The sequence below is a fragment of the Mytilus trossulus genome, chromosome 13, assembly GCF_036588685.1.
Source record: "Mytilus trossulus isolate FHL-02 chromosome 13, PNRI_Mtr1.1.1.hap1, whole genome shotgun sequence".
NCBI lineage: Eukaryota > Metazoa > Mollusca > Bivalvia > Mytilida > Mytilidae > Mytilus > Mytilus trossulus.
This window is the reverse complement of record NC_086385.1, coordinates 21,776,828-21,848,916: the sequence shown is the minus strand read 5'-3', so window position 1 is coordinate 21,848,916 and position 72,089 is coordinate 21,776,828. Positions and strand designations below refer to the sequence as shown.

The 72,089-nt window shown below is 34.6% G+C and overlaps 1 protein-coding gene across 1 annotated transcript; it reads right to left on the bottom strand.

Moving 5' to 3' along the window:
• Window positions 1–42,196: 42,196 nt before the first annotated feature.
• LOC134694743 (uncharacterized) lies at window positions 42,197–70,780 on the bottom strand. Its single transcript, XM_063555789.1, has 4 exons — window positions 70,491–70,780; window positions 65,539–65,637; window positions 43,540–43,585; window positions 42,197–43,007 (listed from the first exon to the last, which is right to left on the bottom strand). The coding sequence occupies exons 1-4, from the start codon at window positions 70,689–70,691 to the stop codon at window positions 42,817–42,819; spliced, it is 537 nt and encodes a 178-aa protein (XP_063411859.1). The 5' UTR covers window positions 70,692–70,780; the 3' UTR covers window positions 42,197–42,816.
• Between the last annotated feature and the right edge of the window lie 1,309 nt (window positions 70,781–72,089).

Sequence of the window (72,089 nt, the reverse complement as noted above, 5' to 3'; positions counted from 1 at the left end):
AGCGTCTACGTGTGGGGTGTTTTTCTTGTGGGCAGTGTCCCTATTGTACCTGCACTTTAAACTCCTGTAATTAACGAAAGGCTAGTACAAAGCAGTTAAAAGTATACGTCGAAGTCGTCTTTTCTGTTGCTTTTACGAACTTCTATTCCTCATACAAAATGTTCGAGGTAAAAATAAATAAATAAAAGAAAAATAAAAGAAACAAAAAGAAAAAGCAATGTAAAAATAATTGTAAAGACCAATTACAATTTTTAGTGTAAAGTATTTCACAGCAGTTTCTTTTGTGGTGGTTTTTTTCAAATAAAAAGTTTAGAAATAAAAACAAAAACGTGGCATTAACACATTTTTCTCTCTTGTTGGTGCTATTTGTTAACTTTTACACCGTCGGAACTGACCTATGTTACCATTTGTGCATTTGCGAAACTTAACTTGGTTAATCAGAATATTTTTTACATAGGTTTTTCTTGATTTAAGAGTATTGCTTTTTTCCATTATTATCGTCCGCTCCTTTCATCTAAGACGTTTGACTTAAAATTCAATTCACATATAAGTGATTGTTAGGTAAGCTGACCATTGATGTAATAAGACCCACAAATAAACTCGATGCAATACATGCATACCAAGTTTTATACGTTAAATAACAATAGATAAGAATCAAATCAAAGAACACCACATTAGCAAGTTTGACATTCAAAATCTGAATATTTCTCAAATGTTTACAGTAAAACAATCCAATGACTGTTCATTTGGTAACATACTACGTGAGTATAACAAATACAAAAAACAACATAAATATCTAAAAAAAACTGTGGATATTTTTTATTCGTGCATTAATATTAAAAGAAATTGTATAACAATGTGTATATTTTTTTAGTGCTGAATTCATTTTATAACATAATATAACTATTTTCTTACTTGTTAATTGTTTTCATTATATGCATAATTTATTTCATCATTTATCTATGTGAACTATTCTTTGAAAAGTGATCATTAACATACAATTTCCAATATGTGCAATGTGCAATATGTGCACTGTTGCCTGTACATCGCGAAGTTCAAACTGGTTGTTTATTTATAATAAAATTGAGAAAGGAAATGGGGAATGTGTCAAAGCGACAACAACCCGACCATAGAGCAGACAACAGCCGAAGGCCACCAAGGGGTCTTCAATGTAGCGAGAATTCTCGCACCCGTAGGTGTCCTTCAGCTGGCCCCTAAAAAATATGTATACTAGTACAGTGATAATGGACGTCATACTAAACTCCGAATTATACACAAGAAACTAAAATTAAAAAATCATACAAGACTAACAAAGGCCAGAGGCTCCTGACTTGGGACAGGCGCAAAATTTGAGCGGGGTTAAACATGTTTATGAGATCTCAATCCTCCCTCTATACATCTAGCCAATGTAAAAAAGTAAACGCAAAACAATAAGCACATTAAAAATCCGATCAAGAGAAGTCCGAGTCTGATGTCAAAAGATGTAACAAAATAAATAAAATGACAATAATACATAAATAACAACAGACTACTAGCAGTTAACTGACATGCCAGCTCCAGACCTCAATTAATCTGATTAAAAGACTATGTTTTCATCATATGATACATGTATCAGGCACAATACCTCCCGTTAGGAGTTAAGTATCATGCCATCATAAAATATATGAGAAGAACATAACCCGTGTCATGCCAACAACTTTTTTTTAAATAAATGTGTTTAGTTCCGATGCAAACACCCTATAAGTGAATCAATATTAAAGCAAGAATATGCAATCTTCAATTACCTGACAACAGTATCGTAACTATATCCCTTCTTTTAATAAGTCTGTTTAAAGGTTTAGTAAGTTTTTGAGGTGAATACAGACATTTTTGTGCTTTGTAAAGAATATTACCATAAAAAATTGGATGTGAAATACCTGAACTTTTAAGATGTCTGCATGTTGAGTTATATTTACGATTATTTCCTTATACCGGTGATAAAATTTGTAAATGTTTTGGCCAGTTTGTGATATCGAAAACCCTGGTGTAATATTTTTTCAGTAATACATAAATTTTTGTCTCTAAAATCTTATACGTTGTTTCATACATGAGCGAATCGTACAAGTTGAGATATATAAGTTCCTACTAATTGATTTATTTCACCTGACAGGGCGATGTTTAATCCGTTCGCTTATTAAATACCAGTCCATCTATAGACAGGAGTTTTGGGCTAAACTCATCAATGAAGTTTCCAGTTATTTGTCCCATGTTATCCAATCAGTTCTTTTGTATATTCGTTCGGTGACACTTATAGGTGATTAGAAATCTATAATAATTATAATGCGAGTCAACTTTATCGCACACATCTTCAAATAGACTTTCATTTAGCAATTATAAGCTCCGCCCGATCAGTTAAAATAATATTGGTAATAATTACAAAATATTTTCATGAGTCGTTTAGTATAAAAATTTCATCAATCTATCAGGCAAAGTTGACTTTATATGAATTTGGCTATTTATTCTAGATATTTTTGCCATAAAGCTCTTCAACGGTTCCGGTACTTATACATCCCTCGGATTTCAAATGTTTTGCTTTGAGCCAGAAAAGCGCTTCGGACTCATGGAATTATTAAACGTGTTGTTTTTCAATTTTTAAATCATTTAATATTGTCCTTTAGTTTATAGTTTTCGATATCATTTAACTTTGCTATAAGTCTCATAAAAAAAAACCTCAACAAATGTATAAAATTGAAAATGGATATGAGGAATTGTTAAAGAGACAACAACCCAACCATAAAGAAGACAACAGCCGAAGGCCACCGATGGGTCTTCAATGCAACAAGAAACTCCCGCACCCGGAGTCGTTATTCAGATGGCCCCTAAACAAATACGTATACTTGTTCAGTGATAATTGCACGTCATACCAAACTCTGAATCATACACAAGAAAATAAATATATATATATGTTTTTATTTTATTTTGAAGAACCTATGGTGATACAATGGTATACAGAAATACATAGACATACATAATAATATTATAAGTCACATTGTGAGGTTTCAGCAAATACAGAAGAAAAGAATGCATAGTTTTGCAGGCTTACATACTATCAGAGAGAATCCATTTTTGTTTTTCAATTGTGAGCTTGTGATTTACGGTTCTAAATCGACAAAGAGTGAAAACGTCTTTATCGTCTAACTTTTTGAAGTAGTTCTCGAAAGCACAACTTTCTTTATAAATGCAATAGTTAACCATTTTAGGACTGTTATTAATACAAATGATTTGAATAAATTGGTGTTGGAGACTAGTTCTAATCGTATGTTTTAGCCAGAGGCCTCTGACTTTTTTTTTAGATCTCAACCCTCCTCCTATACCTCTAGTAAATGTAGAAAAATAAACACACAACAATACGCACAGTAAAGCTTGATAAAAGATCATAAAGATATTATTTTATTATTTCTTTGTAACTTGATAACCTTGTAAACATTATCAATCGTATCTCAACACTAAGTAAGATATGTAGATGACGAACAAATAATACTGATTTCTTTCCTGATCGACTAAACTCACTAAACAAATATTGTCTTTTTTTCTGAAAAGTAATCAAAGCAAAAGATAAGTATTATTGCCGATTTCCTTGATTTGCAAATATATGTCTTTAACAAGTATGAGCTTCTTGATGAGCAAACACTATAAAAAGTAATTTGGAAAAATAAATTATGTGTTATTTTCTATTATTAAATTTAACATACTTTTGATTTTTTAAACCACCATTCCACATGTATTTTTTTTTAAACACATTGAACGGCAATATTATTTAATAGTCCTTCCTATGTGACGTTTACTAAATTAAAATCCTGGTACCTTTGATTACTATTTACACCACTGGGTCGATGCCACTGCTGATGGACGTTTCGTCAGTAGTCAACACTTCGGTGTTGACATGAATATCAATTATATAGATATAGGAAGATGTGGTGTGAGTGCCAATGAGACAACTCTCCATCCAAATAACAATTTAAAAATTAAACCATTATAGGTTAAAGTACGGCCTTCAACACGGAGCCTTGGCTCACACCGAACAACAAGCTATAAAGGGCCCCAAAATTACTAGTGTAAAACCATTCAAACGGGAAAACCAACGGTCTAATCCATTTAAACAAAACGAGAAACACGTATATATTACATAAACAAACGACAACTACTGTACATCAGATTCCTATATGGTCATTTTCATACATTTCCCGTTACGAAACTTTCAATTTTTCGAAAAACTTAATATTTTATTTATCCCAGGAATAGATTACCGTAGCCGTATTTGGAACAACTTTTAGGGAATTTTAGGTCATCAATGCTCTTCAACTTTGTACTTGTTTGACTATTTTGATCTGAGCGTCACTGATGTAAACGAAACGTTCGTCTGGCGTACTAAATTATAATCCTGGTACCTTTGTTAATTATTTACATTTTATGACCCTGAACACGCGAAGCAATGCATGTTGTTTTTAAATTTGATGGATGTGTTTTGTGCTTCATTTATTATATATTTGTTTGTTTTGAGATTGTGAAACTGTGATGACTGCTGTACTTCTATTTTCTCTATTTTACCTATGACTGTTCTGTTCAGACAACGATGTGAATATAATGGAATTTGATGCGACTGTCATACAAGCGAGATATTAAGCGCTTTAAAACCAGGTTCAATCCACCATTTTCTACATTTGAAAATGCCTGTACCAAGTCAGAAATATGACAGTCGTTACCTATTCGCTTGATGTGTTTTATCTAAACGCCTATGTAAATGCAGATATAGTGAATATAAGTTAACAACAAATAGTCTCATGACAAGTAATCCGGGTTGACATGAATGAGTATAGGGTTTGCAGAAGCACCCGTTTAAAAAGAAAATTACAAAGGCCACGGAATGATATAATCAAGTGTTAGACAACTTTTATTACAATTGTTAACAATATAGAGTCGAGAATCTACAATTAAGACATTTAAGTAAGAAACCATCTCAAAAGAGTAGAACTAATTATTGATTTACTCGGTACAATAATATTTGTTTAACATTGCTAAACAGGCACGGATTCAGACACTTTGAAAAAAGCGAAGGGTTTTCCAAACACCCGGAACAACATGAAAAGTTTATTTAATTAAAAAAAGATTAGAAGACATGAGGGAGTTCAAACTCCGGATCCGCCAATGCTACCCTACTCGACCATAATGTTTTGCAGTTCAAGGAGCAGAGTCAAACTACATATCATATATTATATTTCTATTTTTTTTATTATGAAATACCGATATATTAAAAAAAAATGATCATAAACTAGGATATTCTATCTATTTTAATAAGAATCAGGATCAGATTGTGAGTCAATACCAATTTTTGTTTTAAATTTGGAACTTATTTCCTAATGAATCGGTCATTTGCAACTGGTCTCCCCCTTTTGCTGGTCATTGTGTGGCTAAGAACTTAATTTTATTCGTGATATTCGATTTTTATTATGTGTTTTTGTGTTTTTTTCATTCACTATTATTCTATACAAATGGCGGTATAGTACCGTTGTTGTAGGAGATATTTTCTACATTGATTTGCACCTAGTATAACATAACGAGATGAGCTATGATTGCCATTGAGACAACTATCCACCCAAGTTCAAATACAATGAATGTTATCAATTATAGGCAACCATACGGCCTTCAAAAATGAGAAAAATCCATACCATAAAGTCTTAAAAGGCCTCTCCATGAAAATATGAAACAATTCAATCTAGAAAACTTTAAAAAGCATATATAAAACAAAACAATATACATAAAACAAATATCATAATAGACATGAACCAACAACAATCACTGAACTACATGCTCCCGAATTGAGACAGTCATATAATTAATGTGGCGGGGTTATATATGTTTGTGAGCGCTGCACCATTCCCCTAACCGGGACAGTGGTGTAATAACATAACATAAGAACACTGTAAAAACGGTTGAAAATGGCTGAACTCGTCGGATCGATATTTTGATTGACAACCAAAACCCCCCATGACTTGTCACAGCGGTTTCCTAGACCACTAAAATGATGCACAATAATTCATGCCTCTGCTGGTGGACTATTAGTCCCCGAGGGTATCACCAGCCCAGTAGCCAGTACTTCGGTACTGGCATGAAAATACGGATTTTTTTGTGTTATTAAAATTTGCTGTTACAAAATATTAGAAATTATTATAAATTAAGGAATGTATCTCCCTCATGCAAAGCTCTGATTCCTTTCACGAATTTGGTTATACTTTTTGGACCTTTTGGATTATAGCTCTTCATCTTTTATATATGCTTTGGATTTCAAATATTTTGGCCACGAGCATCACTGAAGAGACATGTATTGTCGAAATGCGCATCTGGTGCAACAAAATTGGTACCGTTGATTTTATTCAACCCGATTCCAGAAAAAGGACACGGAATTAAGCTTGATGATTCATAGAGAACCTTTTTATATTAGCGAATATTACATATATACTGATAGTTAATGAAGAGTTAATGTCGAACATGCTATTCGCAGACTTAAATGTAAGATAAATCTGTGTGTAAAACTTTGCACTGGTTTAGTAGAATTTAATTGGCTTAAAGTAAAGAAATCTTCACTTTAGCATGCTTCATTTGACTTTACACAATACATTATATTACCGATAGAAAAAATTCAGAACGGTTTTTTTAGGCGGTCCCTTTAAAATGTTTATCGTCTCTCGACTGTTGTTTGTTGTTTGTCTACAGTAATCATTTATCTAACAGGTATAATAGCAATAACGATTTGAATGGAGTTGAATTGATATTATTGAATAAACGAGGCATTGCACTAAGGTTAATGTGGTTCCTCTGTCTACATGGATAATTCATCACCTCAATTTTTTTAAGAACAAACACACCTGTGTATTTGGAAAAGTTTTATGCATATCATGTCCAAGATTAATAATATTCGAAGGCATTGTATGTTTTAAAATAAAAGAATTTACTGCATTTTTCGGTTCTCTTGTTTTAATCCCTGTAGAAAATGACAAGATTTACTCTTTATTTTGTGATTGACCACTTGAACGTGTTTGTATCATTAATCCGCATCTTTAATGCGAGAATACTGGCTGTGTTTAAGCTTGTTTTGACTTTTCAAATATTCAACACATGGCAATTTTCTTTGTTACAAATTTCCTTTCAATGAACCGAATAACATATTTGTTGTTTGAGGTAAAAAATATATCAAGTTGTATAGCAGTGACACGTTAAATGCTAAACAAATTTGCAACTGTATTACATCATATCTGACAGCAATAACACAGAGGTTAAATTGTCTGTGTAAAAGATTAACAGATTAGATCTAACTAGCACTGAAACAAGTTGTATTTACTGAAGCAGTACTATGCCTGTAAATAAATTAGCAGTGGATAATTTATTATTGCAGCGTATTCAAAATTTGTGTAGGCTATAATCATTCTAGTTGATTTTAGTTTTGTAATTAATGAGTTTTAAGGGATTATGTTTCTTTTAAACTTAAGAAATAACATTGTAGCTAACCTAACTATTTACGAGGTTAAGAGATAACATTGTAGCTAACCAAACTATTGATGAGGTTAAGAAATAACATTGTAGCTAACCTAACTATTAATGAGGTTGAGACTGAATCTTGATAAATGATCAAAACACAATATTCTTTGAGAGGTTTAACTATATAAATATTCAGTCAACGTTCTTCAAACTTGTACTTGCTTAGCTATTTTTTATCTGAGCGTAACTAAGGAGTCTTATGTAGACAAAACGCGCGTCTGGCGTATACAATAACTAGTTTGATACCTTTGATTTATAATTAGATCTGACTTAATAGACATTATTGTATGACTATTGCATCATTACTTAATTTCCGAACGTATGTGATATTGTTTCACCGTTTCTTGAATTTTGATTAAAGCATACTCTTTCTACTATGCATATTTCGTACAAATCTCACATATTACTAACATTAAGAATGCTTTCGTTTCAGATCTATATTTAATTAATACAACTTCATGCAACTAATCAGTCAATAAATGCAGAAGTAATCTTGAAGCTGATAGAATTAGCTTAATCATGATAATAGGAAGAAATTAACATTTTTCTGTCAAATGTCTCATTAACTGATTAAACCTGTATTTACACAAGGCATTCACTTAGAACAATTTGTAACTGCTTGTTATTTTAATAACGACACAATGCTTTCGAGCCTGCGAAATGTCTTTCGCGAAAAATCGACATTTCGATTACTGATACCGTCGTCGTCGCCTGTGTCGGCGTTGTAAAAATTTAGGTTCAGTATTTGGTTAAGGATTTTATTATGGAGCAATAACTCTCAAACCTACATGTGACTTTATGACATTTGAACAGAAGCTTGTTTATAACCAAAATAAATTATCAAGATTAAAAATTTTAAAATATGTATTTTCATTTTTCCATAATTTACTGATGAATTGTCTTAGTTCGTTTTGTAGTAAACATTGTCAGTCTGAGTTTACAGTTTGTGAGTCATCAATAATTTTGTCAAACGATCATGGAATTATATGAAATTTGAACAGAAGCTTTAAATTGAGAATGGAAATGGGAAATTTTTTTAAAGAGACAACACCCCGACCAAAGTGAAGATTTGCTAATGATCAAAATAGAGTATCAAGAGCAAAATTTTCCAAATATTTAGTTTCGTTTTCCTGTATTGTACTTATAAATGTTTGTCTTTTTATAGAGTTAACAATTAGATACAGTCTGGAGTTGAAGTGGTAAAGTTTGTTACACCTGAAATACCTTCATATCATTTTATGAAATTTTGCAGGAAGCTTTTTTTTCATTATACATTGTAAATGATGCTTAGTTTTAAGAACATATTTTTTTTCCCGTACTTTTCTGATAGATGAACTTCACGGATTGATATGAAACTTGGACAGTAGCTAATCTTTAAAACCAAGAAAAGACATCTTTTTAAATTCCTTATTTTACTGATAAATGGACTCACAAAACGTCAACATTACATTTTTACTTAAAAAACAGCAATCGTAGATGATATAAAGGGTTCCGCACGACCCCTTACAAAGTTTTTACTATCCGTTTGGGCAGCAATAGTCTATAAAAAAACATAGCATAAAACTCAACGTGATTCAGAATTCTTGATGATAAGTTCATTAGGATTTGTTGTGTCTGTAAAACCGGTGTTTTGCACTCTTTACTTTAGAGCTTGTGGTCTATATAGCATTGATGTTATGTCGACGATTTGTGGCTTTCGTTTAGTTAAATTTTTAAGGTAAAAAGAAATTGATATTGTTAAACATTAATTAGTAATAAACAGTTTAATAAAGAATGCATTGAAAACTTAATACATATGTAGCCATGACTAATCATAATCAACAGCACTTCTCTTAAAATAGTGCTGCAATATAGGAAATAGTCCTCCCAGTCAATCATAGTTTTGTACTAAGAAAAACACTCCTTGCCAATTATTACATATACTGAAATAGAAACTCCTCGTCAATCATTATCTTCAGTAAGATAGACACTACCCGTCAATCATTACATACAGTAAGATAGACACTCCCCGTCAACCATTACATATAATAAGATGGACACTCCCCGTCAATCATTACCTACAGTAAGATAGACACTACCCGTCAATCATTACATACAGTAAGATAGAAACTACCCGTCAATCATTACATACAGTAAGATAGAAACTACCCGTCAATCATTACATACAGTAAGATCCCCGTCATGCATTACATGTAAAAAAAAATAGACACTACTCGCCAAATGTTACATGTAGTAGGATTGACACTCCCCGACAATATAGATATGAAATAAGATAGACACTCTTTTTCGATCATTCTATGTCAAATGATAGACAATCATTACATGTAGTAAGATAGATAGTTCATGTCAGTCTTAGACTTAGATGTAGAAAGATATACCACTTCTACCATAGCATGTAGGCAAATATACATAGTGTTTTCTAAACATCAGTACTGATAGTAAAGATTTTTAAAACAGTTATAGATTGAAGAGTTGCCATCATTCTAAAATACCGATGTTGTACAGATAAAATAACTAAGAAAAAATATAAACGTTCGCATTCTTAGATAATTATATTAAGAAACTGTCACGAAAAAGTATAATTTATCAAGTTCCATGAAACTTTGTTTTCTTAACAACGTTCATAATTATTTGTTTTACATTTTATGATGTAAGTGAGATGACGAAAACAGAAATATAATCTGGCATACAAATACATCACTAATGGAATGTTATGCATTCATTTATTTTTCATGAGGTACATTATCCGCAATATATCTCGAGATCAAAACAGTTTGATATTTTGATATGATAAATAACCATTGGAATAACAATTCACAGTTTAAAATGCAATTCAAAATTTGATGACTCCTGTAATACATACCACTTATTTATATTTAAGCATCAGTAGACTTAACATATCTTTTTAATTTAAACAGACATTTGATTGAAATAAATTTTACCACAAATTCATCATATTCCCACTTGATATTCCAAACGTTATATGTATGAAATCAAATCTTAGAATATCTCACACGCAATGTTCTGATTCCTTGTCTTGATCTGGCTACCCCTTTGGTCTTTGGGGTTTGATCAGATCTTCAACGTATGTATAATATTTGAGTCCTCCGACATCACGAAACATGCATTTATTGTCGCCATACGCATTTGATAAAGTAGAATATATTCCGTTGATTTTATTACTGTTTTGCAGTTTCCACATGTTCCAGTTGTAAGTAAAGATGTTTTAAATAGCACCAAAAACACCCTTACTTAAACTGTAGTTTTACATTTCAGCATAAAAAGACACACTATAAGATGTAAATCAAAATGGCTTAAGTCGATCAAAAAGACAATTTAACAAACTCAAGTAAATATACACTCAACATATGTTTGATATATGACAAAATATCAATATATTATTAATATTTGATGTAGAACAATGTCTAAAAAACAACTCTAACCTGGGACTGAATGACGTTCACTAAAGTAACGTAAACAAATGAATTGAAGTATAATAATTTTCTTGTTAGGAGTACGGATTTTAATCTTCACAACACTGCTACATGAGTGAAACTTTATCGTCATACTTTATACTTATCATGGAGTTACATTTAAAAAGGGGAGACAAGATGTAACACAAAATAAGTGTAAAACAGAAATGAGTTATACATTGCGTCAACAGGTCAAATTAACACAAAAGAAGACTTGGTCGATGTCACTGCTGGTGGACGTTTCGTCCCCGAGGGTATCACCAGCCCAGTAGTCAGTACTTCGGTGTTGATATGAATACCAATTATATGGTCATTTTAATGAATTACCTGTTGACAAAAGTATATTTTTTTTCTAAAAACTAAGGATTTTCTTATCTCAGTTAGAATCATATTCAAAACAGTGTGGTCCTGGCCATTGATTGACGACCTAAATTATCCCATTGACTGGGACAGATTAGGTGAACGTTTGTCGGTAACGACCATTGCTCACTTCTTACTTATTATAGAATTTAAACTGTGGGGTCACCAAAGGTTCTTAACGCCTTTAATAATAAAATAATTCGAAAAAATATTCAGGAATAACCTTTATGTTTTGATTTATATTATTGATATAAATCAACACATCGTATTATTCCGGATTAGTTTTTCAAATTGCTTTATTTAGGTGTTGAGAACCTTTGGTGACCCCACAGATTCAGTGTCTTTAACAAGTACATAGTGAGCAGTGATTGTTATCGACAAACGTTCACCTAATCTGTCCCAGTCAATGGGATAATTTAGGTCGTCAATCAATGGCCAGGACCACACTGTTTTGAATATGATTCTATATATTACCTCAGCCGTATTTGGCACAACCTTTTGGAATTTTGGGTTCTAAATGCTCCTCATCTTTGTTCTTGTTTGGCTTTATTACTGTTTTGATCTGAGCGTCACTCATGAGTATGATGTTGACGAAACACGCGTATGGCGTAGATAATTATAACCCTGGTACCTTTGATAACTATTGAGAGTATTTGCATTTACTGAAAGCTAGTTAAAAGTGAAAAAAAAACGAATCATAAAAAAATGTGTAATGGAGACTTAGGTCGATAACTGTTCTAAATATATGAATACAATTATTAAAACATGATAATACAAAATTAAACATTAAAATTATTTGTCAGTTAGGTTTGGATCTTAACTTTGACAGTAGCAATACCACTTTAAATTATAGATTTTATGCATTCGAAGCCTTTTTCTTCTGGGTAACAAATGATTTATCAGTATCGTGAGCTTTTAAACCCAAAATGAAACTAAGGGCGTATCAGTACGTTAAGACTTGGGTTGCTTATTGCCTTTTGACTCTTAAATAAAGGGCAATCCATTGTATGGGCACTGTGCCATTGGGAGTCGGAGCCTTAGTGCGCTAATTGTATACAATTTGATCAACAGAGAAATAAACTAATTGTGTTTGTGACAGGCTCGAGTCACCGACTGAATAAAACCTTCTGAGACAAGCAGTCCACCCCAAACGGCTCCTAAATGAGAATGATACTTTATATATTTCATTTGTACAAATTTCCGATTGTCTGATTGGCTTCTTGTACTAATCTAATTTGTAAAACCTTTTAAAATATACTTTAACTGTAAGGCAAAGTTTTGACTGTCAGTGAAGTAAAGTTACATCGATTAATTAATTAGACCCTTTTTATATCAATTGGTTTCAGAAATCATTTTTTACTTACTTAATAATATTTATTTTCTAAATTTTAAAATTAGTTTATGAGATAAAAATCTTATTATTCGTAAGTGTGTAATTGTCCACCGTCCTGGACCTTTTTTGTCTTTAGGTTCGATTTCAATGAACAATACTTTTAATATCAATATGTTATATGACAATAACAATCAAAACCAAGGAGTAAACAAAGACTCACAAAACCAAAGGCCGTTAACATCAACAGTTATAAATAATTATTAAGAAACAACACGAACTCCACTAAAAAACCGGGAGTTACATCAAGTGCTCCGGAAAAAGTAAGCATTTCCTGCACCGTATACGGCACCCGTCGTGTTATTTCTTTGTTCAGTTCGGAAATGATGGAAGGTTATATGACTCTATTGTCATAAGGGCCAATCAGCTCATGATGACGACCGTAAAATTTCTTGAGTGATGACTTTAATTTGATAGATTCATAGCCCTGTCTTAGCAACTTTTGAGAAAGCAGTATTCCTCGTTCAACAAAATCAACGTACTTTAAGCTAGCCCTAGAGTAACGTATCAATTGAGACACATATACTCCATATGCTGGTGCCGCTTGGATGTTGCTACACAAAAATGGAAAGTTGACTTTAGGAAAATTAAAATCATCGCGTTTGTCATAAATTTTGGTATTCAACCTACCATCAGTGGTCATTTTGAGAAAAAGGTCTAAATATGAAGCAGATTTATCTGTGTAGGTTGTATCTTTAATTTCAAGTTCACTTGGATATATTAAATGTAAGTGATCACTGAATTTATATATAATCAACGTTGTCTGATTGAAACAAAACACTATAGTCATAGCTACTATTGAATTGTGTCATAAACGCTTTATCATACATGTTATTCTAACCTTAAACAATTGTTCAAATGTGTAGGATTTAGTAAGAATGGTTATGGCTGGAAGTTGATATCGTATTTTTATTGATTAATTGGGCCTAATGGGGACGACGAAAAAACAGAAATATAATCTTGCATAAATAAACATTACTAATGAAATGATTAGTTTTTTGGCTTTTAACTAGCAAAAGGTCAAGTTATGAAGAATTGTTCAATAACAATAACAAGAATAAGTTTATACAATCATAAAATGATAGTATGTATACGGTGTATTTAAAAATTCTACCAAATGGCAACAAAAATCCATACTTATTACAGTACGCACGTGTCGTCATTCATATTAATGGCCTGTACAGATAAATATCAAATTGCTCTTTAAGATATTGTTGTTATATGAATTATAACTAACTTAGGCGTTAAACATATGAAATGTGAAAAAAAAGAAATTACCAAGTTTATTGCAGCAGATCATTTCGGAATGTTACACTTTTGGTCATTCGACTCTATTACTGGATTTATAAGGTTGATTGACTTATCAAGAAATATGCCTTCAGTTTAACATCGACTTCATAGTCTCACTTATTCAAAAGGGGTATAAAATGTTGGATAATAAATTCACAATTTTTTTTCCGTTGATTACATCATATACACACAGTCCATCTGTGTACGTTGTTCACCTTCCTGAAAAATTCATCATTCAAACAATCTGAACAATAATGTGAAAATATAGAAAAGAGACGAAATACGTTCGTTAAAGAGATAGGTCTAGATAATACTCTCGCTCCATTAAATTGGATACAGACTTCAACGACAAGGCATTCCATATATTTTATATTAGTGATTAAAACCCATTTCACTGGTTCTGATCATATGTTATAAGATCGACGGAGATATCTGATAAAATACAAGAATAAATATACCTTTCTTAGTGGAAACTGTGATAATTCCTATATATTATAGTCAATGTATTTTATATCATTTCAAAGTTATTTGTTTTAAATTTGATACACTGAAGAGTTTTAGCAGTGTCTTACAATTTTATTCCACAAGGAGTAATAGAATGATCCAAATCACCGTCATTTGCAATTCTAATTTGGAGAAATTCTCTCACGAAGGTTATATTGGCGCACTTGTTATTCACATTCTTACTTATAAAAACACTCTTATCGGATTGTCTGTCTAATTAGTATCTAAATCAATAACAAACCACATTAATTTCTAAACATATCAAGCTTCTTTAATATACCGTATACCATTATAATTGAAACCTGCTAGTTGGGTATCTTTTCATTTGTAGGTTTCTGAACTATTTTTTATTCGACTTTATAGTTTGATACATCACTTATTTTCGGCTTAGGGTAATGCTTTAATATTAAAAACTCCTTCTTTGAATGTATGATAAAAACAGAGTTACAAAACCCATAAACAGTGTTTGATATCTATGGTGTATTCGAACTTTTTTCAGCGTTAACAAACCATGTGAAGCATCGTTGTTTATTTACAATACCCGAGAAAATACTACTTTGATACAAGTTCTTTTCAGTTTAAGAATTAATTACCAAGGTATTGTAAATACAACATATACAGATGCTGTTGAAATGTTTACATTCAAAAGTTTGATAACAACTAAATTTTAGAGATTATTCCCTTTGTCAAAACACAATTTGCAACACGTTCTTAATTTGTGTTTAAGACACAATGATCACCTTCAAGAAACACCACTTTTGATAAATTGATATTTTCCACAAGCCGTATTTAAGGGATTTGTCCCATTAAAATTGTTCATAGTGTGAACAAATACTTGGTGTTTCTTTTTACATTGCCGTTATCTACATGATTATATATATATAACCCCCCAAGAGTGACTGGGGAATAGAAATATGGTCACTTGGTCTTCTCCCGACCGGCAGTAAAACGCTTGCCGGAGTGGGGCGTCCGTTTGGCTGTGCGGGATGTTGTAAATTCTCAGTCACGTCCGGTCAGAATGGGGACGTTAAATCCGATGGCTCGTGTAAAGAGAGTGCCACGCCCTCTGCACGTAAAGAACCCTTGCAACAACTCTTTGAGGACCCGTAAGTGATCTGTTGCTAGGCACAATTTCTGTTCTGTCCCTATCCAATATACCCTCATTTTCTTGTGGCAGTCCAATTTCCAAGACCATCATCTCAGTAACTGTGAATATGCTTTGATACGTTACTGCTGATTAGTTTTGTGCTTCAACTTATTATTTGTCATGCATAACAAGATTCATAGAGTTTTATTTCCTTGCCTTTCAGTTGTGTTTAATTTCAGTCCCTTTGTTATTCTAATGATCTCGAACGAGAGTGATTTGGTTTTTAGATTTCTTGCCATGTTTATAATCTATGATCTATGTTCGTTTGTTCACCCATTTTTTGTCAATTAAACGAAATACAAACAACTCTTATAGTAGTTGGAAGTTTAACCAACTTTAAAACAAGAGTCAAGTCATCATTTCTTTGGAAAAATCCTGTACCAAGTCAGGAATATGGCAGCTTTCACTTGTTCCGTAAACGTATATTTTGTCAGTTTGTGCAGACTTCCGTATTTTGATTGTCCTTAGAGTTGGGATGTTTTGTTACTTATTTCATATCTAAAGAGTCATATGTAGACTGAAAACACATCTGAAAAACTTAATTAAAGCCTGGTATCTTTTTCGTTACTTTTTTAACAATTGGATTGATGTCATTCCCTTTTTTTGTTTACTTCCCATGTGTTTTAGTCCAGTTCAATTATGATAGTCATCATTACTGTTCTGACGTGAAGTATGTTTGATAAGGTCACTCAAATTATTATAATTTGAGCGAAGAATTATTCGAAATGATATTTCATCTAGTACACATGAACTTTATCGGTTAGGTTTACCTTATAATTTGACTGAAGCACCATTGATGAGTCAAATTAGCAAAACCCGACTTGTACGTTTAATTGCTGAATCGTACATGTAGGTGATAATTTTCGTGTCAATTTGACTTAATTGTTATGGAATTTCCTTTTTATGACTTATCTGTAGTAGTATCTTTAATTTAAACAGTTTTAGAAACATTGCGAGTGAGAACTTGGAAACGTCTTTACATTAAGATAACTTTTTATCTTATTTTTGTTTCGTTGTAATATCAGGCTGAGGTAATCCTGCATCTTCATACATTAGCTCCTCAGAAAGACTGAAAAGAATATGACACTATTTTTTAACTTGACATTCCTTTATATAGATAATGTTCTCCCATTGAATATTCCAAAGTTTGGGACTACGTCTATACAATCCAACATAAAATAACAATGGTACAGTTATGCTAAGTCAGTATCATACCTTGATGACTGGGGTCTTACTTCCCCCTAGCAATATCAAAAGTATTAATATTGTCTATCTCGTGGTCTTTTCGATATTTTTCACTTTGAGTTGAATAATTAACCTTAATATTATTTATATAAGAAGCTTTCTATGGTGATTTTCAACAAGTTATCGGACCTATTCAGCAGATGTTGTGTTAATTGATATTTTAGATAGTCACTTGAACTTCTGGAAAGGAAACATAAGTTTGCCATGCGGTTTATGCATTGTGTTATTGTGATTACAAGATCTTGACCTCTAGAACCCTTTCTGTTTCCGTGAGATTGGCTTGCGGTCATAAAAACATGTCATACATTTACATAATTTTTTTTCACATTTGAAGTGCTCTTTAAAGGGATACAAGCAATACTGGAACATGACGCCTAATACTTGTAGCTTTTTCATTCCAATATAGATTTAATCCTGAAGCCTTTTAAAAAAACACAAAAGAAGGAATTGACAAAAATGGCTTCAACTGTATATTGATTATCATTGTTATCAAACATTACATGTTGATTTGTGAAACATTTACGCCTTTTTTGTGGCGTCTGTTTCAGATAATGGGAAAAGAAATTCCTATTGTATATTTTAGATGAAATATTGTATTTGATAGCTGTATACAGTCGAAACGATGTAAATATCTGTGAAAATATTTGGAAAGGTAATTTTTACAGAGTTGAATAAGTCAGTTGTTCGGTTATTGTTTGATGTCATTTGTATAATAAGGGTTTTATTCTAGAAAATTTAAAAAACCTAAAGTTATCATCATGATTGGCTCAGGTTCATGTAGTGAAAAGTATTATAGGGGTTTTCCATTAATATAGAATAAAAGAGCTTTAAGATTAATCAGACATTATCAACCTTATTTTAGATGTCATTGATATGAAATTCTGATATGATTTCTAAGAGAAAACTCTTAAATTGTTATGTATTACTCTCATATGACAACAAGGAGTTTTGTGATGACACCTTCATGGATTTCAAATCATATTTCAAATCAGAAATGTGAGGATTAATAAAAATATATGTCAAATATTAGCCACATATTTATTATTGCTTTATTAACAGTGGCTGCTGTTTTATTGTAGAAGTTGTGACTAATTAAAAAAAATTAATGAAATGCGGTATGATGTAAATGAGTAAGCTGTCCACCAAAGTCCAACGGAATTAGATAGAATTTATGCATAGCAATTATAGCCAACCGTATAAAGTTGGCTTATAGAATAAAAAAAAACATATCGCATAATCGGCTATACAAGGCCACAGCATGAACATATGGACCGATTTAATTGAGAAAACTAACTTTTCAGTTAATAACAAAACAATTTAAATACAAAATACAAATATGATATTCATTAACCAATGACAAGCAATGAATTTCGGCTTCTGACTTGGGACAGGCACATACACCATCTACTGGGTTTATCATGTTTGTGAGCGATCAACCCTCCCAAAACATTGGTGAGTGGTGTTACAGCAAAACATAAAAACAACAGTTTGATTTCATACGGATTTACAAAAATAATGTTTTTTCTTCTATCTAACACGCTGAGTTATCAAACAACACAAAATGCGTTCGATATAAATGAATACGAAAGCTTACTTTTATCGAGCATTTGCTAGTACATTCAATTAGTGAGTATTTACTATAATGATGGAAAAGCTCATTATTCATTTTATTGATTTTGGCCAATAGGTAATATTTGCATCACTGTATCAAAAGACCCCTCTTTTTCATTTTTTTCATTTTCTACATTGCATGGTACATTCTGATGCAGATAGTTTTAAATGAAACGTTCCACTATGATATCTCTTCTCGTATTTGACACTATTTTTATAAAACTTTTGGTTCTCATACCTTTTAACTTTTAACTATTTTGATTAGAGAGCAACTGATGCGGCTTATACGCACTACAGACCAATTTAAAAGCGTTGTACCTTAAAATAGTTTTGATCAAAAGTGTTTTCTGTACTTTTAATGTTGTTTTCAAATCACAAGATTACACGCTATAGATTTGTTGCAATCAAATTTCCAAGAATGTATTATTCTTATTTAATAACAGAAATTTTAAATATCATTATAACTGTATATATGGGCTTTTATCTGCTAAAAATGGTTATCACGAACACAAGTGTTAGTGGTGTCCCTCTGAGGTTTCAAAGTTGATTATTATTGAATATATTTTAATGTGTTTTTAAAAGCAGTCTCGAAATAAAAGGATAACCATTTATCAAGTTTACCCTTTAATTAGGTTCATTCGTGTATTGCTCCGATTACAACGGGGTAGAATCATGTTGAATAATAACAGTTCTTTTTTCCTGTTACAATGTTTCACTGGGATTCAAAATAATTGATGCATATATATCATTTCGTTTAAAATATAAAGAAATGATTGCAAAATCTCGGTCAAAATATCACAATGGCTTTTTCTACATGGTGTCACTTTGTTTATTTACAACTTTTAAACCATGAAACGGCCTTTTATGCCACACTTAAAGACAGTAATAGTATTATTAATCAATATTTTTAAAGCTTACATTAAGGTACGAATTACTTTTTTGTTTCGGTCGTACAGTGCCCTATGCGATTTATGTGGATAATTCTTTGATATCTTGTAAATAGTTGTGTCACTGAAAATCATATTATATCTCATATAAATTTCATAACATATTCAGTCATAAAATAATTATTGGGAAGTTGATCCGTTAAAATTGCAACCACATAATTATGTGTACTCGTTAACATGTAGCAGCTGATAATATTAATTTTGGAATTCAATTAAATTACAAATCATTAATAAGGGGAAGAGATTTATATAAAACAAAATAGCTAAAAAAAAATACATGTATACAAACAAAAGCAACGTTATCATGGTTATCGTGAGTATTAGATTTGGATTATGAAAGGAGTTGACTAGAAACACGAATTGGGTTGATAAATGTCAGCCCACAATGTAGTTTACTAGTTCAACTAGCAATATCTTCCTAGTACAGTCATTGAAACAATTGTTAAAGTATAAGCGGAATAATTATATTGGTCTAGTCATACTATATCTTAACTGGTCACCGATTTTAATTGATCTTTCAGTAAGAAAAACTAGTATGCGAGTTTGTAGTAAATATTATTAATACACTAAAGTAGGAACACAATGATAAGGATTGATTAGTTTGAAATTACCTAGTATTGTATCATTGCATTATAAAATGAAATATCATTTACATTTTTCTTAATACAAATCCAACATTAAAATAGAGATTGAATTTTAACATAAATAATTGCTGCAGAATGTCAGCACATAAATTTATATTAAGTTACAAATAGATCCAATTTAGCATCCTAATTCAATCATAAGAAGTTAATGTTAATAGTGAGAATTAGAAATAATACAAAATGGTCACACGACGCTAAACAGCTAGTTGATACCTATGCTGTTTATTTCTGGGGTTGACACCCGCTTTGTAGGCCGAATTTTTGTAATTGCAGGGCAATAGTTATTTTTATATTGAAATTTGAGGTTATAATATTTTCAAAATCATTTAATTCATTTTTTATAATTTGAATCCCGAGTACCACTGAAGAGAAATCAATCGCCGAATGGTCATCTGATGCAGTGAAATTAGTCACGTTAATGCAATGTTCATCAACGCGATTCCAAAATTTTCAAATAAAGTTTCAAAGTTTTAATTTCTCTTCAATAATTTAAAAGATTTAACATACACCTGATCTGCATTATATTGTATTCGAGGTAATTTTCTTCCATTTATACCTTCACATAAATACAAGAAATAAATCAGCGTAAAATGTACTTACTGGTGTGCAGTTTTTGATATTGTTTTATTTCTTTTTCGCTGTCAACAGTAAACAAAATTTTAGAGATGAAAAAAATGTTCAGAACGATACTCTTAAGTTGAAAACTTGTAATAACAAAGAATAGTTTTTACTTACCTTATGTTTCGCTGATCTTAGCATTATATTCATTTCAATGTGATTCCTGACAAATTCTTTATGGTTTGGTTTAAAATACAAGTAGATAAATAAAATCGTATGATAAATTAGTAATAAATGAGATTGTTAAAATTGATTTATGCCGTATTGTGCTTCTTTGGCACATATTTGTTTGTTTTTATAGTGATTAAGATTATAACACATCTTTGTCAATATAATAGAATTTAATGCAACTGTCAAACACATGAAAAGTTTTGCTAGCTATAAAACCAGGTTCAATCAACCATTTTCTGCATAAGAATATGTCGGTACCAAGTCAGGAATACGACAGTTTTTATCCATTCGTTTGATTTTTTTGAACTTTTGGTTTTGCCATTTTCCGTTTTGAATTTTCCTCGGAGTTCAGTATTTTTGTGATTCTACTTTTCTCATACACTTGTTAATGTTTTTATCATTCTTATCACGGTTTAAATAGTGTATGAATTTATTTAGAGTCAGTTAGTATCGCATGTGTGTGTGTGTGGTAATAGTTAAAGTGTTATATTTGTTTGAATACAAGTACAGCACAGGGAGCATGTGATACCTGTCAGTCAAAACAACATTACTATTAACATACTGCTGTAGTAATTATCCTCATGTCTGTTTGTTTTGCTCACAAATTCTTGTCAATGTGGCTATACTTTTTGGACCTTTTGGATTATAGCTCTTCATCTTTTATATAAGCTTTGGATTTCAAATATTGTGGCCACGAGCATCACTGAAGAGACATGTATTGTCGAATCGCGCATCTGGTGCAAGAAAATTGGTACCGTTTTTTTTTATTACGACAAGTATATTAGACTGTCATACAAGCGACAGTGTTAGCTTATTATAAAAGTATAAAAATCTTCAACATAGCAAATGCCAGTATTAAGACAGGAATGACAGTTGTTATCCATTTGTTTGATGTGTTTGAGCTTTTGATTTTGCTATTTGATTTTTCGTTTTGAATTTACATCGGATTTTAGTTATTTGTTGTTTTACTTTTATGTCAATTGGCTATGTGCTTCAGAGCATACCAGAAAATACTCGTATTTATTCATCTGAATGGAAAAAAACGTTAAAATTGAAAATCTTGCTTTTCTTAAAAAGAGGTTCATTAGGAAAATTAGAAATATAATAGTTTGAAGCTTTCTTTTTTTCTGATGAATTTGTGCATCTTGATTAGTTGTTAGATATGACTACCAAATTTCTGCGCTGTTAGAAGAAGGAAATCAATAAGGCCGAAGTACCTTTTGCAAATTATGCCCGCCCAAACATCCCCACCAAAGAAAAATCATTCATGAATATTATTTAACTTTTTTGTTTTTTTATTATAATAGAAAACATCAATATTCTCCAGTTTTCTGTACCTTTTTTGTCGGTAACTCTTTGTGTTTTGTTTAGACAGAATACAGTCACATTCACATTCAAATTTTTGTTTGCATTACTGATAAATTTTGTATTGAATTAAAATATTATTTTTGACTATTTCCTGCAATGTCGTATGACCTTTATCAGCAGCTAATCTAACAATCCGGAAAAAAAACAGCTGGATATATTACAATGTCCTCATGTTTCTGTGTCGTACTCCTTTAAACTTTTGTTTAAATGATTAAAGGTATTCCTAACAAGTTGATATTACTGTAGTTAAATCGAAGATACTGCATGAAGGAATAACTATCATCATTCATTTTTTTTTTTAAATATTTTCAAGACATGCACATTAACATTATAAAGTAGAGTATTCTTATGCATCCTAAATATTCTATAGCTTTTTTTTTCGATCAAATTCAATCTTTAAATCCAATCATTCAAGGTAAGACTTAAAATACGACAAAAGATCGATCTGAGAGTAAAATGCAAAAAAAACAAAACATGCCATGTTTAAAGTGAACCATTATATTAGATGTCAACATTTAGATTGAAAAATGTGGATGTAATACCAGTTTCTTTTAAGTTTCTTATTTTGGAATAACATTTCTTCATCGAGAAACTGTTGACGTTTATCGGTTAATAAGACGATATTTATTTCACTGCAATTTGAAGACTGGAAAACTGTTACTGGTAAAATTGAATGATAGATATACCTGTCTGTTCTTTAATTCACAATTTGTCATAAGTACGTGTTTAAGCATAAAACATAACGGTTATAAATAGTACAATGAGAGTCCGCGATTGATTTAGACTCTCATTATAAAAACAGATTCATTTACATGTCTCGCGATTGACCGTCAAAATACATTCTGATTACCATAACAAGAGGAATATAGGAAGTCACAATGTTTTAACTTGACATCATTGTCGTTGATTGACTGATCTAATTAATATCAAACCAACAAAAAACATTTGTGAATTTAGTTCGTGCAATTCAAGGTGCTTTTATTTACCACTTTCAAAAATATTCAGAAGAAAATTTTAGTTCTGTTTATTATTCTTAAAAGTTTTGTATATGTATGCAGCAGTGATCCACTATAAGCTTTTTATGTATTGACTATTCTCTTGTTATCTAGAGGCGCTCCAAAATAACATGTCGGACTTTATAATTTTCTTGTTGAATAACTAGTTCTTTTTCTTGGTTGCTGAATGTTTATGTTTTTGAATATTTTGAATTTTGGGATTTCATGTTGAGAGAGGCAAGTTATGTGTACCTACAACTTGTGACTTGTAACTTATATTTCGTGACTGCGCAAAGTCGTCTGCTATTTCGGTCCTGTCAGGAATTACTGTTATCATCCATTATATGTATTAAATTATTTTAAAGATGCTGCTATCTCATTTGAAACAACAGAACTGGCAAGATATATTTTGCTTTATATCTCTCAATTGATTACATTGCCATGGTAAAAAATAAAACTTCAATAAACAATTATTTCAATTTTCGGAAGAATGTTACCCTTTTGTGATTTGACAATGTTTTAACAACCTACCTATTTATGGTAAACAAGTTTTTTGTTATCAGCGAGTTCTGGTGAATTAAAACTCCCGTCCTATACTATAAAATAGGAAAATCTGTCTTAGACACAAAAAGTATGAATTTTACAAGATATAAACACTCTTACAACATTTGGTACGTTGTTTTAGTATGAATGTCATTCATCCTTCATCATATTGTTTTCTTTGTTGTGTCAGTTAGTCTGCTTTTAGTTTTGTCTTCATAGATATCGTTTTTGAAAATCGTGTTCTATGCAGATGTTCTTAATCTTAGTCATGTAAAGATAAATTTTAGTTTGAATGTTCCTGCAGTATCTGTCGCCTCTCTGATATTACAAAATCAAAAACCGATAGAAGGGACTTATTGTTGCTTGTTATTGTTGTGTCAGAAATTAAAAAAAATATTAAGCATGTACTGTTTGTTTGTAAAAAGTATCTCTTGTATTAATTTTTTTTTTCAAATTTCTTATTTATTTATTCATTCACTAATTTCGGACTTCATTGGTATTGCTTTTTGTGTCATAATTTTTTCATTATTATTTGAAATACCGAATGTATTAAGTTGGCGTATAATAAGGAATTGTTGCTTTACTCATACTTGCATACTTGCAAGTTTTTTTCACACACTTTTTGTGATTCTATATTTCTATTGTATGGTTATGTTAAATGGATTGATTTCTAAATAAAAGCATTTAACAATATCACGAACTCTTAACCCCAAAAACCCTATAATTGTGTACGGCATTATAATCGTCTGTATAGCACTTTGATTATTAAGCTTTCTGCTATTTTGATTCGAGAAAACTTCATAAAGTATGTCCTAGATATTCGTATTGTTTTCAATTAAGTCAGTATCATATATTGATATGAGTTCTAGTACAACCGAGTCAGTAAAAAAACTCTTTAGGTTCTTTTAGATTTCATGTTTCTGCAAGCATTTTTATGTTGGCTTCGTAAATATATGGAATGTAGCAGAAGCCAGTTATTCTTGAAACCCTTTAATTTGTGATCATCTCTTATTTCATAAGCAAACAATAATGTATGTTTCCAATGCTGTATTACAACTATTTTATTATTAATGAGGTTCAATTCGGGCTTTGCTTTCTTTGAATGAGAAATGGGAATGATCTAATATTTATGACTAAAAGCTTTTAAACACTCATAAACAGCTTCTTCTGTTGCATACTATAGAAACGACATGATAGTCGACGTCAGACACTATCTCAATCCTTCTTATCTTATTAAAATTTTAATGCACCGTGCATTACCAATACCATTTACTGTCAAACTTTGGCGTCAACTACGTTTGACATTTTTTAAACCGTGACATGATGAGTCTTAAGCTTTACAAAACAAATCTAAAATAATGTTTTTCTTATTTAAAGGTTCGTTTCATTGTTATCTTATGACGTGATAATAACGTCGTGATATTGCATAATGATTATATATTTTTCTTAAGATTCTAATATACAAAGGTCATGTCAGAATGAAATTTAAATTACCGCCTTAACCAAAAGATGACATTAAAAGAAATTGATCTAATGTAGGATTTTTCTTTAAGTCCAAAACTGACAAGTAGAAACTTAAAAATGAACTTCCGATACATTATACTGGTTAAAGTACTTTATTTTTCACAGAAAATAGTGAAAGCTAGTCACAATGGTTCATTTGTCTTCAAATTATAAATTCATCAATGACTGTATTTATAATATCGTATAGGATCATCACTTTTATTGCTGTTCTTTATTTCAAAGTTTCAGCGAAGCCATCAACACATATCAAAACAAAAACAAAACAAAACAAAACAAAATCAACTCTCACCTCACTGCAAGACGACACCTTGTACCGAATTGGATGAATAGTTAACATTATTCGAGTATTAGAAACACTCATCTGTGGCGATCGTATCAATGTTGAAAAGCAAAATTAAAAGTCGATTCGTTTTGATTCCCGCTAACGAACATCTAATAATTTTTCGGTATTTTGTTTAACTTTTGTAGTCATGATGTTATTCCTTGTGTGTCCTTGTCAGCTAAATGTGAAAGGTCAAGTTTACGACTTTTAATTGAACCAAGGGAACTGTGTTTCCTTATATTGTATGATAATAAGAAGATGTGGTGTGCTTGCCGATGACGCAACTCTCCACACGAGCTTGTAATACTGTATTACGCAAACCAATGTGATATTTTTTCTTGAGATGACCTCATACACTTCATTTACTTGATACATCTGTTTGGTAGATTTGGTATGACGGGAGTCTTCTCATAATTATATTAATTATAAGATATTATGGTGAGGAAAAGGTTGCAGCTCACAAGGAAACTACTAAAAGAATTCCAAATGGAAGAATTAAAATCATTCCTCCGTAAATTTTACACAATTTAATCACGAGTTGGTACAGTACGGGAATATTTGTTTCTCAGATGACGACGGACATGTTCCAATTGTCGTTACAACAATCCCGTTTCCTTTTCCCCGAATTAACTAGAGATAGTCCCCATTGTTTTTGGAGTTCGTTTGCTCAGTCTTAAGTTTTCTATCTTTCTTAGTCATGGTGCATTTTACTCTCCATTTATGAGTTTGCATGCCACTTTGCTAACCTTCGTAACTCTCATTTTGTCGCATGTAAAGCATTTAACATTAATATTTGTAAGAAAGAAGTTTTGCAAGTAAAATTGCAAACAAATCAGATTATATTTAAGTGAATATATGCACTTATTTTCATATATATTTTTTTCTAGTTAGATAATATTTTATATAAAGGTAATGGAACTCATAACTGTAGCTAGCAATAGAAAAAATGCCCATTGATGATAAACACATGATACAGCAAACACTGGTTTTTACTTAAGCTGTTTATATATATAAAGAATTACAAAATGGTTCTGTGTTAAGCATTGTATGGCATGAAAGACTGGTTTCTATATTTGAAATAACTTGTATCTTTTATCTTTGAAAGTTCATACTTTATAGATAACAATTTTTTTGTACATATTCTAATGTCGTTGATATATTTTACCACATTGACTACCACTACAACAAACATGTATTCAACACTTGTATCCTTTCACTAAAAGAATAGTACACTTTTTAATACTTAGTAATTATGTTTGTGCTTATACTAATATCTATTATAATTTACCATGTTATTTGCGTTCCTGTGGTTACGAAGAAATAATATTATACGGTCACTGTCTGTAAAATAAATCGTCAACCATGTTTCTAAATATAAAAGTTATTAGTACGAAGTGTTTACTGCATTATTCGATAGATAACCGTTTTTTTCTATTCGTACTCTTAAATTCTAATTACCATTTGCAATTCATTTATGAGTGTTCGTGGGATGTAAGAGAATGCTACTTTCTGGGGGAAAAGATTCTATTAGATTAAGATATAAATTGATTATTGGGGAGTTTCCAGCCTAATGTGATGGGAGACAAATTATCAAGGTATGCTTTGTTTTCTTCTGTATAACAACTCCCATTTTATCAGAATTTACAAGTTCTAATGACGATCGTAACGTTTGTTTTCTATAATGTATACCACATACTTCAAACCGGAAGTAACAAATCATCTCCCTTATTTAAAAAAAAAATGTATGGAAACAAGTATTGTACATTCCAATCTCAATAATGATTCAGATCAAACAATTATTCAAATTGATAAATAAAAAAAGAATAAGAATGTATGTAGAGATCATGAAAAAATACATTTACAAGCCAACGATCAAGAAAAAAACCAACATTCAATGTTATTCAAAAATGTATAGAGTCGAAACGAAAGTTTAAATCTTAAACATAAAAAAAACTGTGCGCAACAGCTTATCAAATATTTCACGTTTTTAATTAAATTTTACTCGTCAACTTATCTTCAAGGTCAAAGATATATTTTCGAAAGACTCATTATGCCTTCATAGTAAAAACATATAATACTAGTTGCACTTTAGTAAAAGAGGGGCGAAAGATACCTGAGGGATTGTCATACTCATAGATCGTAGATAAACTGACAAAGCCATGGTTAAAAAAGAAAAAGACAAACAGACAAGTAAAGTACACAAAACACCACATAGAAAGCTAACGACTGTAGCTACGAAATACGGAGCTTATCGAATATAATCTGTGAAACGGTTATTCCATATCGGTCAACCAGCTCGTGATGGCGTTCGTAATGTTTACGAAAAAAAGATCTCAACTTCACCAATTGGAAATCTTGGTATAATAGCTTCATTGTGAGCAGCAATCCTCTATCAAGGAAATCATGACAAAAAATACAACCGCGGGAATATTGTAGCCATTGGGAGATATATATTCTTTATTCAGGTGCTGCTGGAATGTTTCTACATAAAAATCTTTCTTCTAAAGAAGTTCCTGTATAAGGCCAGCCTCATATTAATATAGAAACCATAGATAGACACCAGTCTGTCTTGTCAGCAAGAAGAGGGGCACATTGGAATGCGGACAGTCTGCTGAATACATGTCCTCCAAACGGCACAAATATGTTATCAGTCAATAAATCAAGCATCCTGATAATTTCAGTTTAAAAGATTTTTTTTAGTCAGAGTGGTTCTTTACAATGTAAGCTTTATCCCTCCCTTAGACAATATACTTTTATCTACGTTGGTCATTCTATTTTATGAAACAAAGCAATACCAACTTTTTCAATTTGTCTTTTAGTTTGAAATGGGGAATACTTGTCAAGAGTATAGAAAAGACAAATGTTTTAATACTATTGCAAGATGAATGTGTCTTAGATTGTATGAATTCTTTTCCCGTAAGTCTGATTCACGCCACCTCTAGAATAGGCAGTTTCATAATAACTTTAGAGCCCCGCTTTGGTTGCTGATAGAATATATTTCTATCATTTTGAAAGAGGTTTCATGGAGCACTTTGAAGACCCAGCATTATACCGTCGTTTTTTAGGACACTTACGTTTTAAGGGGGCACTAGCTGTCAAACGCATTTCAACCGAATCTATGAAGAGTTTATTTGACTCAAATGCTCATATTGGATTGATTACAATGTTAAGCATTTATCCAAATTACCAATAAAACCAAGAACAAACAATTAACAGGAAATGGGCTCGATAATATGTAGCTTTTTTTGTGTGTATTTGAGTCTTGACGCCTTCTAATAAACTATCGAGTTGACCTCCAGGACCTCCGATGGTTATGTTAGCGATCTTAATTAATATATAAATAGAAATTAAATTTGTGCAATTTGATTTTAATAGATCTGTTTAATTTCATATTATAGATTAGAAATGTATTTTTATCATCGCTTTTACCTTTTTAAGAAAATTGTTTTGTGTGTGTCGCTTTTAATGTTTACATTCTTTTCCTATAAATAACCGAGCACGCACAGTTCACGTGTTATCCGTCTCTAACTAAGTGGTTAAATTGGAATTCACATGAAAACGGATTCATCAAACTTTTTCTTATCTAATTATGACAAAATTGAACTATACCTGTAAACAAAAAATTCTTAATGGCAAAAACATACACTTTAGCACATCACACGAATGGTTAATAACTGTCATGTACCTGACTTGGGTATCTAACTATTTCACTTTTATTAATGATTGAACAAATCTGATTTTAGATGTGCTCTATATCTCGTAGCAAGTGTCCATTAAACTCATTTTAAAGAGGTTGTTGTGCATTATTCAAAATGCAATACTTTTTAAAAAAAATATGAAGATATGGTAGGATTTCATTTGAGACAACTATGCACATAAAGGTAAGTCTCATAGATGTTGTTATCTTTAATTTTTGTTTATTATGTTGGTGTTCCTAAGAGGTATTGCTGTAAAAGAGCAAGTTTTGATTCTACGACTGCCCTCGACTTTTTGCTAGATATTTTTTTTCTTCTAGATATCTTTATAAATAACGGGAAGCTGTTATACCCAAATTCATGATTTTTAATTGCGTTTTGTTTATTATCCACTTTTACATTGTGACCTCCCTTATCACCATCTTATATATCTCAACTTGTTCGGTTCACTCGAGTATGTAACACCGTATTTGATTTTAACGAAAAAAATATCAAAAACTAGCCAAAAAAACCTTATTTTTATCATCGGTGCAAGGACATCATTTGTAAATATAAATCATCTTACAAACATCTGATACGTTCACGTATTTCACATCCAATCTTTTATGACAATATTCTTTACATAGTCAAAACATGTCGACATTTACTACATAAGCTAACCATACCTTTCAACATACTTCATCAGCGGGGATAAAGTTACAATATAGTTATCATGTCATTAAAGTTGGCATATTTTGATATTAATATTGATTCGCTCATAGGATCTTTGCATAGGAAATAAACACGTATATTGTATTTATCCTGCAATTCGGTGTTCTACTATAAAGATACAGCCCTACAGATATCGCTATGCTGTATCTGTGTAGCTTAACTGCCGAACTGATTATTGTATGAACCTGCGTTACCTCAGAATGTGTATTGGATTCACATTCCAATGACGTAACAATTGCGAATTTATACGTTCTGTTTGTTTTCAAACATTTTTTTAGAGCAATAAGGAATCACACCAATTTTCTGATAACATACACACATTAACAGCAGTCGTTTCTACGATGACAACTATCGATTTCAAAACTTGAATGTGGATGATTGTGTAACAAAAAACAACCATGTCAATTTAAGCATGCATGTTTAGTGAATGTCAAGTCTGAAGCGTAGGACAACTTGTTCACTCCTGTTTCAAATTGGAAAATGTTTTGTTATTTGTTTTTGCTGTTGGAATTAGTTGTTATGTTAAGTTAGATAATTATTCACCTTGAGCGATGTATTATTGTTGACCATTCGGGATTCTTTGTTTTTTGCGAACCCGTCTTCAGCTAAATGTGTGATTACTGTATCGTATTACTACACGGACCTCAAGGGATTTCAAATCGAACATAAATGCAAAACATGTGTTTTTGTGTCTTTCAAAACACAAAAAATATACAAAATTAATTACAGGATAAAGACAATAACTGTTTGGTGTCTTTAAGTATCAACTTTTTTGTACTCAGCTCGAGACAGGTGTAATAGTTCGCTAAAAGCTCGCATACACCGTGTTTCCTAGCCTCGTACAAATACAGCTGATATTTAAAGACAATAACCAGTTATTGTCTATATATCAGTTGTTGGCATGATACGCGTCATGTTCTTTTTATAAAAGGAGGGATTGTGCTTGATTTCCATATGATGAAGACATACAAATGACGTCCCGCTATTGTGTTATTGTTCTATTGTTGTTTTTGCATTCTTGTCTTTCATATATATTTATATACTTTGTTTATATGCCTTTTGGTGTTTCATTGATAAATAATGACGTGACTCTTTTTTCAAGAAGAAATATACTTTAGTGTTAGAAAAGCGGCAAGAAGGACAAGGTAAACTTCTTATTTACACTCTGTAGAGGATATACCAAAACGAACTATGAACTACGACACAATTATTTTATATTTTTACTTGTGTGACGTTTACATTCTGATGTCAAGCGTGCGATTCTACGTCAGAGTTTATTATAAATTTAACTATTTGGTCCCAGTACATAAATTTTTTAATCATTTATGGGTGCAATTAACATACATAAATAAAATAAGAAAATAAGAAAGCAAAGAATGAGGTATTAAAATTTGTTATATGCCCTTTTGTGCTTCTTTCTTAAATATTTATTTGTTTTTATTAGGTCTTTCCACCTTTCCGTGTGGAAACCCCTATTGATTTTTTTCTGATTATTATTTTTTTTGTTCTTTCTTCCGCCTAATTTTTTTCTTGCGGTGTAATAATGTTTCAAAAGATGTCGCTTAGTTTTTTTGTTTATGATATCATACAGTCTATACGCTTTGAAACTGACCCAAACACTGTTTTTCTTGTTATCAGATCTCCTCCGCAACCGTAAAAGAAAGCGACAAATTTATTTTTCCAAATTGCTCGTTATATCCTCAGGATGTTAGATTCTATTTTGACCGAAGATTCACGAAGACCCCATATGAGAGTTATTTCTACTTTTGTATTGAAATAAGTGAAATAAATTTGTAACTGGTAAACCATGAGTGATAGAGGCCTAGTGTCTTTTGATTTGAGGTCCATGCTCCAAAAAAGAAAATGAGGTCAAGGTCATATTCAAATTTGACATTTTATCTCTTATTTTCAGAAATCATAGAAGATATCGACCAAAAAATGTCATACAATTGTTAGTTGCGACATGTCGTAACACACAAATTTTACTTAAAAGGGTAATATCATATCCAGAAATCAACGCAACTTTTCTTATTTGAATATTATAATAAAGAAATCGGATACGGGTCACGAAAATTACCTTAAATTGATAGGGAATTTTGATTTAAGGAGGTAGACCTAGGTGAAGGGAAATGACTCTTAAAATCATCAGTACGTTTGTTTCAACCATTTTCATAAACATATTTTAAGCTTCTAGGTTACATAGATTATTTTCAATCTGTTTCAGGCAAATGCTTAAAATACAACGAGACTTTTAGAAACACATAACTGATTTAAAGAGTTATCTCCCTGAACCAAGGTCTTCCACCTTTAAAAGTGATAGACAGATTGCCGGGGCAGAAAATAAATATACACAACAATATACACCATTTAAAAAAAAACATAATGACTGTTGTTGCTAAAATAAGGGTTCCTGAGCTATTTTAAAAATTGAAGCGAGAGGCTTTTAACATTGCAGTGTAAAACGCAGGCTAAAATGGCTGAAACGTCAAATTTGCAAACTTCGTGTTGAAAATTGGCTTACATGGTCATTAGAAAAACAGGTTACCGGGGTGAAATTTGAAACCTGAATGTCCAAAGAATAAGCAAGTCCAAACCTTGTATATGTAGTCGTGAAACTCTAGGTTCCCACGTGAAGTTAAAAGCCACTGTTTCAAGAAGAATAAACTCACGAAAACACGAAAAATTCACTAAATTCGCGTTTATTGTTCTGATTTTGATTGCCCAACATGCAACTTTACGGAAATATCAAAGTCATTGTAAATAAGGACTCTGTGACGGGCAACTTATAACATCCGTGTTTTAAAGATTTTAATGATATCAAGCCAATCCAGTTCAAACCATTATCACGTTGTACAATTCTCATTTAAATATTATGAATAATGATTAGCAAAAGCACTACTTTTTTCTGGCTATGTCTAATGTGAGTGTTTCCCCCTTTTATATCTAATATTAGTTGTATGATAATATAACTCATTAACTATAAAAAGTAGAAGCCTAGATTTTTTTTATTTATTTAGGCCCTTGGTTGATGACCTTGAAATTGAGCTCATGGTCATAGGTAAATTCAACGTTCTAGATTTTGACCTTTTCTTTTTCCTCCTATGTATACATTATAAAGCCATTGAACTTTGCAAAGGGTTGCACGCAATGTGGCCTTGAAAAAGCCAACCGGAAGTGACCTCTTGTAAACCAGAAGTATCCACTGTCAGTACTAATTTAATGTAAAAGCATATAGAACCATCTATTTTTAGAATCAGTGTCAAGTCAACTATCAAAAAATACCGGAAGTAACATCTTTTAAACCGGAAGTAAAAAATGATCTCCCATATTTATATCTTTTTGTATAGAAACCACATATTTTTTAAATCGGCGATCAATTATAAACTTTCATTTGACGCTAAAATTGACATATAAAACCGAATTTTAATATCTTCATATGAAAAAGATCCTTACTGGTGGAAAGACCATCAATGGTTCTTTGAACAATTCGTTTTTAGTTGTAATTGCGTTTATAGCACTGTTGACTGTTGTACCCCTAACTTTGACTTTTTTACCCATTATATCCATTTGTTCAATATCTCATTAAACATGTTTAACCTTGCTGTAATTTTGCTTCTGACCCAAGTCAAGAGCCTCTGTCTTTTGTGTCTTGTGTGATTTATCGCTTAATTCATTTATATGTTTTGGAGTTTAGTATGACGATTTGTTTTACTGAACAAGTTAACATTTTTGTTTCGGGACCAGCTGAAGCCCGCCTTCGGGTGCGCGATATTCATGGTTTGTTGGAGACCCATTGGCCGCCTTCGTCTGTTTTCTGCTCTTTGGTTGGGTTATTATCTCTTCAGCACATTCCCTATTTCCATTCTCAATTTGAATACTTCAGACAATTTCTATTTTGCGTTTCTTTTACGTTAAGTAGTGGTACTTTATCAAATAACCGTATTCTATAATTGAACTCTCGGTGTTCTTAGATCGGCACTTTCTGTCATTTGTTGGTTTTTATGCTAAGTGCTAAATCTCACCAGATTGCCAGCTTTGCATCGATTAAAAGTGCAAACCAAACATTTAATGTGAATCGCCTGATATTCCTCCTTCTAATTTCATTACCACTTCCAATTTGTTTCCTTAAGATGAATTTTATATTAAATCATTCCATAGTGATTCTGTATTACTTGTAATTCATTCTTTTTAATGGAATTACCTTGGATATATGTTGCAGTGTAGATGCGATGGAAGTTCCATAAATATCAATTAATCATAAATCACTCAGTACAATACATAATATTATGTCTTTTTTTGGCATTAAATTACGTGTAAAGTAATTTAAATATGATTTATATGTAAATTAATTATATAATAATCTCCCGACTCTCAAATGTAAAAAAAAGTGCAGTTAGGGAATGCCCTACATATTAATTATTTTTTCTTTGTTTATGAGTTGTGTTTTCACCCTATTGATATGACTGATGTACTTCTTATAAATATTGCATGGATTCAACAAATTAAGTATTGTTTTCAGTGGCGCTGATATCAATTTTCCTACGCTAAAACGATGACATATGAAATCAAAATAGTGTCAATAATTTCTTTTTAGTAGCAAATAGAATGCATAAAAAAAGAGATCAGAGAGTGGGGTTTGAGAAAGCTTTCGGTAAAATATCATAGATTCGAAAGAGAAATACTTAGAATCATATTCGAAACAGTGTGGTCCTGGCCATTGATTGACAACCTAAATTATCCCATTGACTGGGACAGATTAGATGAACGTTTGTCGGTAACAATCACTGCTCACTGTGTACTTGTTAAAGACACTGAATCTGTGGGGTCACCAAAGGTTCTCAACACCTAAATAAAGCAATTCGAAAAACTAATTCGGAATAATTCGATGTGTTGATTTATATCAATAATATAAATCAAAACCTAAAGGTTATTCCTGAATAATTTTTCGAATTATTTTATCATTAAAGGCGTTAAGAACCTTTGGTGACCCCACAGTTTAAATTCTATAATAAGTAAGAAGTGAGCAATAGTCGTTACCGAAAAACGTTCATCTAATCTGTCCCAGTCAATGGGATAATTTAGGTTGTAAATCAATGGCCAGGACCACACTGTTTCGAATATGATTCTATAGATTATCGTTGATCATCTCCACAAGATTGATTTTCTTGCTTGAACCGGAACGGCAAAAGCGTGAAAAGCAATCGAGTTGAGATGGCCAATGATAATCTGTTTATGCTATATTTTACTTATGACGACGTTGTCAATTTCATGCCAATTTCATTAGCAACGCGACGTGCCTCCTCAGTTTGTAGTGATACCTTTCCATCCAAGCGAGTAGCATAATATGAAAATTGATCGCAATAAAAAGGAAAAATACATTTATCACACTTAACTTTAGCTTTTCAATTGATTTTATTTTATTTATCCCTGGCTTTCAACTATTTGGAGTATTTCAGAAAAGCTCGTCGGAAGTATCAAATGTATAGCGAGTTTTCATTTTATAAGTTTGGCTACAAGTAGAATATAAAAAAGAAGATGTTAAATGAGTGCCAATGAGACAACTCTCCAAGTCACAATGTGCAATAAAGTAACCAAAAGTGGTTAGTGTACTGACTTCAACACAAAGTCTAGGCTCACACCGAACAGCAACCTACACAGGATCCCAAAATAACTAGTGTAAAACAATTCAAACAACAAAAAACAACGGTCTAAACTCATATACAAATACAGCGTGTTTAATCCTTTAATCAGGCGCCAACCTACACCTCATGTCAGATTACAACATAAAACGACACACTGTAAAATGTCAATTAAAATACTCGATCAAAAATACATAAAAACAGAAACAATTAATTATACACTTAACGTATAAATTTGATCTATGACACAATATATTAAACACAATGTTGGTAAAACAAATATGTTAAACAATGTCAGAAAGACAACTTCTAAGTACACAGGTATACATTGTAACTATAATAATTTTGGTATTAGTACGGAAATGTGACTTACGAATGAAAATTTGTTCTTCGCAGTACGATTTTTAAATTGTGAGTACAGGCCAAAATAAGATAAAAACAAACAAACACGGAAGTACTATTTGAAGTACTAAAAGATAGTAAATAGCCAAAAAACAATTTCTAAAAAATATTTGCACCTAAGACTATAATCATTTAAGTATATTCCAAGGATTCAGAGTGTTTTACCGCCAAGGACATGGCTTGTGCAATGCAAAAAAGAATCGACAGGCGGATAGTTAGGATTTGACCTTAAAATAAATATGTATAATGTTTTATATATGAAAAGCAATGTCCAATATGAAAATAAACTTGGATATTTATTCATGTATTTCTAAAGAAGACATTCAATAAGAATACATATATATTTAGTTATGTTTTAATTAAAAGATCTTATTACAACATTAATAAGATAAAAAAAAAAAAAAGAGGCGAAATATACCAGAGGAACAGTCAAAATTATAGATCGAAAATAAACTTACAACGTCATGGCTAAAAATGAAAAAGACATACAGACAAACAATGTACACATAACACAACATAGAAAAATAGAAAACTAAGGACTAAGCATCACGAACCCCACGAAAAACTTGATCACATATTCTTTTTTGCGCTTTTAGTACAATATTACCGTGAACGTTAGAAGATGAAGTATCGCTCTCAATAAGTTTTCTACAGGTACAGACAACACTACTAATCAAATATTTGCATCAATGAAATAATTAGGTAAATGTTTGAGATCACTATTAAAATTATTAAACGCACTCGCATAGTGAACGATTTGTTAGTGTTAGAAGTCCGATGCACTAACCCCTACACCACGGCTCTAACAATAGGTACTGGTAATGTTGTAAATACCCGTCAACATCTGTTACAAGACTATTATATAACCTCATCACCATTGATTCCTTAAAACTCTCAAAGGGATTACTTTATTTTTATCTGGAAACCATTGTTTCAATAGCTCCCCTGTATGCATTAACCCGCGAAACACAAGTCATCGAACATCATCTAGCCATAGAATGTTGCAACTACGAAAATGAACGCTTATAAATATAAGTTATCCAAAAACAATTTATTTCAAATAATAAAAATTTACTTTAAAGAACAAATCAGACATTTAAATTGTTTGAGCGCACCTGCAACAAATGGTCAACTTACATATTTTTATCACTTTTGGCTTTGTCCATTGGAATTATCCGTTAACTTTTACAAATTCGACACCTCTAAACCCTCTGCAACAATTGAAAACAAAATAAACAACTTATTCACGAGTGTGCGGCATGTTTGTCTAGAATATAAAAACACTACTATATCTAAATAAACTATTATCATAACACAATATCTACAAATACGCCAAAGTTGTCAAAATCTTCAGACTTTGTATACTAGTTATTGTCCTTATATAACGGGTTTTTATCAATGTCGTGTTTGCTTATTATCTCAAAAAGTAAATATAGTGTTACATGATATCTCAGTAGCTTGAGTTCGAGTCCCGACCAAGGAAGAACAAAGCTTACAGAACTACAGATCTTATATTGTTAGGGTGTTATCCAGACGATTTATATATACAAAATGTGTTTTCAGTCTTGTATCCCCATCAATATGATCCGATGGATAAAATCTGTCGCAGAGTTGTCACTTGTTTAAACGTACTTATAATTAAATATTTTAGTGACTGCATTCTACATTAATTTGTAAAATCATCTACGATAGATAATTCAGCTGATGTATAATATTCCATCCTCATTCCTCATATATCATGTAGTATGTTACGACGCTAGATAAAAACTGACGAGAAGAGTTTTTTTTTGTATCGAGCCTATGCAGTCGAGAAGTCTAGCGTACCAAGCATAGTGAAAGACGTTTTGGTGCCACGATATTACAGAAGCATGAGTTTGAATCCGGGCTGTAATTTAGACGAATTGTATATGCATATATTTATAGATGTAAACGTTTTTAAAAAGCATAAATAATTAGAAAGACAATATCTACAAATAGGTTTAAATTGTCGAAACTTTTATTTGACTCTTTTCATTGCCCTAAAATGACAATTTGTATACTCTTTATGGCAAAAACTATAGCCTGATAAATGATCCCTAAGATACAATTGACCAAAATGTCATGAAATCATAGGAGTTACTGGTCTTAACTAATGATACCCTCATTTCTGTACATTTTACAGACAATTTTTGTTTATAGAGTGAATATAAATAAAAAAAAATCATCCCAATTATTAATCCCTTCAAAAAGATCAGAGGTTTAGACATTTTCTCTCTCCTACAGTAAGATTTAATGTAAAAATAAAAATAAAATGTACAAAAATATATCAGATATAAAGAAATAGGGAGGTATACCGCTGCTCTATATATCAGGTAAGAAAAAAGTAATTAGACTCGATATGAATTGTGCGAAGAAAAAATTGAGGATAAGTTGATGAAATAAACAAACTAATTTTATGTTAAGGTTATGTTTATTTTTATGACTTATAAGTGGATTTAAATAACTGTTTTGTTTACAATACAATTATATTACAACGTCAAGTTCCTAATTTGATTAAGCAATTGTTATTTAAAAATGTTAGTAAAACCGAACACAAGAATAACTGATATCAACACATTATTCCTTCGATGTCTTATTTGTTTATATAGACATGATATAATTATGCAGTGTAATACTCCAATAAACTTATTTACTTGGCTTCAATTCAATGATTACACAAGTTTCTTTTCACCAAATTTTTACGACGTTAAACTATTCCAAAGACTGATAAAATCAAAAAAGTTTTTAAAACCAGTAATGTTTTTATTTAATTACAGAATAAAACTGTATTTTTTCCGCTACGTGAATTACTCTCATTACAAGGAAGCAATTACTGCATTTTCATAAAGATATAGTTTATATTATGCATATGTGATATCGATGGTACAAATCGCATTTGTATTCATTCGACCTATAATATTGTAATAAGTCGGAGTTATACTTTTAAGGAAAACAATGGTCTATTTATAGATAAAGTAGGACAAGTTTTTAAGAGGCTATCCAAGTAAATATCAGGCAAATTCTATGATATGGGTGGCACAACATAATTTTTTCCCACTGAAAGTATGGTTCCAATGCAATGTTTATATCATACAAAGGATATATATGTCAAAGATATTTTCGAATCAACAGTGGATGGCTCAGAAAATGTATTTAAGTTCAATAACAATGCAATAAGATTTGGTACAAAATGAAGAGTTATCTCCCCTTTTCAATGCTTTCTAAATACTGTTTTTCTCTTTATTTTTGCAGTTAAGAAAGTAACAAAATTTAACTTTGAGAAAGAATGAATTTGTGATATGAAATAGATGAATAACTTTTGAAAACAAAATGTCATGTGCTATCCACTGCCTGATTGTTCCATGGACACCCTCTTAAGGAGCATTGGCTGTCATAATTTTCTTACTAAACTTAAATTCTCATATTTGATTTATACTATACTAAAACTTATATCCAAATTATAATGAGTCTTAGATAAACAGTTAGCAATGCTCGTGTATTTTAGTCTATACGCTATCTAATTAACTATCAAGATGACCTAACTAGACTGCCGACGATCACATTACCCGATATTTAACATAAACTTAAATTTGAATGATAAATAACTCGTGCAATTGGATTTTTTTTAATGTATGTTTGATATAATTCTATCTGTTGAAAATAACTTAGTCCTCATCTTTACTTGTATAAGAATGAGTTTGCGTGGATCGAATCAGTCAACGAATGGGTTCACATGTGTTTCACTTTTAAAATTGACATTCTTTTTCTTTAAATGATTGGGCACGACTAATACATTTTTTTAATTGGCCTTTTCAACTTTTTTTTTATTTGAGCATCACTGATAAGTCCTTTGTGGACGTAACGTACATCTGGCGCAAATACAAAATTAAAATCCAGGTATCTATGATGAGTTTATAGGCGTATATACAAAAATTTAGTCCTTGTATCTATGATGAGTTAATTTATCTAATATGAATTTCAGGATTTGGTGTCGATGTTTTATGCATCGAACTCTAGATAAAGGATACCACATATTCAGTTGTGTATGCCTCATATTTGACGTACATCTAGAAATGACCATAAAGATTGGTTGAAAACAAAATTTTACACCAAATGAGAACTTCAGCTTCCCAATTCTGACCTTTTCATTTCTATGTAGCAACATCCAATCAGCGCCTGCATATCTCCCCATTGATACGTTATTCCCGGGCTTGTGTTTCCTATCATGATTTCCTCACACGGATGCTATGAAAGCAAGATTTCCAAATGGTAAAGTTGAATTCATGCCTTTACGCATTTTATGGACACCATCACGAGTTGTTTGACCGTAATGGATTATTCTTTTCACGGATGATAGCGGATATATTTTTAATATCTTAACTACAATCCCAATATCATACCAGTCAAAAATGATATTTTAATTAATAAGCGGATCCATTTCATACATGAAATGAAGTCATGAATCAGTGAGCACCTGTCTACATCAGATTACAATAACATACGATAAGTAACAGGTAAATATCTCATCCTTATCTATATATTTGAATACAAAACATTTTTCTAACACACGAATAAACGAGCAGTGAACCAGTGCAGTTCTAATGAATATTTATTTACTAGAGTACAATGATTCATTGCCTCTATGTTTGGTGTTGTTTTTGTGTTGGTGCTAAAATGTGTGTAATACTTATTTTATGATAAGCTAAGCAGTTCTTGTTCAACAACAGAAGCCCTTTGTTGAATATGGCAAATTATAAGACGAGACAAAATCAAGGCAACAGTGTTCGACCAATGTTCAAATTATCATGAAACGTTTAAGAAAACAAAACAAGGTAACAAATAAATTTGCTACAAATAAAAAAAGGAAGGGATAATTACCAACAACATATTTAACATACTAGGGTCATCTATGACAAACATATTTAGAACGTTTTACCAAATCCTTCTTTTTAGTTCAAAGGTATCTTCGCATTAACTTTGACCTGAGCATTTAGAAATCTTTGTTGAATATCTTCCTTAAGCAGCAACCTTTTGGTTTGGAAACTATGTTGAAAAAAACTTCAAACGTAGATGGTGTATCAGCAAGCCATTGACTATTAGATTACTTTAAAATATGAAAATTCACGATTAGAGAATTGCCATTTGTCAGTAATTAAGATATTTATCGCTATTTTGTGCATTTATCTTTTGATCTTTTTTTTGTGATAATTTTTCATATCATGCTACTCGTTAATCTAAATATCTAACTTGGGAGATGTACAAACATATTTCTCGCTCAAATGTGTTTTAGTGCTAACACCTTCTCCTTAACTTGAAATTGCTTAAACATGATATCAAAACTGTAAAAAGCAAACGGAAGGTTTAAATTAAAGCACGAAGCACAAAAGACATAAAACAAAAGGACAAAAGTCACAAAAATACATATCTCAAAACAAATTATGGTAATAAATCTTCAACTAAATTGTAAAACAAAATGAGACAGAATTAACTTCTAAGTTAAGTAACACATGTATTTCTCTGAAAATGAAGATGACTGCAGTTAATACGGTCAAATAAAAGGAATGGAATTATAACATGCACCCATAATAACATGGAAAAGATGAATGAGAAAACAAACATTGGGATCGTTTCCCAAGGAAATGATCAGTTTGAACAACAAAAGAAATGTTCATGTTAGGTCTAAGTTGACAATGCGAAAATCCAAATAAGACACTTAACTTCAGATCCATCAAGCGCCTGCGACTTCGTGGGATTGGTTCTAGTAATCTTTTAAACATTAAAAGATAAGATTGATTATGAATACGTTCTAAAAAGTAGGGTTTGTTTGTTTCAAATTGTCATTAATTAAAGATTAATGTCGGAAAAGCCTTTTCATTGGTATAACATGTACTTAATTCATTAATGAGGGTTTAAAATAAAGATTCGATACAATCTGGATTGTTTTAAATTTCACCAGATTTTTCCGTCTGTCAATGCAATTTTTCAGCATTTATAAAACCACAAAAAATGTAATTGCGGCAGAGATTTATTTCTAAAAAAATGGGATTGTAGTCATTCTGACAGAAAGTTGAAATTAATGGTCTAATTCAAAATTGGAAAAGAAATCCTATAATGTGGGATTCCAGAGGGACGTCAGTTAGTAAATCTATGAATAAGAATGTTCGCTTTGGACGAGAATTTGAGTATAAATACTCGAAAATGCTAAGACAAAGAGAACATTATGATCAACGAACGATCTTTTATAATAGTTCCTGTGCTATTTCAATTCAAAATATTGAATGATGAAGGCAGATGTACAATAAGAGTACAGACCAGAAAACATAATGCCCATGATTTAGATTGATTATATTATCCTCTTGGTTATGTTTCTGTATTTCAGTAGCAATTCCCTACAACGGAAGACATTTGTTAGGATAACTAAGCGAATAAATATCAAAACATGTGCACGTGCTTAGATGTCCATATTCTTCGAAAATGCTAAAACGACCATATAAAGATGAAAATAGAGCAATGATATATGCACGTGCAAGCACATTATATGTATAACTTTACGAACTGTGAACATCTAATGTAAGATCAATCTGTAAATAGCTCTTTATTGTAATATAAAGATCTAGACAGAACACGTTATGCCTCGACTTCGACTTTGTATTGGAAAGTTCCTATATCATTACAATCAAACTTCTTGTTAGCGAGGAAGTCCTTCAGCTGAAAACGTGATCGACTGCGTGGCTTGACCGTAGTGACTTGTCCGTTCTGCTTCAATAACATAAACTGGTATCTGTGAGTTCCTCTGGGTGGACTTGGCCCTTCATACTCTACAAAAAATAGGAATCAATAATCATAATCACCTACAAATTGATTTAAATAAAGGCAATTTGTTTCAAAGCTTTAATAACTACATTATACATTATACATGCGCAAGTGTTGATAAAAATGTGCTTTGAAGCTGCACTTGAAGAGTAAAAAAAATCTTTGACATACACTTATCTATATTTTTAAAGTCCTGTATAGTGTGGTCCCTTTGCCTGGGGGAATTGAAACCTTGGGTTATGTTACTTCTGTATAATATAATTATAATTTTTCCAAAACAAAAAAAAATGATTAAACCTTGTATAGAATGCTACATTCGTATAATTTTGTTTTTCTACAAATAAAAAACTTTACAATCCTGATTTGTGGTAAAAATCGGATGAACCTGTATTCTTACGTTTACGATTTCTTCGCCTTCATAATCGTCATTTACCTAATTAGTTATATCACATGACTCTGTTAGATAAAAATATGTAATACATTGAAAAATTCTTTATTCGAAGAATCGGCGTAATTTTACAAATGTGAAAAACTTACCCATAACTGTAGTGCCACCGAGATTATCACTCCCGAAATTGGATCCCTGTTAAAAAAATAAAAAAAGATTGTGTCAACTTTCCGTCAAACTTTAGAATAGTTGATCTATTTAAGGATTTTTATTGCTCTTCTTGTTTCAGAATTTTTGCCAGATATTCGGAGTCCTCTGATTTTACTCATTTGACCTTAAAAAAATTGCCCATGAACTCATACTTTTTTTTACCAGAATTTGAAATATGTTCAAAATGAACCCATCATAGATACCATGACCTAATTTTGTAAATGCGCCAGACGCACGTTTCGTCTACAAAAGACTCATCAATGACGTTTGAACACATGTTCAAAATATTATCTTTGAAAATCTTTTAAAATCCTTGGTTTTTTTTTCGTCCTTTTAGAGCATAAAAGGTGCCAATGTTAAATGTATGAAAAATCAAGAGAGAATTAGTTCCCGCCAAATTGTCTATGGCTTATATCTCAAAAACAAGCACCTTGATATGATCTGAACACTTCAGTGAAAAAGGTTACTTATAATGTTACTATGCCATAAATATGTTAAACCTAATGAAAATAAGACTAAATTTAAAAAAATAGAAATACTAATAAATATTGAACAGTCATATGTATGTCTGTGTAGGGTATGTCACCTAACTTCACTTTATATTTGTCACCAGCCAGTGTAGCCAGTATGTCTGTGTAGGGTATGTCATCTAACTAACCTTTATATTTGTCACCAGCCAGTGCAGCCAGTAAGCCTGTGTAGGGTATGTCACCTAACTAACCTTTATATTTGGCACCAGCCGGTGTAGCTTGTAAGCCTGTGTAGGGTATGTCACCAAACTAACCTTTATATTTGTCAACAGCAAGTGTAACCAGTATGTCTTTGTAGGGTATGTCAACAAACTAACCTTTATATTTGTCACCAGCCAGTACGTCTTTGTAGGGTATGTCACCTAACTAACCTTTATATTTGTCACAAGCCAGTGTAACCAGCAAGCGTGTGTAGGGTATGTCACCTAACTAACCTTAATATTTGTCACCAGCCAGTGTAGCCAGTATGTCTGTGTAGGGTATGTCACCTAACTAACCTTAATATTTGTCACAAACCAGTGTAGCCAGTACGTCTGTGTAGGGTATGTCACCTAACTAACCTTAATATTTGTCACACACCAGTGTAACCAGTATGTCTTTGTAGGGTATGTCACCTAACTAACCTTTATATTTGTCACAAGCCAGTGTAACCAGCAAGCGTGTGTAGGGTATGTCACCTAACTAACCTTAATATTTGTCACCAGCCAGTGTAGCCAGTATGTCTGTGTAGGATATATGTCACCTAACAAACCTTTATTTTTGTCACCAGCCAGTGTAGCCAGAATGTCTGTGTAGGGTATGTCACCTAACTAACCTTTATATTTGTCATCAGCCAGTGTAGCCAGTACGTCTTTGTAGGGTATGTCACCTAACTAACCTTTAGATTTGTCATTAGCCAGTGTAGCAGGCAAGCGTGTGTAGGGTGTCACTTAACTAACCTTTATATTTGTCATCAGTCAGTGTAGCCAGTATGTCTCTGTAGTGTATGTCACTTAACTTACCTTTATATTTGTCACCAGCCAGTATAGCCAGTATGGCTGTGTAGGGGATGTCACCTAACAAACCATTTATATTTGTCATCAGTCAGTGTAGCCAGTATGCCTCTGTAGGGTATGTCACTTAACTTACCTTTATATTTGTCACCAGCCAGTATAGCCAGTATGGCTGTGTAGGGGATGTCACCAAACTTACCTTTATATTTGTCACCAGCCAGTGTAGCCAGTATGTCTGTGTAAGGTATGTCACCTAACTAGCCTTTATATTTGTCAGTGTAGCCAGGACGACTTTGTAGGGTTTGTAATCTAACTTACCTATCTTTATATTTGTCATCAGCCAGTGTAGCCAGTGTGTCTGTGTAGGGTATGTCATCTAACTAACCTTTATTTTTGTCACCAGTCAGTGTAGCCAGTATGTCTGTGTAAGGTATGTCACCTAACTAGCCTTTTCATTTGTCAGTGTAGCCAGTACGACTGTGTAGGGTATGTCATCTAACTAACCTTTATTTTTGTCACCAGCCAGTGTAGCCAGTGTGTCTGTGTAGGGTATGTCATCTAACTAACCTTTATTTTTGTCACCAGTCAGTGTAGCCAGTATGTCTGTGTAAGGTATGTCACCTAACTAGCCTTTTCATTTGTCAGTGTAGCCAGTACGACTTTGTAGGGTATGTCATCTTACTAACCTTTATTTTTGTCACCAGCCAGTGTAGCCAGTGTGTCTGTGTAGGGTATGTCATCTAACTAAACTTTATATTTGTCACCAGCCAGTGAGGCCAGTATGTCTGTGTAGGATATATGTCACCGAACAAACCTTTATTTTTGTCACCAGCCAGTGTAGCCAGTATGTCTGTGTAGGGTATGTCACCTAACTAACCTTTATATTTGTCACAAGCCAGTGTAACCAGCAAGCGTGTGTAGGGTATGTCACCTAACTAACCTTAATATTTGTCACCAGCCAGTGTAGCCAGTATGTCTGTGTAGGGTATGTCACCTAACTAACCTTAATATTTGTCACAAACCAGTGTAGCCAGTACGTCTGTGTAGGGTATGTCACCTAACTAACCTTAATATTTGTCACACACCAGTGTAACCAGTATGTCTTTGTAGGGTATGTCACCTAACTAACCTTTATATTTGTCACAAGCCAGTGTAACCAGCAAGCGTGTGTAGGGTATGTCACCTAACTAACCTTAATATTTGTCACCAGCCAGTGTAGCCAGTATGTCTGTGTAGGATATATGTCACCTAACAAACCTTTATTTTTGTCACCAGCCAGTGTAGCCAGAATGTCTGTGTAGGGTATGTCACCTAACTAACCTTTATATTTGTCATCAGCCAGTGTAGCCAGTACGTCTTTGTAGGGTATGTCACCTAACTAACCTTTAGATTTGTCATTAGCCAGTGTAGCAGGCAAGCGTGTGTAGGGTGTCACTTAACTAACCTTTATATTTGTCATCAGTCAGTGTAGCCAGTATGTCTCTGTAGTGTATGTCACTTAACTTACCTTTATATTTGTCACCAGCCAGTATAGCCAGTATGGCTGTGTAGGGGATGTCACCTAACAAACCATTTATATTTGTCATCAGTCAGTGTAGCCAGTATGCCTCTGTAGGGTATGTCACTTAACTTACCTTTATATTTGTCACCAGCCAGTATAGCCAGTATGGCTGTGTAGGGGATGTCACCAAACTTACCTTTATATTTGTCACCAGCCAGTGTAGCCAGTATGTCTGTGTAAGGTATGTCACCTAACTAGCCTTTATATTTGTCAGTGTAGCCAGGACGACTTTGTAGGGTTTGTAATCTAACTTACCTATCTTTATATTTGTCATCAGCCAGTGTAGCCAGTGTGTCTGTGTAGGGTATGTCATCTAACTAACCTTTATTTTTGTCACCAGTCAGTGTAGCCAGTATGTCTGTGTAAGGTATGTCACCTAACTAGCCTTTTCATTTGTCAGTGTAGCCAGTACGACTGTGTAGGGTATGTCATCTAACTAACCTTTATTTTTGTCACCAGCCAGTGTAGCCAGTGTGTCTGTGTAGGGTATGTCATCTAACTAACCTTTATTTTTGTCACCAGTCAGTGTAGCCAGTATGTCTGTGTAAGGTATGTCACCTAACTAGCCTTTTCATTTGTCAGTGTAGCCAGTACGACTTTGTAGGGTATGTCATCTTACTAACCTTTATTTTTGTCACCAGCCAGTGTAGCCAGTGTGTCTGTGTAGGGTATGTCATCTAACTAAACTTTATATTTGTCACCAGCCAGTGAGGCCAGTATGTCTGTGTAGGATATATGTCACCGAACAAACCTTTATTTTTGTCACCAGCCAGTGTAGCCAGTATGTCTGTGTAGGGTATGTCACCTAACTAACCTTTATATTTGTCAACAGCCAGTGTAGCCAGTATGTCTTTGTAGGGTATGTCATCTAACTTACCTTTATATTTGTCACCAGCCAGTGAGGCCAGTATGTCTGTGTAGGATATATGTCACCTAACTAACCTTTATTTTTATCACCAGCCAGTGTAGCCAGTACGTTTTTGTAGGGTATGTCACCTAACTTACCTTTATATTTGTCATCAGCCAGTGTAACCAGTAAGCCTGTGTAGGGTATGTCATCTAACTAACCTTTATATTTGTCACCAGTCAGTGTAACTAGTAAGCCTGTGTAGGGGATGTCACCAAACTTACCTTTATAAATGTCACCAGCCAGTGTAGCCAGTATGTCTGTGTAAGGTATGTCACCTAACTAGCCTTTATATTTGTCAGTGTAGCCAGGACGACTTTGTAGGGTTTGTAATCTAACTTACCTACCTTTATATTTGTCATCAGCCAGTGTAGCCAGTGTGTCTGTGTAGGGTATGTCATCTAACTAACCTTTATTTTTGTCACCAGTCAGTGTAGCCAGTATGTCTGTGTAAGGTATGTCACCTAACTAGCCTTTTCATTTGTCAGTGTAGCCAGTACGACTGTGTAGGGTATGTCATCTAACTAACCTTTATTTTTGTCACCAGCCAGTGTAGCCAGTGTGTCTGTGTAGGGTATGTCATCTAACTAACCTTTATTTTTGTCACCAGTCAGTGTAGCCAGTATGTCTGTGTAAGGTATGTCACCTAACTAGCCTTTTCATTTGTCAGTGTAGCCAGTACGACTTTGTAGGGTATGTCATCTTACTAACCTTTATTTTTGTCACCAGCCAGTGTAGCCAGTGTGTCTGTGTAGGGTATGTCATCTAACTAAACTTTATATTTGTCACCAGCCAGTGAGGCCAGTATGTCTGTGTAGGATAAATGTCACCGAACAAACCTTTATTTTTGTCACCAGCCAGTGTAGCCAGTATGTCTGTGTAGGGTATGTCACCTAACTAACCTTTATATTTGTCAACAGCCAGTGTAGCCAGTATGTCTTTGTAGGGTATGTCATCTAACTTACCTTTATATTTGTCACCAGCCAGTGAGGCCAGTATGTCTGTGTAGGATATATGTCACCTAACTAACCTTTATTTTTATCACCAGCCAGTGTAGCCAGTACGTTTTTGTAGGGTATGTCACCTAACTTACCTTTATATTTGTCATCAGCCAGTGTAACCAGTAAGCCTGTGTAGGGTATGTCATCTAACTAACCTTTATATTTGTCACCAGTCAGTGTAACTAGTAAGCCTGTGTAGGGTATGTCATCCAACTTACCTTTATAAATGTCACCAGCCAGTGTAGCCAGTACGTCTTTGTAGGGTATGTCACCTAACTAACATTTATATTTGTCATTAGCCAGTGTAGCAAGCAAGCTTGTGTAGGGTGTCACTTAACTAACATTTATATTTGTCACCAGCCGGTGCAGCCAGTAAGCCTGTGTAGGGTATGTCACTTAACAAACCTTTATTTTTGTCACCAGCCAGTGTAACCTGTATGTCTGTGTAATGTATGTCACCGAACTTCACTTTATATTTGTCACCAGCCAGTGTAGCCAGTATGTCTGTTTAGGGTATGTCATCTAACTAACCTTTATATTTGTCACCAGCCAGTGCAGCCAGTAAGCCTGTGTAGGGTATGTCACCTAACTAACCTTTATATTTGGCACCAGCCGGTGTAGCTTGTAAGCCTGTGTAGGGTATGTCACCAAACTAACCTTTATATTTGTCAACAGCAAGTGTAACCAGTATGTCTTTGTAGGGTATGTCAACAAACTAACCTTTATATTTGTCACCAGCCAGTACGTCTTTGTAGGGTATGTCACCTAACTAACCTTTATATTTGTCACAAGCCAGTGTAACCAGCAAGCGTGTGTAGGGTATGTCACCTAACTAACCTTAATATTTTTCACCAGCCAGTGTAGCCAGTATGTCTGTGTAGGGTATGTCACCTAACTAACCTTAATATTTGTCACAAACCAGTGTAGCCAGTACGTCTGTGTAGGGTATGTCACCTAACTAACCTTAATATTTGTCACAAACCAGTGTAACCAGTATGTCTATGTAGGGTATGTCACCTAACTAACCTTAATATTTGTCACCAGCCAGTGTAACCAGTATGTCTGTGTAGGGTATGTCATCTAACTTACCTTTATATTTGTCACCAGCCAGTGAGGCCAGTATGTCTGTGTAGGATATATGTCACCTAACTAACCTTTTTTTTTGTCACCAGCCAGTGTAGCCAGTACGTTTTTGTAGGGTATGTCACCTAACTAACCTTTATATTTGTCATCAGCCAGTGTAACCAGTAAGCCTGTGTAGGGTATGTCATCTAACTAACCTTTATATTTGTCACCAGCCAGTGTAACTAGTAAGCCTGTGTAGGGTATGTCATCCAACTTACTTTTATATTTGTCACCAGCCAGTGTAGCCAGTACGTCTTTGTAGGGTATGTCACCTAACTAACCTTTATATTTGTAATTAGCCAGTGTAGCAAGCAAGCGTGTGTAGGGTGTCACTTAACTAACATTTATATTTGTCACCAGCCGGTGCAGCCAGTTAGCCTGTGTAGGGTATGTCACTTAACAAACCTTTATTTTTGTCACCAGCCAGTGTTACCTGTATTTCTGTGTAGGGTATGTCACCTAACTTAACTTTATATTTGTCACCAGCCAGAGTAGCCAGTATGCTGTGTAGGGTATGTCATCTAACTAACCTTTATATTTGTCACCAGCCAGTGCAGCCAGTGTAACCAGTGTAGGGTATGTCACCTAACTAACCTTTATATTTGGCACCAGCCAGTGTAGCTTGTAAGCCTGTGTAGGGTATGTCACCAAACTAACCTTTATATTTGTCAACAGCCAGTGTAACCAGTATGTCTTTGTAGGGTATGTCAACAAACTAACCTTTATATTTGTCACCAGCCAGTGCGGCCAGTTCGTCTTTGATGGGTATGTCACCTAAATAACCTTTATATTTGTCACAAGCCAGTGTAGCCAGCAAGCGTGTGTAGGGTATGTCACCTAACTAACCTTTATATTTCTCACCAGCCAGTGTAGCCAGTATGTCTGTGTAGGGTATGTCACCTAACTAACCTTAATATTTGTCACAAACCAGTGTAGCCAGTACGTCTGTGTAGGGTATGTCACCTAACTAACCTTAATAATTGTCACAAACCAGTGTAACCAGTATGTCTATGTAGGGTATGTCACCTAACTAACCTTTAATATTTGTCACCAGCCAGTGTAACCAGTATGTCTATGTAGGGTATGTCACCTAACTTAACTTTATATTTGTCACCAGCCAGTGTAACCAGTATGTCTGTGTAGGGTATGTCACCTAACTTAACTTTATATTTGTCACCAGCCAGTGTAGCCAGTATGTCTGTGTAGGGTATGTCACCTAACTAACCTTTATATTTGTCACCAGCCAGTGTAGCCAGTATGTCTGTGTAGGGTATGTCACCTAACTAACCTTTATATTTGTCAGTGTAGCCAGTACGACTTTGTTGGGTTTGTAATCTAACTTATTCAACTTTATATTTTGTAATCAGCCAGTGTAGCCAGTGTGTCTGTGTAGGGTATGTCATCTAACTAACCTTTATATTTGTCACCAGCCAGTGTAGCCAGTATGTCTGTGTAGGGTATGTCATCTAACTTACCTTTATATTTGTCACCAGCCAGTGATGCCAGTATGTCTGTGTATGATGTATGTCACCTAACTAACCTTTATTTTTGTCACCAGCCAGTGTAGCCAGTATGTCTGTGTATGGTATGTCACCTAACTAACCTTTATATTTGTCACCAGCCAGTGTAGCCAGTATGTCTGTGTAGGGTATGTCACCTAACTAACCTTTATATTTGTCACCAGCCAGTGTAGCCAGTATGTCTGTGTAAGGTATGTCAACTTACTAGCCTTTATATTTGTCACCAGCCAGTGTAGCCAGTATGTCTGTGTAGGGTATGTCACCTAACTAACCTTTATATTTGTCACCAGCCAGTGTAGCCAGTATGTCTGTGAAAGGTATGTCACCTAACTAGCCTTTATATTTGTCACCAGCCAGTGTAGCCAGTATGTCTGTGTAGGGTATGTCACCTTACTAACCTTTATATTTGTCACCAGCCAGTGTAGCCAGTATGTCTGTGTATGATATATGTCACCTAACTAACCTTTATTTTTGTCACCAGCCAGTGTAGCCAGTATGTCTGTGTAGGGTTTGTCACCTAACTTAACTTTATATTTGTCACCAGCCAGTGTAGACAGTATGTCTGTGTAGGGTATGTCACCTAACTAACCTTTATATTTGTCACCAGCCAGTGTAGCCAGTATGTCTGTGTAAGGTATGTCACCTAACTAGCCTTTATATTTGTCACCAGCCAGTGTAGCCAGTATGTCTGTTTAGGGTATGTCACCTAACTAACCTTTATATTTGGCACCAGCCGGTGTAGCTTGTAAGCCTGTGTAGGGTATGTCACCAAACTAACCTTTATATTTGTCAACAGCAAGTGTAACCAGTATGTCTTTGTAGGGTATGTCACCTAACTAACCTTTATATTTGTCACCAGCCAGTGTAGCCAGTATGTCTGTGTAGGGTATGTCACCTAACTAACCTTTATATTTGTCACCAGCCAGTGTAGCCAGTACGTTTTTGTAGGGTATGTCACCTAGCTTACCTTTATTTTTGTCACCAGCCAGTGTAGCCAGAATGTCTGTGTAGGGTATGTCAACTAACTAACCTTTATATTTGTCACCAGCCAGTGTAGCCAGTACGTTTCTGTAGGGTGTGTCACCTAACTAACCTTTATATTTGTCATCAGCCAGTGTAACCAGTATGCCTGTGTAGGGTATGTCATCCAACTAACCTTTATATTTGTCACCAGCCAGTGTAGCCAGTACGTCTTTGTAGGGTATGTCACCTAACTAACCTTTAGATTTGTCATCAGCCAGTGTAGCAGGCAAGCGTGTGTAGGGTGTCACTTAACTAACCTTTATATTTGTCACCAGCCGGTGTAGCCAGTAAGCCTGTGTAGGGTATGTCACCTAACTAACATTTATATTTGTCACCAGTCAGTGTAGCCAGTATGTCTTTGCAGGGTATGTCACCTAACTAACCTTAATATTTGTCACAAGCAAGTGTAGCCAGTACGCCTGTGTAGGGTATGTCACCTAACTAACCTTAATATTTGTCCCCAGTCAGTGTAGCCAGTACGTCTGTGTAGGGTGTCACCTAACTAACCTTTATATTTGTCACCAGCCAGTGAGGCCAGTATGTCTGTGTAGGATATATGTCACCTAACTAACCTTTATTTTTGTCACCAGACAGTGTAGCCAGTATGTCTGTGTAGGGTATGTCACCTAACTAACCTTTATATTTGTCACCAGCCAGTGTAGCCAGTATGTCTGTGTAAGGTATGTCACCTAACTAGCCTTTATATTTGTCATCAGCCAGTGTAACCAGTATGCCTGTGAAGGGTATGTCATCCAACTAACCTTTATATTTGTCACCAGCCAGTGTAGCCAGTACGTCTTTGTAGGTTATGTCACCTAACTAACCTTTATATTTGTCACCAGCCGGTGTAGCTTGTAAGCCTGTGTAGGGTATGTCACCTAAATAACATTTATATTTGTCACCAGTCAGTGGAGCCAGTATGTCTTTGCAGGGTATGTCACCTAACTAACCTTAATATTTGTCACAAGCCAGTGTAGCCAGTACGTCTGTGTAGGGTATGTCACCTAACTTACCTTTATATTTGTCATCAGCCGGTGTAGCCAGTATGTCTGTGTAGGGTATGTCACCTAACTAACCCTTATATTTGTCACCAGCCAGTGTAGCCAGTATGTCTGTGTAAGGTATGTCACCTAACTAACCTATATATTTGTCACCAGCCAGTGTAATCAGTGTGTCTATGTAGGGTATGTCACATAACTAACCTTTATATTTGTCACAAGCCAGTGTAACCAGTATGTCTATGTAGGGTATGTCACCTAACTAACCTTTATATTTGTCACCAGCCAGTGTAGCCAGTATGGCTGTGTAGGGGATGTCACCTAACTAACCTTTATATTTGTCACCAGCCAGTGCAACCAGTATGTCTGTGTAGGGTATGTCACCTAACTAACCTTTATATTTGTCACAAGCCAGTGTAACCAGTATGTCTATGTAGGGTATGTCACCTAACTAACCTTTATATTTGTCACCAGCCAGTGTAGCCAGTATGGCTGTGTAGGGGATGTCACCTAACTAACCTTTATATTTGTCACCAGCCAGTGTAGCCTGTAAGTCTGTGTAGGGTATGTCACCTAAATAACATTTATATTTGTCCCCAGCCAGTGTAACCAGTATGTCTGTGTAGGGTATGTCACCTAACTAACCTTTATATTTGTCACCAGCCAGTGTAGCCAGTATGTCTGTGTAGGGTATGTCAACTAACTAACCTTTATATTTGTCACCAGCCAGTGTAACCAGTATGTCTGTGTAAGGTACATCACCTAACTAACCTTTATATTTGTCACCAGCCAGTGTAGCCAGTGTGTCTATGTAGGGTATGTCACCTAACTAACCTTTATATTTGTCACCAGCCAGTGTAGCCTGTAAGTCTGTGTAGGGTATGTCACCTTACTAACATTTATATTTGTCACCAGCCAGTGTAGCCAGTATGTCTGTGTAGTGTATGTCACCTAACTAACCTTTATATTTGTCACCAGCCAGTGTAGCCAGTATGTCTGTGTAGGGTATGTCACCTAACTAACCTTTATATTTGTCACCAGCCAGTGCGGCCAGTATGTCTGTGTAGTGTATGTCACCTAACTAACCTTTATATTTGTCACCAGCCAGTGCGGCCAGTATGTCTGTGTAGTGTATGTCACCTAACTAACCTTTATATTTGTCACCAGCCAGTGCGGCCAGTATGTCTGTGTAGGGTATGTCATCTAACTAACCTTTATATTTGTCACCAGCCAGTGTAACCAGTTTGTCTATGTAGGGTATGTCACTTAACTAACCTTTTTTTTTCACCAGCCAGTGTAGCCAGTATGTCTGTGTAGGGTACATCACCTAATTAAACTTGATATTTGTCACCAGTCAGTGTAGCCAGTATGTCTGTGTAAGGTATGTCACCTAACTAGCCTTTTCATTTGTCAGTGTAGCCAGTACGACTGTGTAGGGTATGTCATCTAACTAACCTTTATTTTTGTCACCAGCCAGTGTAGCCAGTGTGTCTGTGTAGGGTATGTCATCTAACTAACCTTTATTTTTGTCACCAGTCAGTGTAGCCAGTATGTCTGTGTAAGGTATGTCACCTAACTAGCCTTTTCATTTGTCAGTGTAGCCAGTACGACTTTGTAGGGTATGTCATCTTACTAACCTTTATTTTTGTCACCAGCCAGTGTAGCCAGTGTGTCTGTGTAGGGTATGTCATCTAACTAAACTTTATATTTGTCACCAGCCAGTGAGGCCAGTATGTCTGTGTAGGATAAATGTCACCGAACAAACCTTTATTTTTGTCACCAGCCAGTGTAGCCAGTATGTCTGTGTAGGGTATGTCACCTAACTAACCTTTATATTTGTCAACAGCCAGTGTAGCCAGTATGTCTTTGTAGGGTATGTCATCTAACTTACCTTTATATTTGTCACCAGCCAGTGAGGCCAGTATGTCTGTGTAGGATATATGTCACCTAACTAACCTTTATTTTTATCACCAGCCAGTGTAGCCAGTACGTTTTTGTAGGGTATGTCACCTAACTTACCTTTATATTTGTCATCAGCCAGTGTAACCAGTAAGCCTGTGTAGGGTATGTCATCTAACTAACCTTTATATTTGTCACCAGTCAGTGTAACTAGTAAGCATGTGTAGGGTATGTCATCCAACTTACCTTTATAAATGTCACCAGCCAGTGTAGCCAGTACGTCTTTGTAGGGTATGTCACCTAACTAACATTTATATTTGTCATTAGCCAGTGTAGCAAGCAAGCTTGTGTAGGGTGTCACTTAACTAACATTTATATTTGTCACCAGCCGGTGCAGCCAGTAAGCCTGTGTAGGGTATGTCACTTAACAAACCTTTATTTTTGTCACCAGCCAGTGTAACCTGTATGTCTGTGTAATGTATGTCACCGAACTTCACTTTATATTTGTCACCAGCCAGTGTAGCCAGTATGTCTGTGTAGGGTATGTCATCTAACTAACCTTTATATTTGTCACCAGCCAGTGCAGCCAGTAAGCCTGTGTAGGGTATGTCACCTAACTAACCTTTATATTTGGCACCAGCCGGTGTAGCTTGTAAGCCTGTGTAGGGTATGTCACCAAACTAACCTTTATATTTGTCAACAGCAAGTGTAACCAGTATGTCTTTGTAGGGTATGTCAACAAACTAACCTTTATATTTGTCACCAGCCAGTACGTCTTTGTAGGGTATGTCACCTAACTAACCTTTATATTTGTCACAAGCCAGTGTAACCAGCAAGCGTGTGTAGGGTATGTCACCTAACTAACCTTAATATTTTTCACCAGCCAGTGTAGCCAGTATGTCTGTGTAGGGTATGTCACCTAACTAACCTTAATATTTGTCACAAACCAGTGTAGCCAGTACGTCTGTGTAGGGTATGTCACCTAACTAACCTTAATATTTGTCACAAACCAGTGTAACCAGTATGTCTATGTAGGGTATGTCACCTAACTAACCTTAATATTTGTCACCAGCCAGTGTAACCAGTATGTCTGTGTAGGGTATGTCATCTAACTTACCTTTATATTTGTCACCAGCCAGTGAGGCCAGTATGTCTGTGTAGGATATATGTCACCTAACTAACCTTTTTTTTTGTCACCAGCCAGTGTAGCCAGTACGTTTTTGTAGGGTATGTCACCTAACTAACCTTTATATTTGTCATCAGCCAGTGTAACCAGTAAGCCTGTGTAGGGTATGTCATCTAACTAACCTTTATATTTGTCACCAGCCAGTGTAACTAGTAAGCCTGTGTAGGGTATGTCATCCAACTTACTTTTATATTTGTCACCAGCCAGTGTAGCCAGTACGTCTTTGTAGGGTATGTCACCTAACTAACCTTTATATTTGTAATTAGCCAGTGTAGCAAGCAAGCGTGTGTAGGGTGTCACTTAACTAACATTTATATTTGTCACCAGCCGGTGCAGCCAGTTAGCCTGTGTAGGGTATGTCACTTAACAAACCTTTATTTTTGTCACCAGCCAGTGTTACCTGTATTTCTGTGTAGGGTATGTCACCTAACTTAACTTTATATTTGTCACCAGCCAGAGTAGCCAGTATGCTGTGTAGGGTATGTCATCTAACTAACCTTTATATTTGTCACCAGCCAGTGCAGCCAGTGTAACCAGTGTAGGGTATGTCACCTAACTAACCTTTATATTTGGCACCAGCCAGTGTAGCTTGTAAGCCTGTGTAGGGTATGTCACCAAACTAACCTTTATATTTGTCAACAGCCAGTGTAACCAGTATGTCTTTGTAGGGTATGTCAACAAACTAACCTTTATATTTGTCACCAGCCAGTGCGGCCAGTTCGTCTTTGATGGGTATGTCACCTAAATAACCTTTATATTTGTCACAAGCCAGTGTAGCCAGCAAGCGTGTGTAGGGTATGTCACCTAACTAACCTTTATATTTCTCACCAGCCAGTGTAGCCAGTATGTCTGTGTAGGGTATGTCACCTAACTAACCTTAATATTTGTCACAAACCAGTGTAGCCAGTACGTCTGTGTAGGGTATGTCACCTAACTAACCTTAATAATTGTCACAAACCAGTGTAACCAGTATGTCTATGTAGGGTATGTCACCTAACTAACCTTTAATATTTGTCACCAGCCAGTGTAACCAGTATGTCTATGTAGGGTATGTCACCTAACTTAACTTTATATTTGTCACCAGCCAGTGTAACCAGTATGTCTGTGTAGGGTATGTCACCTAACTTAACTTTATATTTGTCACCAGCCAGTGTAGCCAGTATGTCTGTGTAGGGTATGTCACCTAACTAACCTTTATATTTGTCACCAGCCAGTGTAGCCAGTATGTCTGTGTAGGGTATGTCACCTAACTAACCTTTATATTTGTCAGTGTAGCCAGTACGACTTTGTTGGGTTTGTAATCTAACTTATTCAACTTTATATTTTGTAATCAGCCAGTGTAGCCAGTGTGTCTGTGTAGGGTATGTCATCTAACTAACCTTTATATTTGTCACCAGCCAGTGTAGCCAGTATGTCTGTGTAGGGTATGTCATCTAACTTACCTTTATATTTGTCACCAGCCAGTGATGCCAGTATGTCTGTGTATGATGTATGTCACCTAACTAACCTTTATTTTTGTCACCAGCCAGTGTAGCCAGTATGTCTGTGTATGGTATGTCACCTAACTAACCTTTATATTTGTCACCAGCCAGTGTAGCCAGTATGTCTGTGTAGGGTATGTCACCTAACTAACCTTTATATTTGTCACCAGCCAGTGTAGCCAGTATGTCTGTGTAAGGTATGTCAACTTACTAGCCTTTATATTTGTCACCAGCCAGTGTAGCCAGTATGTCTGTGTAGGGTATGTCACCTAACTAACCTTTATATTTGTCACCAGCCAGTGTAGCCAGTATGTCTGTGAAAGGTATGTCACCTAACTAGCCTTTATATTTGTCACCAGCCAGTGTAGCCAGTATGTCTGTGTAGGGTATGTCACCTTACTAACCTTTATATTTGTCACCAGCCAGTGTAGCCAGTATGTCTGTGTATGATATATGTCACCTAACTAACCTTTATTTTTGTCACCAGCCAGTGTAGCCAGTATGTCTGTGTAGGGTTTGTCACCTAACTTAACTTTATATTTGTCACCAGCCAGTGTAGACAGTATGTCTGTGTAGGGTATGTCACCTAACTAACCTTTATATTTGTCACCAGCCAGTGTAGCCAGTATGTCTGTGTAAGGTATGTCACCTAACTAGCCTTTATATTTGTCACCAGCCAGTGTAGCCAGTATGTCTGTGTAGGGTATGTCACCTAACTAACCTTTATATTTGGCACCAGCCGGTGTAGCTTGTAAGCCTGTGTAGGGTATGTCACCAAACTAACCTTTATATTTGTCAACAGCAAGTGTAACCAGTATGTCTTTGTAGGGTATGTCACCTAACTAACCTTTATATTTGTCACCAGCCAGTGTAGCCAGTATGTCTGTGTAGGGTATGTCACCTAACTAACCTTTATATTTGTCACCAGCCAGTGTAGCCAGTACGTTTTTGTAGGGTATGTCACCTAGCTTACCTTTATTTTTGTCACCAGCCAGTGTAGCCAGAATGTCTGTGTAGGGTATGTCACCTAACTAACCTTTATATTTGTCACCAGCCAGTGTAGCCAGTACGTTTCTGTAGGGTATGTCACCTAACTAACCTTTATATTTGTCATCAGCCAGTGTAACCAGTATGCCTGTGTAGGGTATGTCATCCAACTAACCTTTATATTTGTCACCAGCCAGTGTAGCCAGTACGTCTTTGTAGGGTATGTCACCTAACTAACCTTTAGATTTGTCATCAGCCAGTGTAGCAGGCAAGCGTGTGTAGGGTGTCACTTAACTAACCTTTATATTTGTCACCAGCCGGTGTAGCCAGTAAGCCTGTGTAGGGTATGTCACCTAACTAACATTTATATTTGTCACCAGTCAGTGTAGCCAGTATGTCTTTGCAGGGTATGTCACCTAACTAACCTTAATATTTGTCACAAGCAAGTGTAGCCAGTACGCCTGTGTAGGGTATGTCACCTAACTAACCTTAATATTTGTCCCCAGTCAGTGTAGCCAGTACGTCTGTGTAGGGTGTCACCTAACTAACCTTTATATTTGTCACCAGCCAGTGAGGCCAGTATGTCTGTGTAGGATATATGTCACCTAACTAACCTTTATTTTTGTCACCAGACAGTGTAGCCAGTATGTCTGTGTAGGGTATGTCACCTAACTAACCTTTATATTTGTCACCAGCCAGTGTAGCCAGTATGTCTGTGTAAGGTATGTCACCTAACTAGCCTTTATATTTGTCATCAGCCAGTGTAACCAGTATGCCTGTGAAGGGTATGTCATCCAACTAACCTTTATATTTGTCACCAGCCAGTGTAGCCAGTACGTCTTTGTAGGTTATGTCACCTAACTAACCTTTATATTTGTCACCAGCCGGTGTAGCTTGTAAGCCTGTGTAGGGTATGTCACCTAAATAACATTTATATTTGTCACCAGTCAGTGGAGCCAGTATGTCTTTGCAGGGTATGTCACCTAACTAACCTTAATATTTGTCACAAGCCAGTGTAGCCAGTACGTCTGTGTAGGGTATGTCACCTAACTTACCTTTATATTTGTCATCAGCCGGTGTAGCCAGTATGTCTGTGTAGGGTATGTCACCTAACTAACCCTTATATTTGTCACCAGCCAGTGTAGCCAGTATGTCTGTGTAAGGTATGTCACCTAACTAACCTATATATTTGTCACCAGCCAGTGTAATCAGTGTGTCTATGTAGGGTATGTCACATAACTAACCTTTATATTTGTCACAAGCCAGTGTAACCAGTATGTCTATGTAGGGTATGTCACCTAACTAACCTTTATATTTGTCACCAGCCAGTGTAGCCAGTATGGCTGTGTAGGGGATGTCACCTAACTAACCTTTATATTTGTCACCAGCCAGTGCAACCAGTATGTCTGTGTAGGGTATGTCACCTAACTAACCTTTATATTTGTCACAAGCCAGTGTAACCAGTATGTCTATGTAGGGTATGTCACCTAACTAACCTTTATATTTGTCACCAGCCAGTGTAGCCAGTATGGCTGTGTAGGGGATGTCACCTAACTAACCTTTATATTTGTCACCAGCCAGTGTAGCCTGTAAGTCTGTGTAGGGTATGTCACCTAAATAACATTTATATTTGTCCCCAGCCAGTGTAACCAGTATGTCTGTGTAGGGTATGTCACCTAACTAACCTTTATATTTGTCACCAGCCAGTGTAGCCAGTATGTCTGTGTAGGGTATGTCAACTAACTAACCTTTATATTTGTCACCAGCCAGTGTAACCAGTATGTCTGTGTAAGGTACATCACCTAACTAACCTTTATATTTGTCACCAGCCAGTGTAGCCAGTGTGTCTATGTAGGGTATGTCACCTAACTAACCTTTATATTTGTCACCAGCCAGTGTAGCCTGTAAGTCTGTGTAGGGTATGTCACCTTACTAACATTTATATTTGTCACCAGCCAGTGTAGCCAGTATGTCTGTGTAGTGTATGTCACCTAACTAACCTTTATATTTGTCACCAGCCAGTGTAGCCAGTATGTCTGTGTAGGGTATGTCACCTAACTAACCTTTATATTTGTCACCAGCCAGTGCGGCCAGTATGTCTGTGTAGTGTATGTCACCTAACTAACCTTTATATTTGTCACCAGCCAGTGCGGCCAGTATGTCTGTGTAGTGTATGTCACCTAACTAACCTTTATATTTGTCACCAGCCAGTGCGGCCAGTATGTCTGTGTAGGGTATGTCATCTAACTAACCTTTATATTTGTCACCAGCCAGTGTAACCAGTTTGTCTATGTAGGGTATGTCACTTAACTAACCTTTTTTTTTTCACCAGCCAGTGTAGCCAGTATGTCTGTGTAGGGTACATCACCTAATTAAACTTGATATTTGTCACCAGCCAGTGTAGCCAACAAGCCTGTGTAGAGTATGTCACCTAACTAACCTTTATATTTGTCACCAGCCAGTGTAGCCAGTACATCTGTGTAGGATATGTCACCTAACTAACCTTTTTATTTGTCACCAGCCAGTGTAACCAGTATGCCTGTGTAGGGTATGTCACCTAACTTACCTTTATATTTGTCAGTGTAGCCAGTGTAGCCAGTAAGTCTATGTAAGGTATGTCACCTAACTAACCTTTATATTTGTCACCAGCCAGTGTAGCCAGTACATCTGTGTAGGATATGTCACCTAACTAACCTTTTTATTTGTCACCAGCCAGTGTAAATAGTATGTCTGTGTAGGGTATGTCACCTAACTTACCTTTATATTTGTCAGTGTAGCCAGTGTAGCCAGTAAGTCTATGTCAGGTATGTCACCTAACTAACCTTTATATTTGTCACCAGCCAGTGTAGCCTGTATGTCTTTGTAGGGTATGTCACCTTACTAACCTTTATATTTGTCATCAGCCAGTGTAGCCAGTATGTCTGTGTAGGGTATGTCACCTAACTAACCTTTATATTTGTCATCAGCCAGTGTAGCCAGTATGTCTGTGTAGGGTATGTCACCTAACTAACCCTTATATTTGTCACCAGCCAGTGTAGCCAGTATGTCTGTGTAAGGTATGTCACCTAACTAACCTTTATATTTGTCACAAGCCAGTGTAACCATTATGTCTATGTAGGGTATGTCACCTAACTAACCTTTATATGTGTCACCAGCCAGTGTAGCCAGTACGGATGTGTAGGGGATGTCACCTAACTAACCTTTATATTTGTCACAAGCCAGTGTAGCCTGTAAGTCTGTGTAGAGTATGTCACCTTACTAACCTTAATATTTGTCACCAGCCAGTGTAACCAGTATGTCTGTGTAGGGTATGTCACATAACTAACCTTTATATTTGTCACAAGCCAGTGTAACCAGTATGTCTATGTAGGGTATGTCACCTAACTAACCTTTATATTTGTCACCAGCCAGTGTAGCCAGTATGGCTGTGTAGGGGATGTCACCTAACTAACCTTTATATTTGTCACCAGCCAGTGTAGCCTGTAAGTCTGTGTAGGGTATGTCACCTAACTAACATTTATATTTGTCCCCAGCCAGTGTAGCCAGTATATCTATGTAGGGTATGTCACCTAACTAACCTTTATATTTGTCACCAGCCAGTGTAGCCAGTATGTCTATGTAGGGTATGTCACCTAACTAACGTTTATATTTGTCATCAGCCAGTGTAGCCAGTATATCTGTGTAGGGTATGTCACCTAACTAACCTTTATATTTGTCACCAGCCAGTGAAGCCAGTATGTCTATGTAGGGTATGTCACCTAACTTACCTTTATATTTGTCACCAGCCAGTGTAGCCAGTATGTCTATGTAGGGTATGTCACCTAACTAACCTTTATATTTGTCATCAGCCAGTGTAGCCAGTATGTCTTTGCAGGGTATGTCACCTAACTAACCTTAATATTTGTCACAAGCCAGTGTAGCCAGTACGCCTGTGTAGGGTATGTCACCTAACTAACCTTAATATTTGTCCCCAGTCAGTGTAGCCAGTACGTCTGTGTAGGGTGTCACCTAACTAACCTTTATATTTGTCACCAGCCAGTGAGGCCAGTATGTCTGTGTAGGATATATGTCACCTAACTAACCTTAATATTTGTCACAAGCCAGTGTAGCCAGTACGCCTGTGTAGGGTATGTCACCTAACTAACCTTAATATTTGTCCCCAGTCAGTGTAGCCAGTATGTCTGTGTAGGGTATGTCACCTAACTAACCTTTATATTTGTCACCAGCCAGTGTAGCCAGTATGTCTGTGTAAGGTATGTCACCTAACTAGACTTTATATTTGTCATCAGCCAGTGTAACCAGTATGCCTGTGAAGGGTATGTCATCCAACTAACCTTTATATTTGTCACCAGCCAGTGTAGCCAGTACGTCTTTGTAGGTTATGTCACCTAACTAACCTTTATATTTGTCACCATCCGGTGTAGCTTGTAAGCCTGTGTAGGGTATGTCACCTAAATAACATTTATATTTGTCACCAGTCAGTGGAGCCAGTATGTCTTTGCAGGGTATGTCACCTAACTAACCTTAATATTTGTCACAAGCCAGTGTAGCCAGTACGTCTGTGTAGGGTATGTCACCTAACTTACCTTTATATTTGTCATCAGCCGGTGTAGCCAGTATGTCTGTGTAGGGTATGTCACCTAACTAACCCTTATATTTGTCACCAGCCAGTGTAGCCAGTATGTCTGTGTAAGGTATGTCACCTAACTAACCTATATATTTGTCACCAGCCAGTGTAATCAGTATGTCTATGTAGGGTACATCACCTAACTAACCTTTATATTTGTCATCAGCCAGTGTAGCCAGTATGTCTGTGTAGGGTATGTCACCTAACTTACCTTTATATTTGTCACAAGCCAGTGTAGCATGTAAGTCTGTGTAGGGTATGTCACCTAACTAACCTTAATATTTGTCACCAGCCAGTGCAACCAGTATGTCTGTGTAGGGTATGTCACCTATCTTACCTTTATATTTGTCACAAGCCAGTGTAACCAGTATGTCTATGTAGGGTATGTCACCTAACTAACCTTTATATTTGTCACCAGCCAGTGTAGCCAGTATGGCTGTGTAGGGGATGTCACCTAACTAACCTTTATATTTGTCACCAGCCAGTGTAGCCTGTAAGTCTGTGTAGGGTATGTCACCTAAATAACATTTATATTTGTCCCCAGCCAGTGTAACCAGTATGTCTGTGTAGGGTATGTCACCTAACTAACCTTTATATTTGTCACCAGCCAGTGTAGCCAGTATGTCTATGTAGGGTATGTCACCTAACTAACCTTTATATTTGTCACCAGCCAGTGTAGCCAGTATGTCTGTGTAGGGTATGTCAACTAACTAACCTTTATATTTGTCACCAGCCAGTGTAACCAGTATGTCTGTGTAAGGTACATCACCTAACTAACCTTTATATTTGTCACCAGCCAGTGTAGCCAGTGTGTCTATGTAGGGTATGTCACCTAACTAACCTTTATACTTGTCACCAGCCAGTGTAGCCTGTAAGTCTGTGTAGGGTATGTCACCTTACTAACATTTATATTTGTCACCAGCCAGTGTAGCCAGTATGTCTGTGTAGTGTATGTCACCTAACTAACCTTTATATTTGTCACCAGCCAGTGTAGCTAGTATGTCTGTGTAGGGTATGTCACCTAACTAACCTTTATATTTGTCACCAGCCAGGGCGGCCAGTATGTCTGTGTAGTGTATGTCACCTAACTAACCTTTATATTTGTCACCAGCCAGTGCGGCCAGTATGTCTGTGTAGTGTATGTCACCTAACTAACCTTTATATTTGTCACCAGCCAGTGCGGCCAGTATGTCTGTGTAGGGTATGTCATCTAACTAACCTTTATATTTGTCACCAGCCAGTGTAACCAGTTTGTCTATTTTGGGTATGTCACTTAACTAACCTTTTTTTTTCACCAGCCAGTGTAGCCAGTATGTCTGTGTAGGGTACATCACCTAATTAAACTTGATATTTGTCACCAGCCAGTGTAGCCAACAAGCCTGTGTAGAGTATGTCACCTAACTAACCTTTATATTTGTCACCAGCCAGTGTAGCCAGTACATCTGTGTAGGATATGTCACCTAACTAACCTTTTTATTTGTCACCAGCCAGTGTAACCAGTATGCCTGTGTAGGGTATGTCACCTAACTTACCTTTATATTTGTCAGTGTAGCCAGTGTAGCCAGTAAGTCTATGTAAGGTATGTCACCTAACTAACCTTTATATTTGTCACCAGCCAGTGTAGCCTGTAAGTCTGTGTAGGGTATGTCACCTAACTAACATTTATATTTGTCCCCAGCCAGTGTAGCCAGTATATCTATGTAGGGTATGTCACCTAACTAACCTTTATATTTGTCACCAGCCAGTGTAGCCAGTATGTCTATGTAGGGTATGTCACCTAACTAACCTTTATATTTGTCATCAGCCAGTGTAGCCAGTATATCTGTGTAGGGTATGTCACCTAACTAACCTTTATATTTGTCACCAGCCAGTGAAGCCAGTATGTCTATGTAGGGTATGTCACCTAACTAACCTTTATATTTGTCACCAGCCAGTGTAGCCAGTATGTCTATGTAGGGTATGTCACCTAACTAACCTTTATATTTGTCATCAGCCAGTGTAGCCAGTATATCTGTGTAGGGTATGTCACCTAACTAACCTTTATATTTGTCACCAGCCAGTGTAGCCAGTATGCCTGTGTAGGGTATGTCACCTAACTAACCTTTATATTTGTCACCAGCCAGTGTAGCCAGTAAGCCAGTGATGGGTTATCAGGTGCAGGAGCATCAGGATCTACCATAATTAACGTGTAAAAAGTGTCCTATAAGTAAAAAAAGAATGCTATGATTTGTCTTCCTCCTTTGATTCATAAAATATGGCGTATACAAGTATCTATGATATTTAAATTCGTTAATGTTTTTAAAAGAAATTGGATGACATCTTTTTCGGCTTGTGTTTATTTTGTTGCGTTATCATTAATTTAGGCACTGAGTAACTAAATAGGTAGAAGTTTCTTTAGGCCATTTCACGTTTACGCGATTTCGTCTCCTCATCTTTCATATTCTATGGAACGAAAACGCGAAGTCGGAACGACAACGTCGTAGTTATAAGCGAAAAATGGTTTCACTTCATTATTTCCGTTTTTGACTTCGGGTTTTCGTGATTTATATAAATAATTCGATTGACGTGTATACATGATTCGATTGATGTATATATATATTGAATGCCCCATCTGCCATATGATTTTGATAATAGTATCATTGAGGTTTGAGATATATCATGAAGCAAATTTTCTACAATACTATAACGACCATTTTTATACTATGAAGATATCATGATATAAGTTTATACATGTAACATGGAACTTCTTTTTTTATATATTTTTTTCAACTCACTATCCTAAGATGGCGTGTTACTATTTTAAGCTGGGGTCACACATTCACGATTTTTACTGCCGTCCTTGACAGGATCATTCACGATTAAAATATGTCAAAAGTCTGATCAAGATCCTGTGAATCGTGGAAGGAAATTCAAACTTTATTTAAAATTTGTAAAACAAATGATTTAATCACGACAACAATCAGGTATTTTTCATAAAGCGTCGATATCAAACCGTTTTCAAGCGATTTTATCTCGATAATCCCGTTCTCAATCCGCTTCTAATGCAATTATTATCTTTCGCCAGGTAAAAATTCGACCGAGTCTGTCACGACTGCGTCCCGATTCTACCGAATGTAATCCGACAGAGAACAGACAGTGACCAGACATTAAACCGACTCTGACGGAAGTTATCCGTTCAAAAACTGTCGGCATACTCGGGATGATCAGGTTCTGTCGGAACGTAATCCTATCACGGTCCGCTCTATCGCATTGCAAACGGCTTTGTCTGGTCTCAGTCGTATTGCATTTTATTATTGTCGGGACTCTGACGTGAGTATCATTGACGAATTTCATATTCATAACTGGTCTGTTGCGGAACTGTTTCGGCAAAAACGGTTCGCAATCGACAAGATCTGAATGCATTCTGGACTCAATCGGCAGAAAAACAGCAATGAAAAATTTCTCCAGATCATTCCCGTTCCACAGGACACGTCCTGAATACACAGAACATTGTTAGGATATTGATCCGATACAGCAGAATCTGTTACGACACGATTGCAATCCGAGTTCCCCCGAATGTTACGGGACGCACCTAACTGTCGGGGTGTTTCGCCGAACTATTTGGACCAATCCCGATCCGTAGGAAGCTGTTAAGAACTTAAACGACTACGTTCAGACAATGATCGGACATTCCAGATACTTGAGGATAGTAATCCAACTTTTTCACTTTTCGTATCGTATCGCTGTCTGGTCTCAAACGGGAGCAATAATCGGCAATATGTGAACCCCTCATTATTACGATACATTTGTACACTATACAAATTGAATCATCTCGTTACAAAATGGAGCAACGTTTTCATACTATTCTGTCATATTAAGTATAATATGAATTTTAAGATATTGATTTTAAAATCAAACTACCAATATCGTAGGTATACCACGAGGTGTCATTTATATAACAGTAGACTATTTTGTATACCAGTAGACTATTTAATGACACTACAAGACAATTTCATCGTTCAATCAAAAGACAATTCTATAAATAGCGTCCTTTTTCTCTCTAAAAAAAAATCGAGGAATACCACATGAAGTTAATTTGTTACCTGACTGTGTTAAGCAAGTTTGTGCGAGTGTGAACATTTCATCATTTTTTAATTCTTAACTATATCTAGCCCAATGTTATCAAAACGTCTTTATAGTATATAGATTTACTGATTCGCTCATCAATGACTTAGTTTTCTTTGTCGTATTCCATAACAGGTTGACGCATGAGTGTACCCGAATTGCACCTACTAAAAAGATTTTGCCTGCGTTTATTTAAGAACATATAAAAATCTTCATTGTGTATTTACTTTGAAAATGTATCCTTATAGAAACTAGTATGTGTAACGTAAGATGGGGGGATTACAGACGGCCATGCTAATTAGGGTTTGGAAAAGGGGGTATTTAAATTTTTCAAATACTTCAGATAGGGAGCATCGAAAATATTTTACTAAATGTTACAACTCTGGCCATAAAAAAAGAATATGTATGTTTGCCATAACCCTACCTACCCAGAAAATAGCTGCCTACTCAAATTGTATTGCCTTGATTTGAAAAAAGTTTTTTTTTTAATCTGATCAGCATCACTCACTCAGACTAAAAACATCTGACACTTCAATTTCTCTTTGTAGAAATAAAAAAAAGAAAATGCCTACCTACCAACCATCGTCTCTACCTTTGGGTAGGGTTTGATCAAGTCAATATATTTTTAAGTGTGGCCTCATGTTTTATGTACTATATATTTCAATGGTTCAAGATGACATAATGGAGTCGAGTGATGGCGGTATATACAATTTGTCTCAAGGTGAACAATTTCCACCATAAGCTGGAGCGTTGACAACAGACATTACTTTTTTTCCGCCAAGATCTGCTCGGCTCAATTGTTCAGACAAAAATCCTAAGTTTGTTTTTCTTATAGATATAGGAAGATTTGGTGTGAGTGCCAATGAGACAACTCTCCATCCAAATAACAATTAAAAAAAAAAGTAAACCATTGTAGGTCAATGTACGGCCTTCAACACAAAGCCTTAGCTCAAATCGAACAACAAGTTATAAAGGGCTCCAAAATTACTAGTGTAAAACCATTAAAATCTAAGATTGTTCTTCAAGCAAAGTATTTTCATTTGAAGTTCGTTTGCTATTTTTTTTAATATTATGTTGGAAACAATGTAAGGAAATTGAGTGAAGGTAGACATCAACTGCATATCTGAATATTTTACAATGAAGTCCCACACATCTTCCCTTGTTGAAGCTGGAAAGTAAATAATAGAAAGTGTATGCGTATTGGTGTGTGCTTTGTTTACTCTACATTAGCAATATGTACAGAGGGAGAGGTGAGATCTCACTAAACATGTTTAACCCCGCGCTGTTAGTGCCCGTCAGGAACTTCTAGTCTCTGTAAGTTTTGTAGGTTTTTATTTATAATTTAATTCATTGTATAATTTTGTTTTGTAGTTTAGTGTAACGTCAATTTTCACTGAACTATAAAAAAAAAAAAAAAAAAAAAAAAAAAGGATGCTATGATTGCCAATGAGACAACTCTCCACAAGAGACCAAATGACACAGGAATTTACAACTTTAGGTCACCGTAAGGCCTTCAACAATGAACAAAGACCATACTGTATAGAAGGAACATATATAAAAGAGCACACAATTGTGATAAGTGGCCTGTTGCGGACGCCTCCGGGGAGGGATTTTCTTGTGGTGTTTCAGACCCATTGGTAGTCTCTTGATATGTTCTGCTCTTTAATTGGGTTGTTTTCACTTTGACACATTCCACATTTCCATTCTCCAATTTATGTAATGTTATCCTACAATTCATTTTGCCTTAAGTCTGAATCATAGAAATATCGATTTGAACCGACCTCCAACCGCCCAAGATTCTGTAGTGTAAAGTATTTCATAACTATCTATGACTGGTAGTTAAATTTATTTCGGAACATTTTGACAACAGTTCATGCATATTATGTCTTATTTTTTTCAAGTCGACTTTATATTTTAAACGTTAGACGTTAGTTTTCGCCTTAATGTTTTCTTATCACCAGGCCTACTATACGCTTTTAATTTTGAATTTGTTCAAATATTTTCTAACAAAATTATGCTCTTAACAATTCTTTGTCAATAAGTCATGTTTATTTATGATTTAAAGTCACATGAAACCTCAAATTAGAAAATAAAAATGCATATGTTTTTTTTATAACTAAGTGGATAGTTTTCAGTATACATATACTTTTTTTTCTGAACACAATTCTTTAAGTTGTTCATATTTAGAAGAAGTTTACTTCATTTGAATCGCTTCCTTCAATTTCGGGAAGCAATGCGACGATATATTTTCCTTATGCAAAATGACCTCAGCGTGACCCTCTCGAAAAAATCCGGTGATTGCAATGCGCATGGATCTGTCCCTAAAACTAAACTATTATCTGATTGTACATGTTATGCACTTCGTGCTCAATATCCACGTTTAATTGTTGATTGTTTACTATAACCCCGCCCCTAGAAAATCAAAAACAGAGAGAGAAAAAAATGACGATTATACGATATGTTTGCGTAAAAAAATGATAAAATCGTGCACAGAAGTCTAAGTTTATGATATATAATAAATGCGTTGGTTCAAGAATTGGATAAACATTATTTTTCACCTGGTCACTGTTTCTTATGACTGTAAGAAAGAAAGAAAAAAGGATTTTATGCTAATTATTTATAAATTTATCAAACTAAAATAAATCTTAAAAAAATAAACAAATGTTCACACAGTATCAAGTCATGTACTAGTTTTTAACTAATATCTAAAATCACTCGGAAATGACCTCTATTCCCAATATTTCGCCATTTATTTGACGAGGCGTAAAATAACAGTTTACGTTAGCAACGTCATTATCTCCCCTGTAACTGTAAATATCGTTGGGAAAGTTGGGTAAAACAGATTCCAATGCTTAAACTAGCAATGTTTTTTTCTTTTGTTTTCATTCAGCATCTCCAGAAATAAACACATCGCCTTTCATGACTAGTTTATTAGCCTTAGGGACTTACCGAATCTGCATGTTCGTACGATACTACAGGCTGGTGTGCAGTGTCATCCTTGTCAACTTTGTCATTGCAGTCACTATAGCCACTCAATTCGAGCTCATTATTACCACAGAATGAGGTAGGTGGAGTGCATTTTCCAATAGTTATATCAATACAGCTGTATAATATTGCTGCTACACATAAAAACATTGCCCTCACATACATCGTCACACGTTACGTGTATTTGTGTATACTAAATGTATGTAAACCCGGACGTAGACAAGGTTATTATCCGGCGTTCGCTTGTCAATAATATATTAAAAATGCATAAATCTGATAACAATATTTTGTGTCCAATAACACACTCAAGAGCAACCATATGTTGCCTGGATGTAAATGTAAATTAATCTCCTACAAATTGATCATGTAAGCCTAGTCATGATAGTTGTGTGAAATTTAAAAAATCAATACTCAACAGTACATAATTTATAAGAAAATAAAATGATTTATAAATATACGTTCATTTATAATCTTTATTTTTCGGTTTTGATGGTAAATAATGATACATCGACAAATAAATGTATAAATACTTCTTGAAGCAATGTCCATATTACAGTTATAAAAACTAAAGCAATTGTTTCTAAAGATAAAATATAAAGTGCGAAAAAAATAAGGCCGGAACACAGAAATGCACAGAAACTATACTGAGGTTATAGATGGGTGTTTTTCAATAAAAGTGTGAATTTCAGACCCGGCCGCTATAAATATGGAAAATCAATTTGCAGTTTGTTTAACTTTATATACTAGAAAGATCTCATTTTTTTCTAAATCGGAGAATCATTCTTTTATCGATAATGATTAGTACTTCAGAAATAAAGGTACAACTCATGTTACGTAGGGGATATTTTTGTCAGTTTCGTAGTTGTATAAACCGTTGCGTAGTGAACAAAAAGTTTCGTAGTTGACATCAACCCTATTTTATGTTGATAAAAACATACAGAAAATTACCTGAAACTAGCCCTTGTTATTTGTTTTGCACGAATATAATTGAAGGAAGTACGGCTGCATGGTAGTGGCAGTGTTCACTACGAAACGTTTTTCTCCCTTACTTTTTCGTATGTGACTGTTTCGACCGTAATGGACATACTCACATGTCCCCCCCCCCCTCCCTTACACAATTCCTTTATTGCAATTGTAACAAGAATGATTCTATTCATCAAAGCTCGTACAAAGCTGCATGTACACTGATATTTTTTTCATAATTTTAAAACCAGATACTGAAGGAGATTTGACCCGTTTCGTAGTGGACATTAACAAAAATACGGTATCACTTTGGTCCATTTGATGTACTCATTTTTTTTTTTGGCCAACAATTTAACTGCCGTTATAAAAGCATCGCTTCTTTTGTAAGACGCTAATGCTTTTATCTCTTGCAAACATTGATTTTATAAAACTGTTTATAAGCCAAATTTAATGACTTCATTTCGTAGTGGACATGTTGTCAGGAATCTCAGGGACGCACTTAAAATTTTAAAAAAATCCTTTGTCAAAAGCTTTTTATTAAGATACGTGGGCTCTAAACATACTTTTGATTAATTAAAGAACTAATATTTAGTAAAATTA

What these genes read in the sequence shown, in the direction of transcription:
- LOC134694743 (XM_063555789.1), bottom strand. Translation starts at nt 70,691, where the DNA reads ATGTATGTGAGGGCAATGTTTTTATGTGTAGCAGCAATATTATACAGC. An exon ending in CGTACGAACATGCAGATTCG is followed by an intron (nt 65,638 to 70,490) that starts GTAAGTCCCTAA and finishes TTTTACTTATAG; the next exon opens with GACACTTTTTACACGTTAAT. An exon ending in GGCTGGTGACAAATATAAAG is followed by an intron (nt 43,586 to 65,538) that starts GTTAGTTAGGTG and finishes TTTTTTTAACAG; the next exon opens with GGATCCAATTTCGGGAGTGA.